The sequence below is a fragment of the Sinocyclocheilus rhinocerous genome, unplaced genomic scaffold, assembly GCF_001515625.1.
Source record: "Sinocyclocheilus rhinocerous isolate Xijiao unplaced genomic scaffold, SAMN03320098_v1.1 scaffold662, whole genome shotgun sequence".
NCBI lineage: Eukaryota > Metazoa > Chordata > Actinopteri > Cypriniformes > Cyprinidae > Sinocyclocheilus > Sinocyclocheilus rhinocerous.
In genome coordinates, this window is record NW_015639782.1 from 1 (window position 1) to 71,528 (window position 71,528).

The 71,528-nt window shown below is 36.7% G+C and overlaps 1 protein-coding gene across 1 annotated transcript; it reads right to left on the reverse strand.

Annotated features, from left to right (window-relative positions):
- Positions 1-13,415: 13,415 nt before the first annotated feature.
- LOC107751917 (uncharacterized) lies at positions 13,416-45,394 on the reverse strand. The gene is made up of 3 exons (XM_016567690.1): positions 44,992-45,394; positions 15,813-15,864; positions 13,416-14,752 (listed from the first exon to the last, which is right to left on the reverse strand). Exons 1-3 carry the CDS (start codon positions 45,303-45,305, stop codon positions 14,495-14,497), a joined length of 624 nt encoding a protein of 207 aa, XP_016423176.1. The 5' UTR covers positions 45,306-45,394; the 3' UTR covers positions 13,416-14,494.
- Between the last annotated feature and the right edge of the window lie 26,134 nt (positions 45,395-71,528).

Consider the following 71,528-nt stretch of genomic DNA (forward strand, 5'->3'; position numbering starts at 1 on the left):
CATGGTCCGTGGTCATTACACGGAATTCTGTGAGATCAGGTTGATCCTAAATATGAAGTGTGCATGTGTTTGTGTAGGATTGTAGTGTTGTGTACAGCATGTGTGACTGAGGGTTGCAGCACACTAATAATCTCTAGCATGCTTGTGTGAAGCGCTGCCTTTCCCCAACCACAGCAGAGTTGTAAAACTCCCTAGAGAACACTGTGTTCCTCCTCAGTCGGTTGAAAAATGCTGTATGTTGAGCATATGGGACAGGTGGGTAATAATTACTGTGTCAAATTATATGAAGAAACAAATGTACAGGGAGCCATACCGGCTCGACTTCATCCTGCATTGCCGTGTAAGCACCATGCAATTAGTCTCACTCTTCATACTTATTATTGCACCATGACTTCAGTTTTATGACTTCCCATATTTCATCTTTAACAGTGCTTGAGGCATCAAAACAAAAGCAAAAACAAGTTGGATGTGGATGTGTTTGCATTGAAACACTTGAAAATCAGCTTATTTCAAGGCTTTTAAGACTGAAATTTAAAACTCATAACCTTGTTTTCATGGTAATTCATCTTCATTGGGTCACGTTCATCTGAGATTACCCCACTTCGCTATAGAGACTTTAATGGTTAGAATTGCAGAAGTTGCAGCCGCTTTGCTTGACATAAGGAATGCTGTAAATTTCCCACCGCTGGTCTGTTAGAGGCATTTCTTCCCCTGAAGGTGTAAACAGGAAGAGAAACTGATAGGCTAGTATTTGGCAGAGCTCAGACTAGATAACAATCTCACCACTCAGCTAAAACACATCTTAACATTGTCATTCATTAATAAAATTCACAAACATTTAGTCATTATTTAATGTAGCTTCAGGGTACACTTTCTTTTGATGATCCCTTTTAGACATTCTCTTGACTATAAGTACATTTGCAACTACACGTGAACTCACTCTCAATTGGCCCTTCGCCGGGAGTTTGATTGACAGGCGATCTGACCAATCATAACGCAGAATCTGCCATTTTGTCCGACAAACAAACCAGACGGGAGAGAAGATTTATGTCGGTGGACTTGAACTTGAAAAATGGTGTGTATTGATGTATTTCCGCATTTGAAATGAGATGCCTTCTGATGTTCACTCATGTTTATTTTGTGCTATAACTAGTAAAGAGATGATCTGATGTGACGTGACGCTTGAACTGAGGCGCTACAGTGATCTGTCACGACACATTACAAAGCCACAAAAAAAAAAAGTTTGAATTTCTTAAAAAATGACTACATTTGAAAGCTGATACTTTGTTTCATACCAAAAGTACACTCTAAAAAAAATGCTGGGTTGTTTCAACCCAACTTTGGGTCAAATATGGACTAACCCAACCATTGGGTTAAATTTAATTTTTACCCCAAAAGTTGGGTTAGTCCATAGTTCACTGTGTGAGAACATGATGTGCAATGGCAATATATCTGTTATGAATCAGATATGTGCATTTGCATCTTCCGTGTAAGTGGACAGATTGGATATTCCCCTGTCAATGCGAGTTGTTCAACAGTGGCGAATGACGTCACCTCAGGTGGACCTTTTCCAGATCAGTGTGCAATGTTGCGAGACAGTTGTTGTCAGATTTCATTGGTGATTTCAAATATGAAATTTAATCGTAAGTTTGATGAGCAAATTTGATGTTTCCCCATTCAGAGAGATAGGAGCTGTACTCGCGTGACTGAAATAGCTGCCCGAGAGGCGTTTCAAAGGTGAAATTGCACCGCAGAGTGAAATTACTTGTCTTAAAGTGACTTTGGTTGTTTTACAAAGTGTGTAAATGCAGATATGGCATATTGGTCACTTTTAAAAGATGCAACTGAATGTCTAAAAGACACTATCAAAATAAAGTGTTACCGAGATTCAAATCGATACTGATTGATAAATTCTGATCTGTAAGCATTATTTGACATTTTTTAGTATGGTATCAGTTAGGGCTGCACGATAAATCGCATGCGATATTTAACGCGCATCTTGTCAGAAAGCCGGTTCTGTAATCAGCAGATGCGCGTTAAATATCGCATGCGATTTGTCGTGCAGCCCTAGTATCAGTCATAAAACTTTGCCAACACATCAATCGGAAGACTTCTGTACAGTTCTTTGGCTACATTTAGGAGCACTATGGTAATATTTTGAGATTTCATGACTAGGAAAATGCTGCACTGTGTTTGGAAAACTAGGAGACATGAGCTCACAGACATCAGGTTAAGCTCAGGCTGAGGTGAAAGTATGTACCTTGCCAAGGTAGGCTTAATTGTGTCCGTTACACAAATGCCATCTTAATTACTGTAGACATGGGGTGAAAAGAAGGTGGGTTATATAACTGTCTGAAACATCAACATCAACATCTGATTAGCATGTTCACATGTCTCAGATTCCAAATGTCTTAGATTAGGGTGACCATACGTGCCATTTTCCCAGGACGCGTCCTGCTTAGATGTATAAACAAGGTTGCACCTTTTTTTCTTTTATTGAATAAGATATAACTAGTTTCTAATCCTCTCTTACATGTGCATTTTTTTTCACTTTCCACACTAAGGCAAACATATCCAAGATGATTTATTTAGTCCTTTAGAAATGAGCGGAGGCCCCGCCCTCAGGAGTAACACATTAAAGGACTTGCCCTCATGTTGTTGCAAAACCACATGACTTTCTTTTGTGGAACACAAATTCTGAAGAATTTTTTGGTCTCTTTTTTTCAATATAATTAAAAAAGTAACTTAGGACCGGGGCCTTGAAGTTCCAAAATGAGAAAAAGCACCATAAAAGTGTCATATAAGAGATCAGTGTGGCTCATCAAGTGTGGTTCTACCACACATAGGTTCGCTTTGACACTGAAATGTACAATATTGATGTATTGATGGTATCTGTATTGTCGGTGACCTTTTGATTATATAGTATTCAATTGTCATATCAGTGGCATTATGTTTTCAATCGTATGTATTAAATACAGTTTACAGTTTGATTTACATAATAAGAAGTGATAACATTTCTTTCTGTTCTGTGTGACTACTTCTGCCAACTTGTTTGGAAGGATTACATAATGTTGAACAAGAGTAAACCTTAAAATGCATAACATTTCTGTAATCGTTTAACCAATATTTTGTTTGCCATGGAACCCAAAGGCGTTTTCTCAGTCGTGCTGTGACTGACAATAGAACCATAATATAAAACAAAAATCAAAAAATTCATCTGTTTTATCCATACGCTGTAATCCAAATCTTCAGAATCCATATGATTGCAACTGACCGAATATCAAGCCTTTATTTAGCCATCTTCATCTTTAGCAGCAACCATAAATGTCAAAACCTGTACTCGTAACAAATTCAAAAATTGCCACTTCAAGAAGCTTCACGTCAGGTTTTACGGCAATGAAATCGAACGCTCATTGGCTCTTACCTGCTTCGTCATAAATTGCAACATGCGTGTGTTGTGTGTCGGGTGATGTGTGTTTAAATTAGAAATGCATTGGGGTCATATTTTTAACTTTTAACAGCTTAAATTCTGTTCTGTACCTCACACAAAACAACTGTGTTCAGCTAGATGCAAAACATCATAATTTGGATTGATTTGGTACTGCTTTTTGACATTTTTTGCAATAAAAATTCTTGTGATTGCATTGTCTGTCTGTAATGTTTTACTTTATACTGTACATATTTTTAAGAAATTGTTATGGTTAGGTTTAGAGGTAGGAGTGGAGTTAAATTTTCTTGCACATTTCTGTCTATTGCAGTTTATATATTATTTTATATATTCTATATACCGGTAAAATGGTCATGTTTAGGTTTGAGGATAGGGTTCAGGGATCTAAAAACTAAATGATTTATTGATAAAAAGTTGAAAGTGTTTACATAATAATGTTTACATTTTGGAAGTTTCAGTATGTCCAAATTGTACATTTCAGCATCAATCAAACCTGTAAATGTTGCGTACTAATACCTACGTATTAACAATGAGACCTTGCTGACATTTATTCATATATTATCTGCCCTAGTACTGACCTTTTCAAAGAATCACTTGGTCCAGTTCATCTGATTGATTCGTTTCTGAATCTGACTGCTCCAGTTCTCAAGTACAACTCACTAACTCACTAAGCTGGTCCCAGTAGCTTGCTGAAGGGAAGAAGATTATCACTGAATCACAGCCTAAGTTTTGGCCTATTTCTCAAACAAAACTATATGACTTGAAAGACTTGGAATATATTCAGTTGTATGAGTCATATGGACTACTTTGACTTATGGTGCTTTTAAATCCTTTTTGAAGCTTGCAAAGTAAGCTTCCTTATTTATTGTAATTACATGGACCAGAATTGAGCAGCCCATCTATGTTTTACAATAGAAAGTAACTGAGTGAAGTAATTCTTTTCAGTTCTCCACAAACTCAATGAGTTCTCAACAATGATTGTTTCAATCAATAGAGCATAGCAATGTGTGGTTTATAACATCTGTAAAAAATCTATCTATCTATCTATCTATCTATCTACTGTATATGTATATATATATATATATATATATATATATGTGTGTATATAACATTTTTCTTGTATATCTTTTTATTTTTGGCATATGTGCAGTATGAGAGATAACACAATGACCTTGTCATTACTTTGGTGATTTAGGCCTTCATTTTACCTTATGTCGCACTATTATTCAGAAGCATTTTTGTCAACTTCTCTCCACGTCACAGGGGCAAAAGTTACTTAAATAGTATCTAGCCTGGAAGCTTGTGAATCCTGAGTTTCCTGAGGCAGGAAAAACTGAATGGTTTATGTGGCCAAAAATAACTTGTACATTCTCAGTGCCTGCTAAATTAACATTCACTCACTCTTGGTGGGAATATCATGAGAGATCTGTGCGTACAGCACTCATTGGCCTCCACACCTAGCAACCAGATCAAAATATTTAATATTCTTGTCATTTAGGACACAAAATACACCAGGTGAAGTCATGATCCTACTGTAAATGCAAGTGTTGATGGACTAAAGAGCAACAACAACGGGCCCAGCTGTCCTTCTTTTATATTTTTGAAGCAATTATACAGACAATGGCAAGGATGGTTCACCTGTGCAGAGATCAGGCTAACTGCACTCCAAGGCCTCTGTTGTTGGAATGAACCGACGTCATAAGGAAGAGATGAACATCCGGGTTGTGTTTTGGAAACACTCACTTTTAACAATACCCACCCTTGATGTATATCCAGTGTTGTTTACTGCATTTAGTTTCCTGTAGGACTCAGCATTGCCAAACCAAGCAGATCCACAACTTTGATTATTCCATAGTCGTGACAGGCTCCAAACATAATTCAGAAAAATACACAATTTTACAATTATGCTACACACATCATTAATGCAATGTAAATAAGTGAGGTAAACCCAGTTTCCAGAATTTTTCCAGCATCTTCTAAGCCTCTATTTTGTTGTTTTGGAATGTATTCGAGCAACTGTGTGTTTCAGAAACTAATCTTCCAAACCTGTATGCCTTCCAAGAAAAATGAGCCTCAAGGAACTTTTTTTTTTTTCTTAGTTCTTTCTCTGTGAGCCTCTGAGATCTGCAGAATTAGATTTTAGATGATGATTCCTGTAAAAGTACACCAGTATGCTGTTTACACGCAAGATTATGAAATGTTGAATCTTAAGGAGAGATATACTTCTGTGGCAGATGGCCTCATATTATCTCAAGTACGACTTATAAGATTGTTTTGGGGCAATTACATCAACACAAACCAAACAATAGATAGATAGATAGATAGATAGATAGATAGATATTTATGGAAGGAGACATGCTGATTTCACTCCCAGGGGATCCGTGTGCTGCTATTCAGTCATGCTGCTGCATGTGAGCGTGAGGAAAGCACATTGCAGTTTTCTGCATGCAAATCAAGTAGGAGTTTCAAATTCCATAATTGAAATGTTGACATTCGGCAAGCAATAAAAGGTATTCCTTTGTTTTTTATTGACTAGGTTAGAAGGTTAAATGCCTTCTTGTCAAGCATGAGGTGTCCTGAAGACAGATGCGCTCAGTTCCAAAAACTGACACGACTGGTATTTGCATGAGTTATCACTTCATAATTGTTCTGCAGTGTTTTGCAGCTTTTTTTATTTTTTTTTCATTATGAAACACTAAATTCTATGCATATCATTTAATGAAATACAAAGGTTTCTTTTGAAATAAGCTTTTATTTAATGGTCAACAGCACTTGGCCGAGTCTCTTAAAAGAGAGACATTCATAACAAGAATAATTTCACAACCAACAATGACTATCGAGTCTTACAATTGTCTGTTTTTCTGCCCTTTGCATATCTACTTAAACTGTTCCACTCATGTGAAATTAAAACAGTTTGAACTTTCCCTAGGGGACCTAAAGAGGTCAAAGAGTTCAGTTCAACTGGTTTTGCAACGCATCCCAGGTGAGACATCTGACCCAGAGTCGACCTATCCCTGTACTCGCATGCATTCACCGCATATAAAGTTATACAACAACAACAATGCTCCAGCAATTCTACTGTTCAGATTACAATCTAAAGTACAAAACCATGCCATTTAGAATACTATATCCTTTCAGTCATTAGATGCAGAAAAACACGTTGATCTGTCTGGTACACATATGTCATTACAGGCGCATTGTTTCAAAGCAGTTTTACAAAATAAGGAAATGTTAATGTTTATAATATTTTAATATCTTCATTCCTTATAGTCGTATTCAGCAGATTAAAGCTGTACAATAATAGTTAACATTTTTTGTGATGATATATGCAATCAAACTGTTTTGATTTGCTATACAGTATACATCAATTTACTTGAGTACACTGTATATATGCAGATTAAGTTGGCTATAATATATGTCCAACTTAAATATAAAGCTGTTTAATAATAGTTTACATTTAGATGCAATATAAGCAATCACGCAGCTGGCATTTGTATAATGGTATATATTGCTTTACATGAGTATGCTGTATATATGCAGGTAAGCTGAAATATGTATATATAAGCAATAAAAGTAATCAATATCGTTTAAATTTCCCCACACAAGTATATATTCAACTTCATATAAAGAGCTGGACGATAATATAGTTACATTTTGGGAAGAAAAAAAAAACAAGAAGTTGAGGTTTGCAAATGTATGGCAATCAAGCAGTTAATATTTGCTACATAGTACATTCTTACATAGTAAGATACTAAGTATTACATAGTAAATACATAGTAAAATACTTAAAGTGGTTGTTTAATTCATTATTAATTATTAATTTGTTAATTAGATTTATTCATTCATTATGTGGTAATATTAAAAATTGTGAAACCAGTGAGGTTTTGTTCAGTTTATAATAGTTTGGTGTCGTGACAAGCTTAATTGCTATTTAATGATGTGTATGACAGAAATGGTTAAGAGATGCATATAAATGACAGGGTTAAAAAAAAGTATCATATTGCCCACTCCTAAGCAGAGGAGTTAACTGAAAGTTGTCATGGCATAATACTTTTGCATATTACATAATATATTTAGTCAAATTTAGAAAAGGAAGTCTCAGAAACCCAACAATTCTGAAGTACTCATGGGCTCATCACGAAAAATGTAGGTTATGTAATAAGGGCATCTCGCTTTCCCCCATGACACGTCAGTGCTAGAAAACAAGCTGTGCTTGTCCCGTGGTAGGACTCTGAATTCAAAGCTTTCCTCTCAAATCCGCAGCCTCATGCTGGTGGCCTTTGTTCTGGCCCACTTGGTTAGAATAAGATGTTCCAGGCACATTCTTTGCCAGGCTGGTACCACAGAGGAGCAAACCTCTCACACAGACAGCGATTCACTGTTTTCCAAACCCCTGGGGAAAGATGCACACCGTTCTTCTCAGATCTAATGCATCTAGGAAGAATTCCAGCACTGTTAAATAAGAGCACCTTCGCTTTGGCCTCCTACAAAGAGTCTCTTTTTGAGGAGAGCTTAATAAAAGCAACTCAGATAAAGTTGCAGGGCGGCATCTTTCTTGCTATTTTTACACACTCATCATTTACAACTCATCATGCTGAGGAACTAACAAACATAAGTTCTGTATGTTCAAGCAAATCACCCATGAAGGGTAAGAGTCATTGGGCAACTTCAGCTTGGTATATTTGACCTCTTGCACCAGCCCTGGGATTAGTAAAGAGTTCAGGGCGGAACTACTACCCTACACTGATATGTTTGTGAGGCAACATCCTTTTATGGTCGTGTGAAAGTAACTAATGTTGCTTTTCATATCCTCTTTCTATAGGTGGAGTGCAGTAAACGTATCACATTCCCACACCCTTGTTCTGCAGTGTTTTGCAGCTTTTTTTATTTTTTTTTCATTATGAAACACTAAATTCTATGCATATAATTTAATGGAATACAAAGGTTTCTTTTGAAATAAGCTTTTATTTGATGGTCAACAGCACTTGGCCGAGTCTCTTAAAAGAGAGACATTCATAACAAGAATAATTTCACAACCAACAATGACTATCGAGTCTTACAATTGTCTGTTTTTCTGCCCTTTGCATATCTACTTAAACTGTTCCACTCATGTGAAATTAAAACAGTTTGAACTTTCCCTAGGGGACCTAAAGAGGTCAAAGAGTTCAGTTCAACTGGTTTTGCAACGCATCCCAGGTGAGACATCTGACCCAGAGTCGACCTATCCCTGTACTCGCATGCATTCACCGCATATAAAGTTATACAACAACAACAATGCTCCAGCAATTCTACTGTTCAGATTACAATCTAAAGTACAAAACCATGCCATTTAGAATACTATATCCTTTCAGTCATTAGATGCAGAAAAACACGTTGATCTGTCTGGTACACATATGTCATTACAGGCGCATTGTTTCAAAGCAGTTTTACAAAATAAGGAAATGTTAATGTTTATAATATTTTAATATCTTCATTCCTTATAGTCGTATTCAGCAGATTAAAGCTGTACAATAATAGTTAACATTTTTTGTGATGATATATGCAATCAAACTGTTTTGATTTGCTATACAGTATACATCAATTTACTTGAGTACACTGTATATATGCAGATTAAGTTGGCTATAATATATGTCCAACTTAAATATAAAGCTGTTTAATAATAGTTTACATTTAGATGCAATATAAGCAATCACGCAGCTGGCATTTGTATAATGGTATATATTGCTTTACATGAGTATGCTGTATATATGCAGGTAAGCTGAAATATGTATATATAAGCAATAAAAGTAATCAATATCGTTTAAATTTCCCCACACAAGTATATATTCAACTTCATATAAAGAGCTGGACGATAATATAGTTACATTTTGGGAAGAAAAAAAAAACAAGAAGTTGAGGTTTGCAAATGTATGGCAATCAAGCAGTTAATATTTGCTACATAGTACATTCTTACATAGTAAGATACTAAGTATTACATAGTAAATACATAGTAAAATACTTAAAGTGGTTGTTTAATTCATTATTAATTATTAATTTGTTAATTAGATTTATTCATTCATTATGTGGTAATATTAAAAATTGTGAAACCAGTGAGGTTTTGTTCAGTTTATAATAGTTTGGTGTCGTGACAAGCTTAATTGCTATTTAATGATGTGTATGACAGAAATGGTTAAGAGATGCATATAAATGACAGGGTTAAAAAAAAGTATCATATTGCCCACTCCTAAGCAGAGGAGTTAACTGAAAGTTGTCATGGCATAATACTTTTGCATATTACATAATATATTTAGTCAAATTTAGAAAAGGAAGTCTCAGAAACCCAACAATTCTGAAGTACTCATGGGCTCATCACGAAAAATGTAGGTTATGTAATAAGGGCATCTCGCTTTCCCCCATGACACGTCAGTGCTAGAAAACAAGCTGTGCTTGTCCCGTGGTAGGACTCTGAATTCAAAGCTTTCCTCTCAAATCCGCAGCCTCATGCTGGTGGCCTTTGTTCTGGCCCACTTGGTTAGAATAAGATGTTCCAGGCACATTCTTTGCCAGGCTGGTACCACAGAGGAGCAAACCTCTCACACAGACAGCGATTCACTGTTTTCCAAACCCCTGGGGAAAGATGCACACCATTCTTCTCAGATCTAATGCATCTAGGAAGAATTCCAGCACTGTTAAATAAGAGCACCTTCGCTTTGGCCTCCTACAAAGAGTCTCTTTTTGAGGAGAGCTTAATAAAAGCAACTCAGATAAAGTTGCAGGGCGGCATCTTTCTTGCTATTTTTACACACTCATCATTTACAACTCATCATGCTGAGGAACTAACAAACATAAGTTCTGTATGTTCAAGCAAATCACCCATGAAGGGTAAGAGTCATTGGGCAACTTCAGCTTGGTATATTTGACCTCTTGCACCAGCCCTGGGATTAGTAAAGAGTTCAGGGCGGAACTACTACCCTACACTGATATGTTTGTGAGGCAACATCCTTTTATGGTCGTGTGAAAGTAACTAATGTTGCTTTTCATATCCTCTTTCTATAGGTGGAGTGCAGTAAACGTATCACATTCCCACACCCGTGTAAAAACAAGAGCGTAGTGGCTTACCTCAAATAAACAGACTATTGGCCTTGTCAATATAAAATGCTCTGTCATAAGAGATCTTTGTTGTAGATTATTCTTGGAGACAAATTAAATTCATTAGTCTCCAACTATTCACTGTTTACTGCTTTTGTAAAACAGTAGGACCATTCAAAAGATTGTACTTGATGTAGGACAGGTCAATGTTAAATCATGAGACACATTGGGATCATAATTATTTGGGTCAGACTGGCTAGAGTAGATGCTGAGATAAAACACCCCAAATAATTTGAGAAAGATTCAATATATGAGATATTATATGCATACTGACTGCAGTCAGTAAGTCTTGCAAAACATGCTGTCACATCACAGAATCTGAAACTATGGTTTGTAGAATGGAAATTTGTCTGTGGTTATGACTTACATGCAACCCTAGGTGAACAATGGGTCATGTATTGTTTGGCTCTATGTCAGAAGTAGCTTATGCCTAGTACTGCGCTAGAAACCTTATGCAATGATTCTTCCATTACAATGTATTTTTATAGTCTTATATAGATTATATAATTGATATAATCTTATAAAGACTTGTGTATTTATACGTGTTAAGTAACTCAAGTAACCAATTGGACTTCGGTTGCTGTGATGTCATTTAAAGGAAAATTTGCAGCAATTTTTATTTACTTTATTTGGGAGCTGAACACCAGTCGGTGCATTCCATAAAAGTAGTAAACACTTTCAGCTCATTATGACTTTGTCTATTTATACTGTAAACTTTCTTCTAAAGAATTGAAAAAAAAAAAAATCCAGAAGTAAACATCTGTCTCATTTGATTCTGTCTCTACAGGATGCACCTGGGAGCGAGAGGGAGGCTGTTTGTATAACGTGAGAATGAGGTAACAACGTTTACACGGCGGATCACACTCAATAACTTTCCACAACAGGGTATTAGATCTGAGGTTTAGGAAATAATTTCACTCCACTGAAAAATGGCACAAACAGCCTATTGTGAGCTTATATTTACATGAGAGGACAAGCAAGTACAATTCTCAGTGCACTGTAACTCGCTCGCATGCAAAGCCGGCCACACTTCACCAGGTCTTGACATATAGAAAGCCGCCCACTACGCCAAACTGAAACAGATGTTTGGGAGTTGCATAACAGCAGAGGTTTTACAGCTGTTTTTGGGAAGCAGGGCAAATGCCAAATCACCAGCAAATTCAGTCTGAACATTGTACCACTGAACATGGTCTATGGTTGTTTAGCCCAGTCAAAAATACCATGATTTTTTATTTATTTTTTTGCTATTATTATTAGTTGTAGTGTAGTTGATTTGTTGCTTAGTTATTTGCCAAAAGACAGATTTATTGTCTATTACCCGATGAAGTAACATTATTAAAGTATGAATCTTCATATTCACAAATGTTTTTCATTTATTTTCAATGTATGGTTAGTCTGTTCTGTTTGTAATCATATTACTGCTTGTTTGAATGCAGCTTGTTGAAATGCAGTTTTAAATTGTCTGCCTTTTTGGCTTATAGATGTTCAGTTCAGTTTAGTGGATTTTAGTTTGATGGCATATATAGCTGGCTGTTAATAGCGGTAATAAAACGTTAATGAAACCTCAGATCAGAGTGCGTTTGGATTCTGATGTTTCTAGAAGTCATTTCATTTTAAGCCTCCACCCATTTGCTATAGGACCCAACTAACCTTTGAATCTACTTTATTACAGTTTACCTTATCGGAACTTCTGCAGAAATACTGAAATCTGGGTCTTATGTAGAAGTCTTACCCCAGGGACCTCTCAGAGGCTCGAGTTACATTGAGCGTGACCTTCCTAAGGAGAGAAAGATGAGGGTTTCACACGCCAGCTCTGTTTTTTTTCCACTATGCTTTGCCTCAAAAGCCTTCTGGATTACTACAGCACGGTAGCCATTATGAATTTACCTCTAGATCTATTAAACCCTCTCTTTTCTCCATCTATAGTTTTTAAATAGCCATTTTTACAGTTCAGTGGAAAGCTCAAACTATGTACAGTTTTTAATCATGCACATGATGCGGAGCCCACTGCGTTCAGTGACATTTACTGTATCTTTATATGTAATTACCGGAAAGAATTTGATTATTCCTATAAAGAGATTGCATGTAATAAAATGTGAGCAGTGAGAGATGCCACTGCATATTTGAATAGTAAATGTCAATCATAAACTACCATGCATGCAAAGGGGACAATATTGGTCTAAATAATTACATCATGAAGGCCTTACCTTCATGGACTTTACTCCTTTATCTCAATCCTATATAAAGGCCAGTGAAGATCGTGCCAATGTTACATCGACACATTTAAAGTTGGATTTTTTTATGGATATATTAATAATCTGATGGCAACTTATCTAAAATGTTACAGAGGTCATGGTCATTCATGTGAACTACCAGTGCAAACTGATCTGTTTGCACTATAATGCACAAATTCAGTAGAATGAGACAGAGAACAAAAAAATAAAACCATTTTCCCCAGCTAATGGAGCACATGTATGTTACTTCTTGGATATCCCAGTGAAATAAACGGCATGCTATTTATTAGGGGTCCTGATCTCCCGGTCCAGGTCTGTCTTGCTCGAATGACTGGCTAACGGTAACATTGTTCTGCATATTTTTACATTTATCAGGTAAAATGCATACACTTTACTCCTGCTATCAAACACTCGATCTCAGTCCTGTGTTAAGGCAGATGAAGATTGAAAATTTTAAAGTCTGAATTTTTAAAGATATTAGAATCTGATGTTAACTTATCTAAAATGTTATATGCATGAGGTCACATGCATTTGTATAAACTATTATTTCGATCCTAAATCGTCTTTGTCCTACATGAAGAAAAATAAAAGGCCTGAAAGTAGAATTTAGTGTAAACATAAGGTTTATTGCAATGTGCATTTTGCATCCATAAATTGTTAAAAAAAAAAAAAAAATACCAGGGACACAATGAAGCAACAATACCCATGTTTCAAAAAGACTGCTGTCAAAAAACTTCTCCCTGTGAAAAGTTCCACATGGTCCTGTTGGCTTGTAAGTATTAGGCAAGTCTTTGGTAGTTAGAAAACACAGTTAATCTGAAAACATGTGGCCCTCTTCAGACACCGTCGTGCCTGTTAGTTGGTTGGCATAGAAGGTCAACATATCAACAGAACATTTGCAGCAACAATATCCACCCCTCACCTCCGTCCGTTTCAGGACATTTCGCTTTACATCAGTTGCTAATTTACAGAACTATGCAAATGTATACAGATCTTCATTCCCACAATAAGAAAAAAAAAAATCACTTTTACACATTTACACAAGTTGATTTTTGTTCCGTTTCAAAACACAAACAAGCAATAATCCCCATAAGCAGCAGGCCCCATCTGCAGAGATACAAGCGATGCTATACAAATCATATGGCAGGAGTCACCGCTGTGGACGAGAGGACCAGTGCTCCGTACAGGTCCGTCTAGAACATCCTTAACTACAGGAGCTAAGAAATGCCCACAGTACTAGGGATCAGTGACATGGAGGGCATGAATGCGAGTCCTGTATAGCTTGCGTCAGGTGGGGCTGTGGGGGCATCTCATAGGGACGTACATTTCCTTGGCTTGACTTGGATAGGCCGAAGATGCGCTCTCGGCCAGCTCCATCAGGCAAACCTCTCTCCGTCTCTTCATGAGAGGGACCAAGGGAAAGTAAGGCTGGGCCCCCTTCCTAGCAAGGGGCACATCAGTCCCGTTGTACAGTAACCTCAGTCGGACGTCTACATCACTCTCTCTTTTCCGCGTTAGTCCAAAGAGATTGTCAGATATTACTGATCTAGGCCACTTGTACGTCGTAAAGCTTTCATTTCAGGTCAGGTTTTCATCTGTACAGCCAGCTTCATCTTGAAGTTGCATATCTGGAGGTCCATTTCAGGTGAGAGCTGTGGCTCTGCCCGCCCCATGGCAGAGCCACTTATACAGCAGATCCCGTGCTGTTGTACTGGTGCTCGCCATCCTCGGAGGACCCCAGCTCCTGAGGGTCCAGGGGGAGGCTGGAGTCTGAGGGCAGACGTGACTGAAACTTCTCCAGCTGCTCTGGGCTCGCCAGGTTCTTCAGCAGGCTGTTCTCACGCTCCAACTTGTTGTTCTTCTCCGCCAGTTCCTTGATCTGCTCTTTCAAGATCTCAACTTCCTCCCTGACTGCATACATTAAGTGATTCTTTACAAGATCCTATGAGAAAAGAACAGGGAATTGAGTTTTCATGATCGCACCAAAACATCTGACTATTAAGTACAATGCAACTGATCTATTTGCACTGTAATGCATGAATTGAGTAGAATGAGGCTCAGAACATAAATTCTATTTTCCCAGCTAATCAAGCATGTATTTTACTCCTTGGACAGCCCAATGATATAAACTACATGCTATTTATTAGGGGTCCTGATCTCACCATCAGGGTCTGTTTTGCAATATTAACCAGCTAACTGTACATTATATTCTACTTTTTAAAATGTGAATCAAGTTAATTATTCAAATTGGCTCTGGATTAACAAATATTTACATCTATTGCAAGCCTCCTACTGTAAGAGAGCAATCTTAATACATTAATTATGGATCTGCACTTTAATTTACAGTTACATATTAATATTTAGTTTAAAAAATAATCAGTAGTACTAATTAGTACTAAATGGTTACAGAGTTTACAAGGAGGATTAAATGGGTTAAAACAAATAATTTTACTAAAAAGAGAATAATCATTAAAAATAAATGCATGTTTTTCTTTATTTTAGTTAAATTTATCAATATCCTAATCTATAGCCAAGTTATTCAAATGTGGCTTGGGTTTAACAAATGTTTATATCTAAGACAGAGCTGTCTGAATACATTAATAAATAACTGTTTAAAGAATATTTGTACCAAATATGGTAGTTGTAGATCTGATTTTGTCACCTATGTAGTAATATTTAATACATATTTTAGTAAATAAAACATTACGACCTTTGGTAAAACATTTTGAATACAGATGTTACTAGGGGGGTAAAACAAAGACCTGTTTTAAACAAAGTTGCATGGATTGTTGTATGGTGACCTTTGACTTTTACTGCAATGAAGGTAGATGCAGCAGCTCTAGAGCGTGCCACAGCTCTGGTTACAACCTACACAGAAACTAGATACTTTCCGCTGTACTCCTACAGTCATGAGCTCATTCTAGTAGGCAAAGACACTAGAAATATATCCTTGAAAGGGACTTTGCTAGTAGGGATCTGATCGTGGTGTTAAAAGAACTTACCATTGCTTGTTCGATCTTGTTGTCAATTGCCACAACGCTTGCGCCAGAGGCACTGCAAAAGACAAAGAAACCAGGTATTAGAAGGCAGTCCATGCGCTGCAGTAGTAAACAAGCTCTGTTGAAGCGCAGTGAACGAAGCGAAGTAAGATTTCTGTCCGAGATGCAATCCCTATCGACTGTCAAAAAAAACATTCTATAATCCCATAAAATCGGCCTACCTGTTGTCTAGTTTGACCGACACTACATCCCCTCCTAGGAAGGATGAGAAGAAGGAGATGGAGAAATTGTGCAGCTGATAGACTGCGAGCTCCATTGGCGTTTTGAACATCTCCGTGCTCGTGTTGAGGACAAGACCCGTCTGAATAATACTTCTCGCCACGTTTGCGACTTGTTTGAACAACGTGCTAAGATCCTGGTTGTTTGTGCTTTCGTTGCTCTTGCGATGTGCACAGAGAAGCCGGGCGCTACGAGTGAACTAGGAGCGGTTTCAAAGAAACACTGTCGGCTAGTGATGCTATTTCTGCCGCAGCGGGGCTTTTATAGTCGCCGCGGTGACTGCGTATGACGCATGCATATATTATTCAAATGAGGCTTGTGGCATAGATTTTCTTTCTGCCCCCTCACTGAACTCGCTCAAAGAACACACAGCATGAAGCAGCAGCAAGCCGCAGGACAACCCATCAAAACACATCAACACAAACAAGACACGCCATTAACAAGTGGCCGTTACTTGTTGCAGCATTATGTTTTGATAATTGATACGTTTTGCTGAGTTATGACAAGCCTCGCGAAATAGATAGTCCACGAGAATGCATTTGCCTTGCCCGGGTAACACTGTCACTGAGGAACAACATGTTCCTATAAACCTCAGTATTGTGTTGCATGGTAATATCAGCAACTGAACAGTTTATTAGAGTAAATTTACAGAGTTGGTCTTTCGGTCTATGCCTGCAGGTCTTCGGCAGTTGACAGCTCTGACACAAGACGGTTTGGGAATTGGATGGGAAATGAGTTTAACAATAGAACTTTCTCACAGTACTTTCCACAGTGTCTAACTTCAGGCTTTAGTGCCTCTAGTGGGCAAACTGTGTGTAACAGACATAAACACATGCTCAACCAAACACTTTCTGAAGGTTGGGATCACTTTTAGATATGAGTCAATAAACTGGTGTTTGCACGCTTACTCGGAATGTAAACAAACTATGTTTCATTGTCCCTTAGTTCAGTTTTTAACGTGAAAGCTCATACCAAAAGCATGACAACAGCAATTATGTCCTTAACAAGTACATTTTACAATGTTCCAATGATATAACAATGTATTTAGACATAGAAAGCACACCATAAAATAAATAATACAATTTAGAATCCTGCTAAAATCAACTTTGTGAATAGGGGAAAAAAAGGTGCATCATGAGACAAATTTTTCAGTGACTTGAGCAGACTGAGTCTGATGGGAGGTTTCCTGTAGTAACACTTCTAACTCACTTTAAATTATATAAACTTAAAAAAAGGTAAAATGTTAGTTAATCAGATTCATAGCATATGACTAAGATCACTTTTAGATATGAGTCAATAAACTGGTGTTTGCACACTTTGCTTACTCGGAATGTAAACAAACTATGTTTCATTGTCCCTTAGTTCAGTTTTTAACGCGAAAGCTCATACCAAAAGCATGACAACAGCAATTATGTCCTTAACAAGTACATTTTACAATGTTCCAATGATATAACAATGTATTTAGACATAGAAAGCACACCATAAAATAAATAATACAATTTAGAATCCTGCTAAAATCAACTTTGTGAATAGGGGAAAAAAAGGTGCATCATGAGACAAATTTTTCAGTGACTTGAGCAGACTGAGTCTGATGGGAGGTTTCCTGTAGTAACACTTCTAACTCACTTTAAATTATATAAACTTAAAAAAAGGTAAAATGTTAGTTAATCAGATTCATAGCATATGACTAATTAAATTCATAATTATTATGAAGAAGTATAAGCAAAACTGGAGTCTCAGATTTGTTCTCTATCCCTTTTTCTTTCTCTTGTTAATATTGTTGCATATTATTGGTAAATATAAGGATGGGATGTGCTAGCAACATTACACAATGTTTCTGCAATGCTATGAAAATGCATTTATTATGGTATCACAAAATGACATCTTAAGCACATTGTCAACTCTTTACAACAGTTTACAATCTATCGTCTATCTTTTCTGAGTGGAGCAAAAATGTGTCTAGATCCCAATGAAGCCCTTTGAAAGGTGACGGCTCAAAGTTGATCCTCCTAATGAGATTTCACAGAAAAGCACAAATTAGTGACCGTAGTGCTGTCACTTTCCATTTCATGCAGAGTTAGCAATGCTGCCAGATTAGCATTTCATAGGGAAGCTCCAGAAGGAAGTTAACGTCTTCTCGTTTGACAGATTCTGAACTCCTGGTGAGCCGTAGTCAGGATAATTGGCAAGCGCTTGTACAGTTTGTACTGTATGAAATGATAATCATACCTCAGATGAAGGGGGAAAGATCATGAAGTGCCCTCTTAATTTAAAGAGTTATGTATGATGCTGAAGGTCTGCAGGTAATTAAGTGTCAACAGAACCTTCCTGTTCTGCAGATCAATTCAAATTCAGTTAGAGGATATGTTGTAAATTCCCCTCAACTACAGGCCTTCCAAGCAAATGGAAGAAACAAGCGGAGTTATGTGTATAACTATCTTTATCGGACACTTCGTTAACTTCTTTGACACTTTAAAAATAAATACGTACAAAAGACATACACAACACTTCTAAAAATACGCAAATCACAATCCCAAAAGTAATCACATAATGATTCCTGATACTATGCTGTGGCCACCTATCACCTATCATACCTTAGACCATCAATATCAATATCCCATGGGATAACTCAGTGCTTGGGAGAGCAAAAAAAAGGTAAATATAAAAGAAAGAAACCCCAAAACACAACTTAAATTCAAACAAAAATCTCAAAATACACTCATTCCAACCAAATCTGTGAATTATACCAAATAAATAACCCACACACAAAAGAAACAACCCAACCTCCAAAAGGAAAAATATGTTTATATTTACAATAAATAAACTCCCTCCCAGCAGATAATAACCCTTGTTGATTATAAGGGAATTGACAACAGCTAGTCAAAGACTACGATAGTCACTCACGGTATTCAAAGCGCAATCAAAATAAGCTACAAACGAATACAATTCAATAAACAAACAAAATAATTAATACAATACCAACTAATCCCAACACACACACACAACCACGCGACTGTTGAATCACGATGGTGGTAGCGTACAACTTAAACACACACACACATGTGCACTTAAGGGAAGCCCATGGATCTCTCCGTAGCCCAGCACCAGGATACCCTCTGACGAATCGCCACACAGCAGCAAAACAGCAACGGACAGATTTCTGCAGCACAATTGACTGGTAATAATGGAGAACGATCCATCAATACTGCATGGATCACGCCAAAGATCTGCTGATATGGTTGAACACCCTCAGCCCCACGCACAAAATTAGGAAATTTCAGCCTTGTCCCGATCCACACCGATTAATATGAGCTCGATGCTTAACGCAAGAGGAAAACTGCAGCCTGCCTACCACGACAGAGAGGAAAACGGAAGCAAAGAGACGTCCCACCAAATAGGGATTACCCCATTACATGCAGATTTAGTGTAAGGTAATAGTATTCATTTTAGTGACAAAAGCAGGACAACCAGCCTCTCAAACATAGAGAAAACTGCATACATTACATTCCAGTGGAACAAGGATGTAATGTACTTAGAACTTGTTTGGGATTGGATAAATAAAGCATTAATAATGGAATAATGGAATAATGCATTGTTGTGATGCAGCGAGATGAGCAAACAGATGCTTCATTCAGCTGCCACTCCAAAAAAAAAAAAAACCTGCCCATCACAGTAAACACAGATGTGCCATGGTACAGTATGTCTCCATCTGTCACCATGGCCAGGGTGGAGATGTCCCAGCCTCGCTCCGATAAACAAATCCTTTACACTGCTACTACACAGTTTAAAACAAGGTTTGAAACTTTAAGACCGGACTTAGTGTATATATTACGTTCAATACAGAAACGCTAATTATTTACACTTGAACCCCTTATGCAACAAAACTTCATTTACTAAAAACCCACAAAAAAGTTTTCAAAACACACCTAGCCATACTTGCCAAACTTGGTTAGTCTTTGCATACGTAGGGACACACCAATCATTACTACAAAGGAATGTGTGGAATGACACATTTTCAGTCCGTCAAGTTTGCATTCTGTGAATAGCTGCTGCTTATGAAGTCAAAAAAATGAATCTAGTTTACTTGGGAGGACAGCTAGAGAGAGAGAGCCTCACCAAACTGATGAATCGATTGTGTAAATAACACCATCTACAGTGTAAACTCTTGACTTTTTGTCATGCGAAATGAAAAAAAAAACAAGTTATGCAAGATGTGCATAACCCATCTGTAATTACTTTCTAACATGATCCACAGCAGATGATGAACGCTGTCAAGCACTTCGCTGACTGAAACGTAACGATTTTTGCACCTTGTAGAGCAAGACGTGCAGTATTAGCTAGTTTGAATGGTTAGACGAGACTAGCTTTCCTTGCTCACGTTCACACCGTTACAATTAATCCGTCAGCTGTCAGTAGTAATGATACACTCACACGACTCCAACATTCTTACACTTACCGCCTGCCCATCTTCTTAAATAGACTAGGTGAGTATAAAGGTGGCAAACTCATGGCTGTTGCTCTATGAGAAAGTCACTTAACTGCAGATGCAGCCCGAGATGCAACTTTGTGACTCCAGCAGTGTGGATGCAGTAAAAATGTCTCATTCTCTGAGCTGGATGGGAGGGAGGTGGACATACAATGATATTGTGTCTTTTTTCCCCCCTCTGTTCTCTGTCTGACTGTTCTCAGGAGACAAATACCCAGAATTTCTGTTTTGCACTTGGCAAGTTTGATTAGTGACTCTCATTGCGACATGATTGAGAGCAAAATAATCAGAGGATGATAAATTATTAAAGTCAACAAAATGACAATGCTATACAAATGAAGTCTCACTGTTGCAATCTGGAATTTCCAAGAATATCTCAGATGACGTTAAATTTCCATCTAGAATTTTCCATGTCCATTTATGGTATGTGTTTTTACAGTTTAAGTTCCCTTTTGTTGGAAGTGAAAAGACATGTCTCAACTTTTATGTATATAGCGTGCTTATTTCTCATCAGACAGCTTTGTTTTGTGTGTCTGAAAGGACTCATGCATGACTGCAAAAAAAAGCAGTTATGCTGTACGTGCAGCGTATGGCTGGGTGTTTGTTTGCCTACATAAAACATGTTGGTACAGGAGAAGTGGATGATATATGTTATGTAAAACGAGATTAGGCATCCATTACTTTAATTCGCTGGATACAGTAAATTGTCTAATTGCCTGAGTCAAGAGCACATGAATAATTCTTACAGACGTAATTCAGGTCAGCCTGTGGGCAAAGAAGGCGTTTGCTTGTTGGAATCTATAAGCTAAATAATGTTCATGTTCCAGAAGTAAAACCTTCCTTTTGAACATGACGTGCAAATGTGTATTTTTTTTATGCTTGTTTTTCCCTCCTTAGGATGGCTTCCCATGTATAGTACTTTCACAGGAACCCTTGACTTGACCTACTTGAGTGTGAATACTGCGAGTGCCAGGTCCTGCCCTGAACAGCCAATAGGATGGGAATTTAGGCCAGATAGATACAGAACATTTGTAGGACTTTAAGCACTCCGAAGTTTGGGGTTGGTAAGATCTTTTTTTTTTTAAGAAGTCTACTTTTGCTCACCAAGGCTGCATTTAATTGAAAAAAAAAATACAGTACAAAAAAGTAAAATAAGTAAAATAACTTTTCTGTATAATATTTTAATATTCTAAGTAGTAATATACTTCAGTCTTCAGTGTCACATGATCCTTCAGAAATCATTGAGGTTTGCTGCTCAAGAAATATTTCTTATTATTATCAGTGTTAAAAACAGTTTTACTGCTTAATATTTTCCCCCAAGATTCTTTGATGAGTAAAAGTTAAAAAGAAGAGAATTTATTTAAAATAGAAACCGTTTGTAGCATTATGAATGTCTTTACTGACACTTTTAAAATTGAACGAATCCTTGCTGTATAAAAGCACATATTTCTTTAAAAAAAATAATAATCATCTTAAATGATCTAAATAATATTGACCCCAAACTTTTGATTGGTATAGCATAGGTTTGATTGTACTGTAGTCCTGTGCAATGCTCATGAATGCACGCTCCTATTGACATGGGATGATATGAGGTGCAAAACAAGTTATTATATCACTCATGCACTCAGTTTCGTGCATTGGCTGACTGAGAAATTATGAATGGTCAGAATGTCAATGGCACTATTATACTACTATTATAGCGCATGGAGGAGCTGCTTACATAAGACTGAACAGTTATAAAAGCCCCTTTACTCATACAGCAAGTATTATCAGGTGTTTGTACCTTTTCGGCCCAGGTGTGTCACATATCCGACCCTCTTTGTTGCTTTGTTATCTGTCTAGACAAGACTCAGTGTGGACGCAGTGCCTATGGGTTATATTAACATCTCTGTGGTTACTCAGTTTCCAACGGGCCTCATGGAAATTCTGCACAGTCTCCACTTAAGGCCCAGTTTGTTCATGACAGAAAGCCTGAGTCTGTAATACATTGAGTCAGCCACTTGAGGCTGTTGCGGACATTCACAGCCCCTATTCCTGCTGGATATTTACACCCGCTTGAGTTCTGTCTTTACCCACTAAAGAGAATCTACTGCCATCTCCTGTTATATGGGCTTATACAGGTTTTTATGTATCTATTTTCCGATTCACAAAGAACAATTCTGGGATCATCCTGAATTGCTAAAATAAAATAAAATACTGTTTGAGAATTTGGGCTTAGTAATAATTTTTTTTCTTGTGATGCAAAGCTGAATTTTCAGCATCATTACTCCAGTTTTCAGTGTCACATGATGCTTCAAAAATCATTCTGATATGCTGATTTTCATATTTATTTGTTGATAGGAGCAATTAAATATTATGTAACGTATCTCATTCAGATACAAACATGTTTTGACTCTATTGAATGCACATTGCAGTCTTATTACTGCGCATGCAAAATGTTATGGAAATTATTACTGTTCCATGTCTCCATTTTCAAATTACGTAACCAATTAAATCAATCTGACTAATGCATGTAAAGTGCATGTTAAAGTTTGAAATGCAGGAGTAACACATGAAGTAGGGAAGAGAGAAAGGTTCATTTATATCAGTCTTTCTCTAAATGGAAGTGTCGATGATTTTAACACTTTAACTGGTGTTAAAGGTAAAGTCACTAAATGGAATTCCTAAAATCCTGAACACTCCCCCATCTTTCGTTGATCAGTCAAACAGATAGTCCTGCCCTAAAGTCATGCCATTGAATAAACCAGTGATTTTGTGTCGGCCTGGGGTGCATTTCCCATACAACAAGGTAACTCGCTGTTTAACTACCATAGTATGGTGCATCGCTGGAGGAACAAACTGGCTAGTCACAACTGTTTCCAAAAAATGCTTCTTGGCGTAAATCTACGAATATTATTGTCTTGGCAATAAACTAGGTAGAAGAGAGTATAGCACTGACTGACATAACGTTCAAGAAGATTGTGTCCTTTTCAGAAAATGTGCACCAAGATGTGAGCTTAAAGGGGTCATATGATGCGATTTCAAGTTTTCCTTTCTCTTTGGAATGTTACAACGTGTTTGAGAGAGGCGGGGCATAAAGGACCTACAAAAATGTACAGTATTTGAAAAATAATGTGTTTTTTGAACATTAAAGCATGTCAACATATTCTGTTACACCAAATACACAAAATAATGATCTTTAAAATGGCATCATATGACCCCTTTAAATCAAAGTAATGGAGTCCAGTGGGAGAACCTACGCTCCAACAAAAATTGGCAAGGAAGATATAATTTAAAATTACTTTTCAACAAGGATGCATTAAATTGATAAATCAGCATATTCAAATATTTTTGAAGGATCATATGACACTGAAGACTAGAGTAATGATGCTGAAAATTTAGCTTTGCATCGTATTAATTAATTACATTTTAAAATATATTAAAATAAAAAAATAGTTCAAGTTGTACTAATATTTCACACTATTGCTGTTTTTACTGAGTATAAGAGACTTTCAAAAACATTACCAACCCCAAACTTTTGAATGGTATGTACATGAATCAATAAATAATAATATTATACTGTAAACTAAGCATTATTTGTTGGTAAAGCTCTTGAGATTTAGGAGGCGAGAGCTGTAGAAAGTGTCATTTATGGTCACTTAAGGCTGCAACTCAACTTTTGCCCCGATTTTCCCACAATTTACAGTTTGGATAAGTCAATGCTAGTTGCCAAAAGTCAGAGCCAGTCTGCAGATTTGAGTTGACAGATTCCACACAAAATTGGGTAGTGTATGATGGTCACAGACTCCGATTTTTTTGCTTCAGACTATGAATCTATCCAGTCGGAGGATATCAAACATGTCTGATATTTTCAGCCGATTTTAGAACACACATTGTTTTCATTTATCAAGTGTCTCCTAGCAACAAGGTGCATGTTTCGGCATGAGATTGGAACGACTCTAAAGTCGACTAGTGTGTGATCCTCAGTCGTGTAGTGCATGATAGCCAGTTTTCCTCTGTGACTATTTACAAAGTCAGTAAGTGTATGATGTCTAGCATTTTAAAATCTGTTCAGATTTTAAAAGTGGTGTAGTGTATTCCAGCCTTTATAGTCTGAAGGTGGTCTGACGTGAGCCACAGAGACAGTGACTTCCCTGCCTGCAAAGTGGCAGCAATACAAGCAAAGCCCCAGTGTTCTGGCCTCAGAAGATAAGTGGACATGCCAGGAGGAGGCTGGAGCATAAGGCATCTGATGTCAGAGCGCGGTCATTACATCCGCTTTAACGTAGATCAGCTGGCATCAACACAATGAGCCTGGCAACGGGCCTCCTGCTAAATCTATTCATTAGTGCATCTGAAACTGAAAACAAAACGTGTGTATGTGTGTGGAGCTCTACTAATTTATTTTATCAGGTACGCTTCAATGTCTGTTGGCTAGGGAAGTGCCTGTTTGTATTCTCTGCGACCAATGAGGCTTGAAAATGAAAGTAAATCCATTTAAAACATAATTGCGTTCATTTGTGCAATAAAAGGGCATCATCCAAAGCGTCTGTATTCATTAAATGAATACTGAGAACAATCATTCTTTATTTACTTTCTTGCATTGTATAATCTGCACTGAAAGAATCTGTCCATATGAAGTTGTCATCGGATGGTTTCCAAAGACAACACAGGCAAGATGCCTTTGACACAATTGAACCATAAACCTTAAGGCAAACACCGATGTCTAAATAACTAAGGAGCAGGAGCAAAGGTCAAGAAATTGTGTTATCTCGCATGCATGTTGACATCACAGCACACAATAACGGCACATTCAAAGATATACACAAACAGACAAGAGTAATCCACACAAAATCATCTCACTCTCAGTCGATATCAGACCGGATGAGATCCATGTGTTGGCTGAAGTCTGAATAAAGCTGGCAGCCTGGCAGGGAAGATTTACAGCACCTGGGCCGCCTCAAACTCACAGCCCCAAACTCATTCCTCTGTCTTCATCATGAATGGATCCTAGCTAAGAAAGGAATTTCCCAGAAATATGGCAACCATGTACACCCTGAGCCATAACCGCCATCTGCGCCTGAGTACAGGTGTTTGTGCACTTATTTACCATTATGTACAGGTATGTGCATTCAAGCAATTACCTCTGCAGAATGAAAATGTGTTATCTTGAGGCTTTGTGCATTCTTAATCTCCTCCACACAAAGGGATTAAATCGTTTAAAGGTATGAACTGAAAGATGATACATGTGCAGGTAGAAGAGGCGGTGACGTAAAAGCTCTGATCAAAGTCAACCAACCGGACAGAAATGCGTAGGTCAACTGAACGCTACAGAGATGTGTTTATCTGATGTTCATGCTTTTTTACACGTAGGCAGCGTTTGAGCCAATTAGCTGTCAGCATATCTCCAGAACAATCTAGAAGCATAGTCAGACTTGAGAAAGTTGTCCAAAAAATGGTGATGCGCTGGCATGCAGCCACTTTGCAGAAACACGTGATGTTCAGAGCAGTCAGGGGAGGTGGACACCATACACAACATGATACGAGGCTTTTCTGAACTCCAGTGAGGTCTCAGATGATCTTAGGTTATCTAACGTACATCGTTAGGAATGAATTATGCAAACCAGGTCATGTCGCTCGCACACCCACCAATTAGTGCTGAATGCATTTTGCATGGTGGAATTTCTGATCTTGCATCTAGCAGACCAACACAATCTGCTGTACTTTACTGTGACTGTACAGCACTGGTGGAGGCAACTGAATTGACTCTTTAAAATGCAGATACTGTGCTTGACTAAACTGAATTGTTTAAAGATTGTAAAAGAGTTATTGACTAACACTCTGATTTTTGCACTGAAATACTCTGTGCAATCATGGCACAACTGTTCATTTCCTCCATAATGTGCCAATAGTGCGTGTTGAAAGATCGTTTCTGTGTGCAACAGTTTGACTCTACCCTGCAAACTCCAAATACTGAGATTGAAACAGATCAATGCCATCAAGAATGTCTTTCGAGACATTGTTTGCAGTTCTTAGTCACTGTAAAAACAAGGCAGTTAATTGAAAGCCTATTTCAATCTAATGCAAACACAAAAGGCAAGGCAAGTTTAGTGTATTTGCACACAAAGAGTTTTACTTTCTCTTTCTCTTAGTCACTGTCCTGATTATTTCATTTAATTAAAAATGATTAGATAGTATTAGATATTATAAAAAAATGACTGGATTAGATCCAATATACAGTATGGCAGAACGCTAAAGATCAGATGCAGTGAAGGATGTCCTGTTCATATGTCACTATACTATCGAAGCTTTCCATGTTTACAGAAACTGATATCTCTGTATGGCCCTTATTCGTATTTAAAATACCACTTTCTTTTGTTATTTTCAGATATGCAGGCACACAGACATGGTTTTACATAACAGTGAACAGAGTCAACTGCCACACCCAGAGTAATGCAGAAGTGCAGAAGGCCGTTTTAAAACAGCAGCTGAATCTAAATTTGTTCTGTTTTGAGGTATTTTTAAAGGTATTACCACATAATGTAGTTTAACATTCAAATTTGTTTTTTCCTCAGTGCGTACTCAACACAAAATAAGATACATGCCATGTTTCTAGTGTTATTGTGGACGATTCATCCAAGCAAGGTATTAAAAAAAGAGTCCTTGTAATCAATTACAATGGAATAACTGCTGCTTCTCTGAGGCAACTTTCCTTTTCTTTCGACAACACTTAGTTACAAAGCCTCTAGAGGGACATGGTGATGGAAAAAATATGAGATGGAGGAAAAATGATAATGAAATGTTTTTGCGTTCACTCACAAAACTTGCGTTCCCCTGAGAAACTTTGCATTTGCTTGCAAAACTTTTGCGTTCGCTTGAAAAACCTTTGGGTTCTTTATTCTATTGCGTTCCCCAGAGAAGCTTGCTCACAAAAGCATTTAAATACAGTTGTTCCTCCTACCTCATATTATATCCATCACCATTTTCTCGAGGGACTGAATGCGAAGTTTCTGAGGGAGTGAAAGCAAAAGCATTGAAATATATATATCTCTTCTGTTTCATTTTTCACTATCAATATTTCCCTTTAGGGGCTCCATACTTACTCCATGTGGGCTATTAGATAATTTAGGCATTCCCAAAGAAGAAAAAAAAAGTCCCACCCCTTTTTCCTCATTGAATATTCCGTTTCACTTGGGAATCTGAGAGATTTCTGTCACTCCAGTGACAGTCTACACAACTACAACTTTGAGGCTTCAAAAAGTTCATAAAAAGATTGTAAAACTAATCCATATGAATTGAGCGGTTTAGTCCAAATTTTCTGAAGACACTCGATCACTTTAAATGAAGATCAGATTTAATTTAGGCTTTTATTCACATATTTACATTACTTCATAGGTTCTTACAGAAGCTCAAACGTACTGCGTAAAACAAGAGAATGAACCTCATTAGTTCTCACACATCCAGCAAGCATGCTTGAGCTTCTGTTTGCCATAACTGATGTGTGCATTGATTAATGTTTATATGTAATTCAATATATAAAGCATTTGAGTCTCTTCAGAAAATTTGGACTAAACCACTCAATTCATATGGATTAGTTTTACGATCTCTTTATGACCTATGGGAATCATCAGTGGTAGTTGCATAGACTGTCAATGGAGGGACAGAAATCTCTCAGATTTTATAAAAAAATATCTTCATTTGTTTTCCGAAGATGAACAAAAGTCTTACGGGTTTGGAACGTCACGAGGGTGAGTAAATTATGACAGAATTATAATTTTTGGGTGAACTATCCCAATAACATTTTCATGGTGTGATTTGGTAATCGTCTCGCAACGCGCACAATGACAGCCCAACCATGGGACAAAAACACATCTGGAGAGCTCAAGGACTGGAATTACAGCTGTAAAATGACAAAGGCAGAACCTCAGCTCAAACAACAGACTGCAATATAGCTGTCATTTCAGAAATATGCTTCAACACCTTCAGTTGCCTTAAAAGCATTTCTTTATGTTCGGAGTTGCACAATCTATGCCAGATCGTGAAGGTCAAGTACTTCAGCAATTGTCTACATACTAAGCTCATCCCGTCTGCGCTTTTGCTTATGCCCCTCCCTGCTCCGTGCTTTGCATGTCTGCAAATGTTTGCCTGTTGTCTGGCTCAGGTGCTATTTCTGGCGTGAGCGAATGTTTGTTGTGACACTGACGGTACCTTGCAGGGTTATAACAAGATGAATCACTTCTACCTGGATACCTTCACCCTGTTGTTTATGAGCCACTTTGACCAGTGTGCCATTCTCCATTGCTAAACAGAACTCTCTTCACTGTCCTCACGACACATGCATCATACTGTGGGGGAGCCTCTAAAGCCAGGCTCACTTCAAACGGCCCTGTGACATAAACATGGTCATCAGCAGTTTCTCAGAAACTCTGCCCAAATAAACAGACCACAGGAAGAGACTTTACATGACCCTCAAATGAGGACAACAAGGAAGCCGGTGTACATGGGTCCTATTATTAGACACTCTGTGATAGACACTGGCATTGAAGTTGTGGTTTTTGCAGTACAAGACCCTGGCTACTCTTTTTGCTCTCATGAAAACAAAGTGGATGAGTCCAACAAAATGAAGCAACTAAATGTGTTATCCTGCAGGTTTTCACGTTCGGAGCCAACTTGAAATGGAAACGGAACTTTTTCCAATTTGAAATTTGAAATTTACTTTTTATAATAAACATTCCTAGTCCTGTTGTGAAAGATTCATTGGTGCAAGTCATTCTAAGAATTTTTTTTTTGTTTGTTTTTTTGCAAATATAATAACTTAGTCTGTTAAACAATGGCAAAAACATTGTTTTTCTTTAGTTTTTTTTTTCATGCACTGGTCACTTTTAAGGTTTTGGACTATTTTGCTTACATAACATGTCTTCTTTCAGACTAGTGGAAAGAAGTCACCTAAAATATAAATTTAAATCAAATAAAATACATACATTTTCTCAAAATCTTCTCAAAGTTAGTAGCACTTGCATACACCAAACGTTTATTTTGTTTTATTCCTGTATTCTGAAGGATTCATTTTATTTCTAAAAACAGTTTTTTGTTTTTTTGTGACAGTGTTTTCTGATTTATGAAGTGTTGATAAGAGATTCCAAATTAATTTCTGTAAAAACCTATAACTCCAATAATTAATTTTGAACCTGTTTTTGTCCAATATTTAGATTTCTGTTCTGGGAACACATGCATTTAATTGGATGTTTAATAAGATAATACTTCATTTCAATATTTAAACGTAATATTACGGAAAAGTTGTAATACAAAACAACAGTCTTAATGTACTGTGATAAATTAATTATTATTATTAAAAAAAAATTTGTATTAGGGATGGCACAATTCTACTGTGTAATACTATTTTTTAAAGATCGTATCAAATAAAAGTTGTTATTCTACAGTTGTTCCAAACTAAATATCTTGTTTTGCTTGGAAATGTCACTTTAAGGAAGTAAAATGAGTTAAAAATGGGCAAAGTGTTCTTTATTTTGCTTTAGTTGTTGTTACTACTATTCTTTGAGAGCTGATATTGTGATTAATCCTAAAGAGTTTTCCGTGGTTTGAAGTGTGGGTGGCACAAATAAAGTACTCTTCTGATTCGTGCGGTTATATCATTTGTCACGTGATGTAATCTCACATATAGTTTATCCGGGGGATGTCCTGTGTCTCTTTAAGATCTGGATGACTGAGTGTGAGAGAGAAAGACAGAAGCAAAGAGCGAGGGAGACGGAGAGCGCACACAGAAACAGGGAAATAAAAAATGAGGAAGAGAAAGAGGTGGGGTGGGAGGGCTTTCACAGCTGTTGTTGTGCTGTGTTTCCTCTGATAGTGGACTTGGCTGTACTCCCAGTTCTTTAGGAAAAAGATTCAAAACACAATTACCTTCGATGCCTTTTTATGAAAGACAAGGTGGAAGTATGCAAAGCAACACTCATTCTGGATTTCCACCAATATATATATTTTTTTCTCTCAAATTTATATGCATATCTTTTACATTTGTCACCAAAGTGAAATTTTAAGAAATCAGTATATCAGAATGATTTCTGAAGGATGATGTGACACTGAAGACTGAAGTAATGACAGATTCAGCTTTACCAGGAATAAATTACAATTTAAAAATATTTTAAAATAGAGCATTAGTGTACAAATAGGTGAGAATCTCCGAATTACTGTTAGAAAATAGATACAAGCCCACCTCAAATCAATTTCTGGATGCAATTCAGTTACAAGATGACCAAATTAGCCCACAAAACAGTAGATCATTTTGTTGATTGACTAAGAAGGGCATAAGCCTTCTAATGACCTTGGTGTTGAGAAGACCAGCACTATACAGTACTTGCTGAGATCCAGGAAATCAAAAACAGGAACCTTTCGAACCATACATATATTTATATATAGTACTGTACAGCTATATGGAGTAACATACATTAGCTCAGTGTGGCGCTTACATCACCATATTTGATGCTCATATTTTTAGAAAACCAGAGAGCATGGGGTTATGTCACATAAGTCAAAGGCACTCAAATTCACTCTGCATTTTTTATTAGACAGTATTCTTCGCTGTAACCAGAATTGTTTGTCAGTTTCAAAAGCTTAGGCCATATGAACATAAACTGAAACCACTGCTATCATAAATGCTACTTCTTAAGCTTAAATCACGCTTTAAAAAAATAAATATAAAAAAACTAAAGCTGCATGTTCTTGGAAAAGAAAGGAAAAAAGGCAAAGTCTATTGAAAAGCTGATTGGCTCTTTCATTCCTGCTGTTGCCATATTGAGGTTTTATGATTTCCCCATTCATTTTTGTACAAGAGGTCCATCTCCTCATCCTGTTCTGTCTCTGGATAAGTATGTTAGTCTATGAAGACTAAATCATTCTTTGCTGTTATTGGACATCAGAGCTGCCCTTTTCTTTAACAAATGACACATCATGAATTGCAGGCCCTGGGAGATTGCAAATTTGGACCACAGCTCTTTAGTTGAAGTCCAACAAGAACCCATTTGCCCCTTTGGACAAGGCTAAGAGCAACATGTTTCACATTCCAGATCCCAGTGTCTTTGATTTCTTGGCAGAGCTTCGTAAGTTACATTAGCCTGTCCCAGAGTTCACTGTTCTGTTTACTCATTTGTCTATTTGCTTTTGCTTGCATGACCAACCCCATCATGATGATCCATGACATATCAGTGGAAAGAATGCTACCGCAAACGTGGTAAATGACAGTGGTAATTAGCACAACACAAGACGCAGAAGTGCAAAATAAACTACACGCTAACACTAGCCATGCATGTTTAACATGGAAGATACTGTAAACAATGGCTTACAAAGTGCGTCTTGTCGACACGTTTGATTCCGTGCCATATTTTATCTTCTCTGACTTCAAGGGATAGTTCACCTGAAAGTGAAATAAATGATTTTCTTTGAAGAATATCTTTGCAACGCTACTACATTTAATGAAGATAAATAAGGAATTGGGCTGTCCAGCTTCAAAATGACCAAAAATATCCTCAAAAAATTAAATTAAATTAAATTAAATTAAATTAAATATTAAATTGAATTAAACTAAATTAAATTAAAAGTGGCTGATAAATGTGATACAAATTATTCAGACCAGTTTTGTGAAATTACCAATTCAGAAGACATTTGTTACTTTTATAATAAACACTAATTAACAGAGGGCTATGGATGTTTTCAATTAATAAAGTCTTACATTTCGGTCTATTCCTCTCATAAAACTATCAAAAGACTTGATATAGAGCATAACTCATATTAAGCAATTTTACTAATCTTTTACGCAAACTTTCAAAAAAAGCTAAAGAGTAATTAAAATCACCTATCCTTGCTATTGCTGGATTGCGCAACCACATCCAGTTTACAAGAAACCCAAGACTGAACTTGGTTATCATTTATTACAGTGACTGTTGGAGTCAATAAGAAAAGACAGAGCGGTCTACTGGCATGGGCATGTTACGGAAGGATACTTGGCAAAAGAGGTTTACAAAGGCTTTCCTGGAGGCCCGACCTTTTCCGATAAAAGGAGAGGATGGTTTCTTAAGAACTACTTTTGGTTATTAAAGCAAACAAGTCGATTCAACTGAATAAAGGCAGAGTGATGAATCGGTGTTGTTGAAGTGACGGCAACAAACCTTAAACCTACGTAAATAAAGCTCGTAAGTATCTGTTTAGGTTTAGCAGTGTCTAACAATTAGTCAACATCCCTTCGCTTAAGCACTCTGCGTTTATGGGAAGACACAGTGCCTTTCCTTCATCAAGCTTGACATTTATAATGAATTACGTGCTTATGGAATCAAATGCTTTGGGGTTGTTCAAACAAAACCGCTCCATGTATGTTATAAGTTCATGTAGGTGGCATCCATACCATATTCACAGTCCTGATTGAGTACATCAAGATGAACTCAGTTCTATTCATTTTTGAACACTGTGTATAATATGCATTTGACAAGCTTTGTATATTGACTCAAAGTTCCCAACATTATACTTTGGCAACCTTATGCACCACAAAACAATCTAAGCTTTTACTGCTTTTTTTTTTTACTGGAAATTGTTCGCCGCGTGTATAGCCACACGCACACATATTTTACTGCAACCTGCTGTACACATGCTCAACACACCAGTGCAAAGACGACTCGCTGGTTTGTAACATGTGACTGGTGAATACTGGACAAAGTCCATTAGAGCTATGATCTCCTGGATGCGACACAACAGCAGAAGCTTTACGCAGAGTTGCAGCAAAGCAGGATGAGCTGTAATTGTAGGCTGATTCATTCACTCTATAGGTGTTTCGGAGGACACCATGTTCCAGACCAGTCAAGACAAAACCATGATGACCCATAGCGTGTCATGGTTAATCTTACAGACTAGCATAATGGAAAAACATAGAGGTTTCCATAGAACAGTAGAACAGTACAGTGTTCATTTTATGTTCCTTCATAAAAACCCATATTGCAAAAGATAATGTTGATGAATAGGTTTATAGTGCATTTCAACATGTTTTCTGCTTAGTTCAGCTCACTATGTGTGGAAAAAAATAGACTCAGCACCGAAACTCTACTTGCACCTTTTGTTACGTTCCTGATACAGTATGCAGAACTGCTCTGCTAGGGCGGACAGTGTGAATACTATAATCTGTTAATATGGGTGCTAAAATAATTACACGGTGCTTTGCGTGCGGTGTGAGAAAGGCCTAAGTCATGCACAGATTCGGCTCGGCCCACATGGGCTCCCAGGCACTGATATAACAAGGGCAAACACTGCAGAGGGCAGACTACTGTTGACAGCTTCGGTCATTATCTCAATGGACATCATTAGCAGGGTGTGAGCAGATAAGACAATAAAGGCCAAGCACTTTTCACAGGACTCACCTCTGTATCATCATATAAACAACTCCTGCTGATGCTTTCCATGTCATTCCATTCTCATAAACAAAGGCAAAACAAAATCACTGGGAAATATTAATAAATGTCTCTTCATTTTTCATAAACGCACAGTTTAATATAATATAATATAATTAGGACTGTCAGTTTAACATGTTAATTTAATTAATTAGTTGTGGAAAAATAACATGATTAAAATATTTTACGGCAGTTAGCGCACCCGCCCCCAGATCTGTACGTCATCTTACATTTCATTCAGTTGACTGTTGACAAACATCATGAAGGGTATCAGCTGTGTAGTCCATAAATGCAGTTATGTGCCCCTAAAAATCAAGATATTGGGCCAAATGCCGCTGTATGAGTTTTTGTCTCATATTTATATCATACGATAAGCGATATCACACGAGTGCTTTTTTTGTCCCGAATAGCACGAGTGCAAATGTGATTTTATTCAACAGTTCAGTAAATAAGAAGTTAATATTGTGCTATATTGCTTTTTTTTGTCCCGAATAGCACGAGTGCAAATGTGATTTTATTCAACAGTTCAGTAAATAAGAAGTTAATATTGTGCTATATTTTAAACACAAAATTGTCTGTTTTTGCTCAGTTTGGCTGACATTAACATTACCTATTAAAGTCAAAGCAGAACTGTCGTGCGTCTTCAAGCAACACACAGTAGGCTTGTTCGAGATGCATCGGCGCTGCGCAGACCGATCGGCGTATGACATCAAAGGACCGCAAGACCGATTCAAAAGCTTTAAGAGTCGTCTGCTCTCTAATCGCACTCGCGGTACTTTGATGTCATACGCCGATCGGTCTGCGCAGCGCCGATGCATCTCGAACAAGCCTAATTTCTGAATGAATCCGCGTTTTGAACGAATCCTGTGAACCAATGATTCAATGGCCCATTCATAAAAAGAGACATTTACTTAATTCCTGAACTAATCAGCTGTTTGAACAAATCGAATGAATGAATGAATGAATGACTCAATGACTTACTCATGAAGACATTTACCGCCACCTACTGGTTTCTTATTTAGAGTAGAATTTCATTAAAAAAGTAGGTCTTATTTACATATTAATAAAAAAATTTATATTCATAAAAAAAATTATTAAAGGGATAGTTCACCCAAAAATTTTAAATAAAAAAAAGAAGAAAAAAACTACTTAAAGCTACTTTTTGTAATATCTATTGTAATGCTTTTCTCATGTAACACAATAATGGATTTAAATGATCTTTTGTGGGTAATTTCTCAGCAAATTTAATGTGCGATTAATTAGATTAATTAATCGCCACACTGTGTAATTAATTAGATAAAAACATTTTAATAGATTTTAATAGAACAGAATTGGACTACTAATATGACTGTTGATGTATGTACACGACTTTAAGCATACTTTTCAAAAGTGCTATTTGTTTATTTATTTGTAAATGAGAAAATATTGAGTGTATCTTTAAAATAAAGGCAAAAGGACTAGGGATTGTTTGTTCTTTCTACGAAATTACACAAGGGTTGAAAGCACTGGAAGTGGTGAAAGTTATTTCTCTCCAAGACCAGCAGAGATTTTTGAGGTCATGAAAACAAATGCCTTGGATGAAATCAAACTCTGGCCGCAGATCTTTTCAGAGTTTGTGCGATCATCTATGTTCAGCCAATGAATGTCATTTTTTCACATTCAATACTAAGCTGTACAATAGAATAACTGTCCTTTCACTTTTGACTGCAGCGAAGGTGTTGTGTATAGTATATTCAATTAAAATGGCCTTGGGGAAAAAAAGGGTACAGTCCCTAATGTCTGCGATCAAAATGCTATTAAATCTGCCTTGGCAGCCACTTCAGCATGATCAGACCTCACTTTTGCCCTGAGGTAAACACAGCTGAAGCCATCCAAAATAGTGTTTTATCAAGTCAACAAACCATGAACCTGTGAGGCTGTTTCACAAGCTACCATGGCAGTTTTATTTCACAAGCAAATGGTCTGACCTCTCTTCTAATACTTTGGTCATACATTTTTGTTGAAGGCCTGCAGAGTCAACAACATTTACCCCGCAGCAGACACCTTGAACACTGGCTTTAAAGGGACAGTTCACCCAAAACATAACAGTTATGTCATCATTTACTTACTCTTGTGTCATCCAAAACCTGGTACACAAAAGATGGTGCACCGCCGTTCAAGGTTTGTGTTTGGTAAAAGTCTCTCATATGCTTATTTATTTGATCAAAAATACAGTAAAAACGGTAATATTGTGAAATATAGTTTTTTTTTCTCGACATAATAAATTAAGTCGTGATCATGAAAACAAAATATTATTATGCTGAAAACCGTTTTTGTAGAAACTGCAATACACTTTTTTTTAAATAATTTTTTTTTTAAACAATCTAACGTTTCGACTGTCACTTATGATAAATTCAACGTGTCCTTGCTAAATAAAAGTAGGCATATTAATTAAAATAAATACATTTTAAAGTATTTCCAGTCTTCTGAAGTTATACAATAGGTTTGTGTGACGAACAGACTCCAATTAAAGACATTATTCACTGAAAAATCCATCTTAGCTCTCCTTCATGCTTGTGAGAGAAATAACGGTGTATGATTCGTGCATGAATTATTATTTTGAGTGAGTTCCTAGTTAACAGCTCACAGGAGAGGAAGACAAAATAATAATAAAATAATATATACGTTTTATTATATAGCCTCAGAAGACTTGCAATACAGCATATGAGTCAAATGAGCTACTTTTATGATACTTTTGCATTCGTTTTGATGCTTGAAAGCCTTCATTGTTATCGCATTGAAAAGAGCAACATGTACATTCTTCAAAATGTTTCCTTTTGTGTTTGAAAGAAGAAATAAAGTCCTTTTGGTGGTGATATGCTGATATGATATGCTGGTGGTGATATTTTGGTAGTGACATGCATTCCTTTTCTTCACCTATCATTTACAAATGCCACCAATTACTAATACAGTAAGCTTTTTATACAATATTATAAGACTCCCTTTTCATTGCTGAATGAACCCCACCTTTGTTTCCATTTTAAAATGACATCACATGATTGTCAGTGACATTATTTGGTCCCTTTTAGATTATATAACAGCACAATGTCTCTTTATTAGCCTGTCTTAACATTTAGTCCATCGTTCCAGGTCACGAACTCTGAGGCACTCCAGTGCCCTCAATAAGTATGTTTGTGTTATGGCTATAGCATGGCCGCTCTGGATCAGTGAACGCCAGTGCTGGGTGGGCTTGCAGACAGTGCCTGTCACTACCCTGAACCCTGCTTCTGGGAACAGGAGCACCTTATACCAGACAACAAAGCCTGGGCTGGCCCCCAGTCTCTGGCTCACTGTCAACTCTCCACCGGCCCAGTCACAACGATGCAGCTATTCAGTCAGCCAATTAAATGGCTATTATACACCTCTGTGCGTGTTTGTCTGACTATGGCAAGTAAATTACTGAACAAGCCTCTGCCATGAAGACAATTGACCTGTTAAGCCACTGTGAAACTTGATCCACCTGTTGCATCTTATTACAACACCCCATCTACTGTCTGCAAGTCATTTATTACAAACAGCTTGTGTTGAGGGTAGCGCTCGCTACATTGAGAAGCACGTGTGAACTCATAATCAGAATCATCAATGCAAATGACTTGTTTTCACAGCACGAGCTCAGTGAAGGTTTAATTTTCAGACCAGCTGCATGACTGAATGCATCGCGTGTGTTACATCAAAAGGTCGCATCTCACTTAAATAATTAGCGGAGACATTATCAATTCATTAGGCTTTATGTGTATGATTGACAAAATTGATGGCACATGATCTAAGGCAGACGGAATGTGTGTAGGCTACTGCTATTCACTATGTCTGTGCTGGTCTAAAGCAGCATTAAAGTGCCCCTATTATGCCATTTTTACGGTTCCTAATATTGTTTTGTCAGTCTCCTACAACAGGACATGCATGAAAGGTCACAAAACGCTTTCGTTTTTTCAAAATATGCAATTAATATCACCTCATTTTCCAGAGATTCTCAAACGATTCATTCGAAGCGGTTCAAAGATTCAGTCTCTCTAAACCCCTCCTTTCAGTGAGCCTGCTCTGCTCTGATTGGTCAGATGGCCTAGTCTGTTGTGATTGGTCTACGGCGTACAGCACGTGTCGGAAACGATACGCCTGTTTCAATAGTTCTGTATTTTGAACGCTCTCTAGAAAATTTAAATATCTATTATTTATCATACTTACAGGTTGTGATTCAGTGGAGCAGCTGGTCCAAATAAACAGGATACTGATCCATCTTTCAACAGCAAGCGTTTTGAGAATCCTGCATTGAACTCCCCGAGATTAGAGAAGCAGTCGTCAGTAGAATTATGTGTTTGTGGGCGGGGTCAAGTTGTTCGCGGCCAGCCAACGCAGAACATAGGCGCGCATTATGCAAATGTGTTACCCTGTGACGTGTAGCCGTCACGGAAGTGGGATTCAAATTACTAACGATTCTTTATTTTGGGAGACAATAACTTTATTTATCGTGCACTTTACAACTTTGCTGATCGTTTACATTCACATACAGCTACATTACACACTGCATGAAAGGCAATATTGGAAATGGCATAATAGGGGCACTTTATTGATTCTTTTGAAATATAGCAAGAGCCATAAGCAACATCACACAAGATACAGTGCTGTTTGGGGGTTACAAATCACAACTGTGTGGATATTCAGACCAAAGGCACAATTTTTGTGTCCTTTTATTGAAAAAAATTATATGACCGCACATTGAAAGCTCTAGAAAGTTTATTAATAATACAGTTCAGTGCTTTTTGACTAGTCGGGTGTTTACCAGGCATAGTTTTCTTCTTCTTTTTTCCGCACCTGAGCCCAATTAGTGATTTGGATGTGCACACCTACCCTGTATTTTTTTTTTCTTTTGTCCCTTTTGCGTTCATACAGTTAATCACACACCATTAATACTGAGTAATAACCATTAGATTACAAAGTAGAAAGGAAATTACAATAATTTACGCCTCACAAGGGCAACAGTTAATTTTAGCATTTTTTTCTAAAATGAGACATGCTCGCTGATGTATGCAGCTCGACAAATGTAACCTCCAAAATCAATTACAGCCAATTGTAGTGCCGTTCCTGAATGAATCAGTGTTTTTGAACAAATTGGTTAAGTGAATTATTCAATCATAAAGAGAATACATTTTGTTTCTGAATGAATTAATCAGTTAAGTGAATGATGAATCATTCCTCAATAAATTAATTGCTGCATTTGGAATACTATTTACTATTTTCTATTTACTTGCTAATAATTTTCTTTCTATGTCAAGAATTCAGCAAATGTGTTTAAATGGATCAGTTTATTGAATGGGTCAGTGACTCCTGTCACTTGTACTGTTTTTGTCGTCCAGTCTATAAAGACTGTGTCTGTTTCCCAATTAGCGAGGTCGAAATATAAATTTAATGCAGGATCTAGAAAAAAATCTGATCGTGATTAAACCAGAAAAATGCAAAATAAACGAACAAAAAACTATTTTTAAAGCTTGCGCTCTGAAACATTAAATCACTTAGTAGGGTTAATGTATCGACATAGAACTCTTTTTTGATGAGTGGTAGAATGTTTTAGGCGTGTTAGAGGTTTTGGGTTCTAATCCTCCCTCACATATTTATTTTTCCTTTTTAAAATCAAAGATGTTCATCACTGATCGTATATCAAGAGCAGCATGTATCGTGCATGCTGCGTGTTACTAATATTAATTATATCGCTCTGCGTTATCGTCCTGGTAAGAAATATTGTTCCAACCACTAAAGATAGATTCACAAATAACCTGCCAGATTTGTCTCAACTGCTCTGTGTCCCATACATGCACATGAACTAGACGAAATGACAAGCAATATGGGCACTATCTTCTCGAATACATTAGAAGCTGTTGCGCCCGTCAAATTAAAAAAGTTTTGAGAAAAACATACTGCGCCATGGTACAACAGTAAGAAGCAAACTCGTAATATTGAGCGCAAATGGAGAAAAACTAACTTGGAAGTTTTTAGAATTGCGTGGAAAAACAGTATGTCGAGCTATAGACAGGCTCTAAAACCTGCAGTGCTGTTGGACTGTATATCAGCACTAACTAAAAGTTATGTCACAGCATTGCAGTCTGTGGTTAATTTTTAACATTGTCGCTGATTGATCCAAATCTGATCCAATCAGCATTTACAGTTTTGCTGTTCTTTTGAAACAGAAGTCTTATTGAAGTGTTCCTGCTTCTGTTGACACAGCTGGGAGTGGTAAGCGTGTCTTCAGATTGTAGTGTAATGTACGTATAACTGATCTTCTTTGTAGTGATGATCATGTCAAATAAATATGCCTGTGAGGCCACAGAGAGCCAGGGATGGATGGGAATAATGCTCAGAGGTTCCAGGCCTGGGGTTTCTCAAAGCCTTGATTTCTTCATGCTTATAGTGCAGAATTAGCCTGACGTTCTCAAAACAACTCTGAAAGGAAGACCACTCAGCCAAAACCACCTAAACCCTCATGACCCCTGGACTTTTATGTAACAGTCTGCTGCGGGTCCTTTTCCAGAAAATGTCCTGCAGAATTTAGGAGGATCTCTCGCAAAATAGTTGCATCTTTTGATACGTTTTTGTCCTCTGCTGTAGACTTGGCAGTATACAGAGGTTCATTGTTAGTATTTTTTGGCATATCAGTACTACTTACGTATATTGATAGGGATTGTTCAAGTTTCTGCTTCAACAAGTCTTCAACGTCTTGAGAAAGAACAAAAATCTATAGCTCTCATGTGGCGAACATTAGCTCTCTTTCCTCATGTGATGTGCTGGATGCCTTTTATTAGTAGTGGCTCCCTATTTCATTCTGGCTAGAGACAAAGTGTGCAGACAAACATTTGACTTTGTATGCGATAGATGAGTGAGCATCTATCTATCTATCTATCGATCTATCTATCTCTGTAGCACATATTCAGCATTCTTGTTCAGATCATTTTAAAGAAGCAGCAGCCAAAAATTATCACTTGGACGGAGGCTTGAGAACGAGCAGTTCTGAATTTTGTTTGTTAATCTGTTTGGTCAGAGATACTGGGGTCAGTCTGGGCAAGGCTGAGGGTTCAGATGTTATCTCACCTTGAAGGATGGCACAGTGTTGTCTTTTCATGATGTTTAGGAGGGCGTAGACAGCCTTTTGCAAGGTTTTGCATACTCTGCATTTGGACATGGATTTGGGGTGTGATTTAAGTTCAACGTTGCTCCCAAGAGTCTTGAGTATTAATGTTTTATTTTTGTTTAGTTTTTTTGTGCAGGTGATCTGCCTTATTCTCAATTCTCTTTAAAATGTTTGTTTACGTTCCTGGCTTATATAGTGAAACAAAACTCTTTTGTTTTCTTCTTTTTCATATGTTTTTCTCTGTTTCATATTTCTTGCATCAATATGAGCAAAACATTTTTTGGATGCAATCCAAAAATTAAACCAGTTAGATAGTGATAGTGGTATCAGATTCTAAGCAACAACTTTATCACATATTAACAATCAGAAGAGTCATAAAAAAGATTAAACTGAAGAATATATATGGTATAAATATTAATATTTATTGCACTATATTTAGAGCTCACCAAGGATATTTACATATTAGTTTGTTGGTGTTAAATGTTGATTTGAGCGGTCAGATTTTTTTTTTTAACTAATGCAATAAAAAAAATATTTTTTATAGATTTTTGTTTTTTATTTGGAATAGCATTCAATTAAAATTAGTCATAATTAAATTTATAATAATACATTAAAATTATTAAAAATTAAATAAAAAATATATAATTTTATAATTTACTCTTTATATATTAATTAATATTTATATTAAAGAGTGCACTTTAATGTGTTATGCAATCACCCATTTCCATTCAGCAGGCAGCAGAAACACCTTTTATTTAAATCCCCACGGATAATTCCCAAAAACACTGGCTTCCAGACACTATAGTGTAGATCATGAGCTGTTCAGCTTGGCATGTCTGGATCCATGTCTCTGCATGCCTAGAGATGTGGATTACATTTCTGCATATTAAGTATATAGACAGGCATTTTAGCAATATATCTGAGGGTTTAGTGGACAGGACATATTGTTGGCAGGACCTCTGTAAGTTAAACAGCCACACCTTTCTTATCATTGTTCCATCAATAACACCATGTTCCTTTCTTAAGACATCAAGGACCTTTGTGTGAAACACAAACAAGTCAGTATTTAGTCTGCAAGAAGTGTGAAGTATGAAATAGTATACAGTGTAAAGAGGAGAGAAAAGGAATCCTCTCATCCAAAAGACACTAGAGTGCCCATTTTTGAAAAATGCTGGAATCACAGGGAAAGTATCTCATGGCATAGAATGGTCCAACGTGAAAAAGAACTGCCTTTCCTGTCATGGAATACAAGAATGGGTTGGTGTACAGACTAACAATGGCTATTTTATGATATTAGAACACAGGGCTGTTGAACTCTTTAGTAACTGAGACTGTGAAGTGTCTTTTGGCCAGAGGTCCCATGCAGACTGTTCCTGTTTATATCCCGACACCAGGCTCATAAAGAAAAGCTAATTATGTAGACTGTAACCTTTCACTGCCACGTATAAAACTGAGGACACCCCGATAAAGAAGATTAAACATTAACTGGCGCACTAGGACTCTTGTTTCAGAGGCGTCCCAGTAAGGTTAAGAGGTATATTGTCCTGTCGTAAAACAGATGTGTGATTAGATGCTGAGCAACAACTTTATCGCATTTTAAGAATCAGAACAACCATAAATAAGATTCCATTTAAATTGCATATCATATTAATATTTATTGCATCATATTTAGAACTCAACAAGGACATTTAAATATTCTTGTTTTAGATATTTATCGGGGGGGGCTGTTGGATTATTTATTTATTTTATGCATTTTTTTATCATTCTCTTTAATTAACATCATGATAATACATTAACAAATATTTGCATTATCTGCATATCATGTCATTAAAGTAATAAAAAAAACTGGTCAATTGACAGCCCTATTTTTCATATGTATATTTGTTCTCTTAAATGCAATATCATGAGACGGAGTTTTACTACAAGAGTTGCTATGGCAACTCCCTTTTTGATATGGAATGTCTTATTACTATGTCATGCCATACTCCTTTCATTAGTCATTCAGATTGCAATCTTTTCATTTACAATAGCTGTTTCAACTATGAATGTTATATCACCAAGTAAAAATGATTTGCTTACTCTTGATATCTGGATGGTTATTAGTCAATTTTACTACTGCTGTCAAAACTTTAAAAAGCAATTTGAGCAGATATGCGGTGTCTTGCTGTCCAAGAAAAAAAAGTGGCAAAATGATCAGCTACTAAGACAGTATGACAGGCTAACTATAAACATGTAACCCATATCTCTGCTATGCTGACAGGGAATATTTCCAAAGTGAAATCCAAAGGTGGTGTGTTACAATAACAACACATGAAATGCATTCTCATCATCTGGCTGCAAATTTCATTTAAATATAGTTCTGACTTTTTTGTAATACCTGGCTTTAGCTGTCTATTTTTCCACTAGGCCTCATCTCTAATTCTTCCGCAGACTAAACGTTTCAAACACTATCAGATTTTAGCAAACTATCCTAATGTCCATATATGTTTATTTTCCGTTTGGAGAGCATGGTTTTGTGGAAAAAAATGCACTGTGAGCTTGATCCTTATTAGAAAGTTTTGCCAAATACCTGCTGTGGATGGCTTGCGATCCATTTTTGACACTTTACATTTACATTTATTAATTTGGCAGACGCTTTTATCCAAAGTGACTTACAGTTGAGGAATACAACAAGCGATTTACCATAAGATGGCAATAAGCACGAGAAAAATGCTTTTGGTTTTGGTCATTGTTTAAAATAGTAAAAGCTAGAACAACAGGAAGGGATAAAGGAGAATAGGAGAATAGAAAAAGGTGAAGGCATATATTTTTTTTTTTCTTTTTATGAGGAGGCAGTTAGATGCTAATGGATGAGATGAGTTTTCAGTTGTTTCTTGAAGATTGTCAGGGATTTGGCTGTCTGGCTGGAGTTTAATATGTAGTACATCACATCGTCTTGTTCCAAAATTCAATATTATGCATACACACTGTCAAACATGACATTGAAGCAAGTGTTAAAGGTTTATGAGATTTCAATGCATCCAGGGCTGTTTTGGAAACTCCTGTGACCATAACATTTTATAAACATGCATATTACCTGGAGAGGAATTTGTTTTGCTGCATACTTCAGCTATGAGGCGAAAGACTATGCCAGGATGGTATGTAAATTGCCCATAGTTTGTAAATGAATGGGTGTTTTGCAAATCAGACTGGCTGGGAGGAAAAAAATCCACATGCACTTTCTGTGCAAAAAAAAAAACTATAATATTTGCACACAATCATTGCATGAACCTGATTAGCTGCAATGAATAGGGAGATTTAAGAAGTGAGAACTGCTTTAAGTTGGACTGACTCAAGATCCTCTTAAGTTTGGGCAAAGGCATGTTCTTCATACCAATCTCCACATTCCTGGAACCCTACTGAGACTGCAAGCCACCCTGTTCTTAAATAACACAGTTGAGCATGGTCCTTAATCATGTTTTATCAAGAAATGTTAATAACTAGTAGTGTGCAGTGTTTATATTGAGATTGTGTAATTTATTGGTGTTGGCTTGGGGGTTGGCATTTAACAAATAATGAATTACTTCTCAAACCCATTAAAATGAGCTTGCTTCAAACGAAATGGTAGTGTTAACACTTAAAGTGATACTTAAAGTCATTCGTAACCAGTCAGCAGGACGTGGGCAGAATTACATAAGTGAAACCACAGCATCTTGTTGTCATCAAACTCAAACATCCCAATGTTGGTTATTAACTGGCAATCACAGCTCTGGCAGAAACTTTTACAGTTTTTATGACCTGAACTAGACAAGTGTGCCAGAGCAGGCGTGTGAATACATGAGTAGTTTCACATACCTGTGGAAGAACAGCAGTATGGACAGCATGGTTTGGTCAATGCTGCTGTTGCAGATGCCCTCGTTGAGCAGGTAACAGGGGTCCCGGACCACCGACTCCAGTGAGTCCTGTCTCATGATGTTGTTGAGCTTATCTGTGTTTAGGTTCTGAAAGTGAAGCTGGTTTCGGAGCTGTCTGAAGTGATTGACTGACGTAGGGCTACCCAGGCTGGCGTGACCCTCTTGGCCCGGCTCAGGCTCGCAGCCATTAGCCAGATCCAGACAGCAGCTGCAGCAGTCCAGGCCGATGGGCGAACGGCACTCCTCGTTTGACATCAGGTCAAGTTCCTCCACGTGGGAGTCAGACGGTAGCCGTGACAGGTTCTCCTCCACCTGCTCCCAGGTGAACTTCAAGCACACCTCCCTCCTTCTGCAAGCAAGTGTGCCAGGTGCCACAGGAAAAGAAGCTGCTGTGGTCCTCCTCGACTGCGTGTGTGAGAGTGTGTGTGAGCACACACGTGACACAGGTTTTTATGAGCCGGGGGTGCCTGTTCTCTCGTAATGATGCAGCGGGAATGCGTTTTATAGAAAAAACAGAAGCTGCTTGTTTTTTGTTTTTTTCTTCTCGTTGTCTCCTGCCCCGGACTTTTTCCTGCCCCTGTGCGTGCAGACAGCGAGAGAGGAGGTGGAGGGGTGGAGAAGAGGGCTGGAAAGGAGGGAGGAGGAATCTCTCTGATTGGTAAAGCATGCCGATCAGTTCACAAAAAGATCCCGCCTACTTTCCCCTCAACACCACAATCAGGGCGGAGCCAAGTCAGGAAGGGAGTAAAAGCATGCTCTTTAACGTGCACTTCAGGGCTGCCAGGGGCGGAACCCTGAGAGAGAGCAAACACATAGTACTTACCCTGTTTATATCACTGAATCAAACACAAATGTTGTTTTTTTCCTTTCTGGTTTGGTCTCACTTTCCTAAGGCTATTAAATTCAGACTTGACTCTTTGCGTGCTGCTGGTACAAATACTGCTTGTGTGCAGTGTTCCGTGTCCAATGATTCATAGCTAAAATGTTTCTATCAGTCTTGTTTGCCTTTTACCAGTTTTTTTTTTTCTCATTCTTGCCTTTTAAAGAGAGTGAATGTTGGCTCAAGTACCCATATGTAAGAGTTAAAAGTCACTTAAACAGACTTAAACGGACAGAAATTGATCGAAGTTAGTATTATTCTAAGCATACCAACAATGCTCTGGCATCATTTGATAAAGGTTAAAGGTCAGTAATTCCATCTATTTTGTCTATTAAATTCCAATTTCAGGGAGAGATTTTGACAGTCTGTTTACTGTATGTGAATCAGATTTAGAACTTTGCATAAATAGGATGTCTATATCTTATTGCTTAACGTGATAAAGTAAAAATGCTGACATAACATTAACTCAACAAAGTACGCTCTAAAAATCATTCAATGGTCAATAAATCCTCTGAACACCTTCAAATGTTCCACTGAGCATGTTTGAAATGTGTAAAATATGATTTCATCACATCGTAAGCTGAACTTTCTATTGAAATTCAGTCGAAATACCATTTACAAAGCAAATATTTTTACTGTTAGGGCCAGTGAAATGCCTGAGCCAGCTCTGAAATTTGACAGTCTGATAATACTATATAATATTATGTTTAATTATTGCATTGTATGTGTAGTGCAGAGTTCCCCAATTCAGTGTACTGGGCTCATTTAATAACGTGTTAAATGCCTTTCTGGATCATCTTTTGAAATTGTAATTTATGGTGTAATAAGACTTATCAAAAGCCCCTTAATAGGAGTTCAAGAAATTTAATTTAGCAGAGAATAGGTGAATTATGATTGCTTTATTGAGTGTGTAAAGCGGTTGAGAGACGTTGAGGCATGTAAGGACTTTGCCAGCATGGGGTCATTTGAGTTGATTATTTGGCCCTCTGCTGGCAGAAGCTGTGAAGTGCAGAGAATATCGGACTGTGGGATATGAAATGATTCCATTATATGCTGAATAAGCTCTCTGAGTCCAAGTGTTTAGGTTTTGTAACAGTCTGAGAACAAAAAAACATAATGTGTGTCATACGAGAGATTGCTTTAAAGACAAACATAAACAGTTTCTTGTAAAGGCTTGATGAGTGCAATCTGTCATTGATAGTAGATAAATAAGTGTATATTAGATAGTGCAGGATACATATGGTGTTACATTTTAATATGTATATAGATATGGTGGAATGTATAAGTGTGTGTGTGTGTGTGTGTGTACAGTACTTTATGTATACAAATGTTCCACCATATATAATTATTTTATAGTTATATTTTTCTGCAATTTATTTTGTGCTAATTTATATTGTGCTGCCAATATGTAATACAGCAAGCAACGGTTTGCCTTATATGCACACAGAATACATATGGTGGAAAAATGTTTCAAGGTGGGTGGCGTTGGGCCCAGGCAAAGGTCCCGGGCTTTTTTCCCAGTCCCAGTAGTCCCAGTCCTTCCCTGCTGTACTGTTACACTGAACCTGGGGTGAATAATGTGACACTGACAGGTTGCATATGCAGCAGGTGTGTGCCTGAGGCTGGAGAAAGTGTAATATAAATGCTTACTTTAAATGTTACCTAATGTGTACACCAAAGCTTTGCATTGATTCTCTAAACCCCTACATGCTAAGACAACAGTGACTGTTTTCTAGGCTAACATGCTGGGTTCTGATTGGAAAACATGCCTTTGCTTGTTATTATGGATTTATTGTCATTATCACTGCCTAGATAAGAATTAAATCAAATTAAACCGTGGAACTGTCTTGTCACAGCTTGCAGAGATGTAAACATGTTTAGGTAAAACCTTTTGCTTCATATAAATCTTGCACTCATCAATCCAAACACACAATACAGGTCAGCAGTCAACCACACGTTATCACTTCCATATCTTCCATTATCACATTCACTCTTCTCACTCTTTTCAAAATGTCAAAATTATTTGTTTTTCAGCACGTGAATGGCACATGATAGGTCGATAAGTTCTAAAATGACTGATATCTTTTTGCTCATTATCTACTGACCAACTGTTTTATTTTTGGTTTTTCCTGCAAAGTCAGTATAAAAACACATGGTGCCTGTTCTGAATGCCAACTGGTCAATACAGCGTTCCTGTGTTAGAATACTCAAAACACCTGTTCACCTGTCAGGCACTGTATCCTTCAGCAGAACTGTGGTACCTAATGAACATTACTAATGATATACATGAATGAAAATGTTCGTCTTTAATCATTTTTAATATGTAATTTTGTAATTTTGAGGGGAAAAAAGTATTTTGACATGTTTTCTAGTAATATATATATATAATACATAATATATAATACATTAGAAAATGTATCTTGAGCTATGTTTATTTTTTGTTACCCTATTGGCAAAATGATTTTAATTATTTTTTTATTATTTTTATTTATTTATTAATTGTTTTATACATTTTTTTTTTTTTTCAATTTTTAGCTTTAAATCTATCCAGATTCAGGTAGGTTCATGATTAATAATTGAATATATACTGAATACTCATATTCGTAATATAGCACTACAACTACCCCAATATTGCTTAAATATCAGTAGCAGTCATGTAAGACCTTAATAATGAATTAATAATCAAAACTCTTTTACTCTTTTCTGCAGGCTTAAAGCCAGAAGCTTTGCTGTGAAAACTGAAGTTTTGCTGCCACCTTTTGGGGTGATAGTTTATTTAGGGATAATTAACCATTTTTAAATAATAGTTTTGTGTGTTTATGATTTGGGACATGGACAGAAAGAGTCAGGACAGAGATGGCAAGGCTGCCTGGTACAAAATGTACTCATCACAAGCAGTCAATGTGCCGAAAACATTTGATTTCAGTACCCCCTGTTCATAGTTCAGAGCTCTTTTAACACAGAGCCAGTGTGTGTGTGTGTGTGTGTGTGTGTATATATATATATATATATATCATGTCAGCATACTTTCATAGGTATACTAAATATAAGGCTGTATTTTGACACACAGGTTATTGTAGCTGTATGCTTAATAGCAGCTTTGAATATTCTGATTTCTGAGAAAAAAGTCAAACATATTCGCTTTGTTCCATTATGATGACAGATGTGATTGGTGGAAGCACAACAGGAGTTTAAATGTGGTAATGGCTCCTCTAATTAGTGTTACAATCTGTGTCGCTAAACATAACACTATCTACTTAGATAAATGACCCCATGCTGGTAGGGCAGCGTGTGATGGATAGCTCTGCTGCAGTGTCTCGATTCTGCTTCAAGGTTTGCTGATTTTTTTTCAGTCGAGATTTGCCACAAGTGGATGACATTGCGTTTTAGATTTAAAAAAATATAGGTCTTGCTGTAAGCCAGCTTCAGGTGAGATGCAATCAATCACAAGGTGCATTTCATCTAGGTTTGTTGCCAAATAAAGCCTCTGTGTAATGAATAAATAGGTAAATGAATGAATAAATGAAATGTCATTTCAGCTTCCTGCTATAGAAAAAAAATGCTGTGGAATAAAAAAATTCCACAGTTCTGTCTTTATATGCAGTACACTTCAGATGCAATTTATATCACAATTCTGACTTTTTCCCCCGTCTTTTTCTCTTGCAATTCTAAGATATAAACTCATAATTCTGAGAAGAAAAGTCAAAATTGTGAGATATAAACTCAAAAATAGCTCAATTATGAGGGAAAATGTCAGAATTGTTGTCATTTACCAGGGAATAATAATAATAATACTAATAAGGTAATTGTGACTTTTTATCTCACAAAAAAAAAAAAAAATCTTTTGATAAAAGCTGTAAAAATGTAAATGTAAAAAAATCTGAGAAAAAAAATCTTAATTGTGAGATGTAAACTCGCAATTGTGCGGAAAATAATCAGAATTGTGAGATAAAAAGTATACTTAAAGTCATAAAGTTACTTCATATGTTTACAAAGTAACTTTCAATAAGACTTTTCTTATGAGAACTGCATGTTTATATCTCAATTACAAGTTTACTTCTTGGAATTCTCACTTTTTCTTCTCAGAGTTGCACACTTATATCTCACAATTTTGAGTTTATAAAAAGTCAGAATTGTGAGATATAAACTCAGAATTGCGAGAAAAAAGTCAGAATTGTAAGATAAATTTGCAATTTCCTGTATGTTGTTATTTCATATAGCATAAATAAGCTTTCATAGGAATGACATGCTTTATTTTATTTTTATTTTATTTTATTTTTAGTAGCACATATAAAAATTGAGATATAGAAGACTTCACTGTGAGGAATTAACCAGAAAGTGGTATCAAGCATGATTTTTAATATCTGGTATACTTATTTGGAGTGCCAAAAGCAGTAATTTCCATGACTATAACTGAACACTAATATTTCTGTTCATGAACAAATGACTGATGACAGTTGACTGATATTTGCATGCAGTTGTGTTCAGTTTGAAGAAGGTTTGCAGTAAATTATAATGTAGAAACACATTGCTCCTGTTTGGTTGCATTTGTCAAACGCTAGATGTCGCTCTCTCCCCTGATATTAAAGAGGAAGTGAGCCTGGCCAAGGTGGGCGAGATCTCCATGCAGCATGTTTCCCAGCTGACAGAGGAAGAATTGCGATTCAAGGTTAGTTTTCGGTGTCCTATATTTCAATGCATATTTTTTTTAAGGCTAAATAGATATGGGCCTGTTCAGGGAAATCAAAAAACCTTCTAACAAAGAAACACCACAGTATCCCCATGCACTGATGGATTTGCCTCAGGCTGAAAGCAAGTGATTAATTCTCCATCAAATCTTGGTAGGCCATCTCCAGTAGAGGAGCAAATGTGGATTAAGTCCTTAGAGACATAAAGCATCTGTTAAATTTGCAGATTCATGTAGTCCATCCATAGAAACATATCACCAGTCATTTCTATCATGCCATTGTAAAAATGTTTAACCCTTCATTAAGATGGCACATCACCAAGACATCTAATCTGTGTGTTTTCATCTTTAAATATGTCATTTTAAAAATGCTCAAATGTTCACTATCAGATGCTAGATCAACATTTGGCTGTTTTTATGACATTGTGATTTAGAATGTATGTTTTTAATCATTTTTGCACCAGAATATGATTTATTAAAATAGAATACAGTGATTTCCAGATGATTTGCTTTTTCATGGACACTTTGGCAACATATGTGTTCTTACTGGAACATTTGTGCTTAAAGCTGTTCAGTATTAAAAGGCTTTATAATATCCCAGCTTGTTTAAAATAAGTCATTACTCTTTCAGTCCTGATAATAGACCCTATTTACGGGGCTTCATCCCCTGTCTTTCATATCAGGTTCTTTAAAATGACTTAATTATGTGATATTTGAATCTCATTTTTATAAGTCATTAACAATTTGTTACATTTCGTTATGTGAAGTGTCATGTAACCCAGTCATAAGCAACATAAAGCAACATAAATCACAGACACATTTTTCTGTCATGCTCTTCGTTTCAGTTCAGTGGAAGCAATTATTGCATAGAAATGGTTCACTTTACCTTTAAGTAATCTAGTTTGTGGGAGTGTGGTGGAATAAATAAACGACTGACTTCTCTCTGGAGACATATGCTGGACTTCTCCAGTCATTTAATCTGTTTAAACCCCGGTCCTTTCTTAAATTCTCAAGCTTGTGTTCAGATCTGCCTCCATCCAGTCAACAACTGATGGATAGAACCAAGTACCCTCCTTACATCTCGCTTGGAATCTTGGGTGTACATCACAATACGGAAGAAAAGATCTGTTGCTACTCTCGTTACATTGCGACTTCAACAGATAGATAAGAAATTACAGAATGATAATCAAAAATAATGAATCTACTATTTCAACCGATTATGCATGTGCAAAATTATTTTGGCTGTAAATCAGAGAGTATAGCAACCACTCTAGCATTAACCCTGCAAACCATTCATTATATATATATAATATATATAATTTATTTACTTGTTTGTTTGTCATCATTATTTTTTTATTTTTTTTTTAATGGAACAGCTTATTGAAACTCAGTTTTATTCAGAGGCCCAAACTGTGCAACAAATATGGAATTTGGTGCAGTGTTACGTTCCCAGCTAGTCTAGGGTTAGAGGAACAGGTAACAGAATAAAAAGGTGATGTGTGGAGGCAGCAAGTTTCAATTCCCAACCCCAGAGCTTTAACAAAGGCCAAGAATCTCGATATCAAAACAAGTTATTTTATTTGACAGATATGGGAGGATGTCAAAACTTCAAGAGGGGGCAAGGCCAAAATAACAAACAAACCCTCTAACTATCTGGGAGAAACTAACCAAGCTAGAACAAAGAAAAGAAAACAAATACAAAATAAATAAACTACCTCCCTAACTAGCATAAACAGGAGAAAAACAAGAAAGAAAATGGCACCCACCTCTCTACCAACACATCCCCAATAAATTAACAACATAAACTTAATAGGTAACAAACAATAACATAAGTAGGGACAAACAAATAATAACTTTCAAAGCAAACCGGATTGCTTGTCATAGGCATCATTTACCACAAGAATGTTAACACAATAACACTGTAAAGAAATCAATCAACAAAGTATCAATCCAAACAATTAATAACGCTTGTTGGGTTGAGAATAGAAGCCTCATGATGCAGCCTCCACACACACTTTGTGGTGTGCAATGGTGCTGCTTAAATCCTCACGGCTTCCACTCCTCCTGCAATCACATCAGATCACCAATCATTGGAATCAGGTGGCAGCCATTACTTCCTGCTTATGGGAAGTAAAGGGGTAGAGAGAGAAACAGGGAGAAAACAAACAAAAAAAACGAATACGTCCTTGGACGTAACATGCAGTTTTTTTATTGTGAGGGGCAAATATATATAATGCAATGAAATCAGTAGCGAACCGTGACTCTAGAGGCCCTCTGTAATTTCATAGCTGGACCACGAATCACAGAGCCTTAAATGCTAGGCAGAAACATTCTAATATGGAGAAAATGGGCGGTGTTAATAAGCCCATTCATTGAATACGCAGATTTGAAGAGGTTTTTTTTTTCCCACAGAAGTTGTATTTATTTTATTTAGATGATGTTTGTCAAATTATGAATTGCTTAAAATTAGTAATAATTATTTTTATTAAAAATATTATATTTTAAAACATTTATTTAAAAATTGTAAATATTGCCCTGACGGTTCCCCATTGAATGAAATACATGATGTGAGATGTACAAATAAATGTTCCAAAAAAACCTGATGTGTCATATTTGATATTCACATTTTAACTTTTTTTTAGTGATGTATGGATAATCAAGTAAACCTGAGTTGCATAAATACAGTAAGTGTTCATCATGAAAAATTACTAACAATATAAAATTTATTCTTATGTTTACTTTATAAAAGTCAGTAAAGATCTCACAGCAAAAGGCCATGTGAACCACAACCTGAAGGTGAACATTTTTACAATTATACTAAAAGGCATGTTAATTGCTAAAAAGTGTAAATTATCAATCAGACGACAGAAAGCATAGTAGATTGTGTACAACAGGTTTTTCAGGAAAGTTTTGATCTAGTTGATAATTTAGAGATCTTAGAAATGTGTGTAGGCTATCAAATATGACACAGTAGGCTTTGCACGGTTAACATTCATGCAAATTCAGTATCAGATGCCATCATCCAGATTTTCTAATGGCTTTCATAGACCATATGTTCCAATTAGAGCATAGTATATGAATTCGCTCGTGCCCGCTGCTTGTTTTCAGGCCCGGCAAGCACAGCTTGAGGATTGTCCAGGCTTTAGCACCTGAAGCTCAGAGTTTGAGTGAGACCTTAAAAGCAAGACAGAAGAGCAATTTTAGCTCAGTCAGTGGATATCCTTCAGGGGAAACCTGTTGTGTCTTCTCAAAGTCAAGCTGCTGTCAAGAGTCTGACTGAGGTCAAAGTTCCTGTCAGATCTGAGCATCAATGTGATCTGAGCGGTCAGACTCGATATATTCTTTGACAGGTTTAAGGCCCGTCATTGATGATTCTCAAAGATACCCTGGAAAGTAAAGCCCAATCCACATCAATCTGTCAACACACAACACGCAAAGAGTTAAAGGGATAGTTCACAAAAAATGGGAATACACAAAAACGAGATTTAAACAAAAAATTGGTGTAGGAACATGAGATTTTGAAGTAGAAAGACTGAAATAGTATTTTCTTGTAAAACGTGCTCCAATAATCTTTGTTTTATTTACAACTTTGAAAAATCTATTTTTACAGTCTATTTTTCCCCTCCCTATACAATGAAAGTCAATGGGGTCCAATGTTGTTTTGGACAACATTCATATTTGTTTCTTTTAAAGACCTAAAGTCAATTTAAAGACAATTTTGAATCTAATATAAAAGAGTGGTGTGGATTTAAAAGGTTCCAGTGCTTAATTTTAAGGTATGATTTTATTTATTTTTATATGGAACTCAACAATTTCTCTCCTCTGCTACTTGTAAACCAGACCTAAGCTGTATTGAGGTCCCTTTGTTCCACACACTTTTATGCTCAGCTCATACAAGGTTCATGATGAATTCTTCTGGCAGCAGCACACTTTGAAGTGTTCACTTTTTCTTCTGCTCAGAATAGAAGACATCTTCAATCATCTCCCCATAGGCCTCATTATAAATCCAGCTATCATTACTCTGATGGTGGGAAGCAGCGCAACATGCTGCTCTTGTTACTATACGGTACACATGGTCAAATGAGAGCTGCGGTTTGATTTGTCCAAATCTCTACATCTCCATCTTTTCCAAGACTCCCTGGATCACAGAAAGGTTTTTGTATTTTTCTTTCACTGCAAGAAATAGGCTTAGCAGTCCTTTGTAGGAAATCAGTAAAGCATTGTTACCAACTTTGAAATCCAATGTTTTCTTAAAGGAAATTCTGTGAGAGTGAAGAATGTGTCTAAACACATGATGGTTAGGAGCTGGATATTTGCATCTATGCTCTTCATTAACTAGGTTCTCATTGCCTATTCTGTTTAAATTATGTTCTATATTATGTGGCAAAAAGTGGTTATGCAAACAGAGAGTACTCTGAATTCTCAAGACTGCTTTGTTTATACTGGAATACCTTATTATACGATTGAATTTTAATTGCATTTTGAGGTTACATTATTTGAAACAGGATGAATGGAAGAATGCAACCTCTTTTATTGTTGAGCCTTTGTCTGTGGTTGTCAAGGGAAGAATGACTGCTGTCTAAAGACTCTTTCTCAAAGTGTAAGCGAAGTGCAGGGTTGCACAGTTTGAAAATAAAACCTACGTTATATTGCATTATGGAAACCATTCACTTTATATATGCATTGCAAATCATTTTTCTACAGTAAAATTCCCTGTTCAGGGAGATTATAATTCGATCCAAATTAGAATAAAGTCTGGGGGGAAAATGGCATCTCTAGTGCAGCAAATAAAATAAATAAAACGGTGAGAGAAATTATCATTTAAAATCAAGAACGTTTAAAAGAGTATTTTGCAATCTGATTATATTATGTAGCATAAGATTTTTTTTTTTTTTTTGCATGTGTACAAATTATCAAAATGTTGCAATCAATCATCATAAATGGTGACATAAAACAATGAAACAAAGTTCTCATTATTGCATTTGATGCTTTTAATATCTGAACAGTGTTTTATATTTAAAAAATCTGTGTAAATGATTGTTACACAGATGTGTTGTGGGTTTTCAGTTTAACATTGGCTGCTACTGTTGGCATTCATTGGGTTTTTCCAAACCTATGAGGAACTGTTGTCCTATTTTTGTTACTTCATTTCCACCTCATTTGGTTCCAGGCCATCTTCTCCAGCCCAGAGCACTATATGTTTACTTTCTCTTTCCTAAATTACTGGTTTCAGTTTCCACAAAAACTGATGCTATTTTCAACCGAAGTATAATATTCAAACAAAAATAATACAGAGACATAAACATGTGCTACTATAGAGCAATATTATTAGCTTTGTTGTCAGTTTGTCACAGTAATGTGTAGTCAGTACATTGTCACATTCACTAAATTTATCAATAATGTTTAGAGGTTTTTCTACAGAAATCATTTAAATTGGACTTTCATTTGATGAGTTGAGTTTAGTTTATGTCTTTCATTCGCAGTGGCAAACTATCATTCTCACCAAAATCCAGTATAGCCCCTCACTGCAGAACACAAGATCCAGGGGGCGTGGTTGGATCCAGATCCAACTCCTCCCACCTTACATATACCTAAACCTACCCGTCTCCACCCCCTGATCCCTAAACCCACCCATCTCAACCACCAAACCTACCAATCTCCACCCCCTAGATTTGGATCCAACCACGCCCCCTGGATCTTGTGTTCTGCATTGAGGACCATCTCCCAAATTCACTTGAGTTTCCTTTTTGAGCTGCATGTGTGCTTGAGAGCATCCAGGGATCTGGACTGTTAGGGAGTATCCTGCAGTTCTCTTGTCTCATTGAAAAGGAAAAAGTCTCAGCTGTAATTCTTTCTGGCCTGAGCTATTGATTCTTGATTTTGCGTTTAGAGCCGGTTGCTAATAATAGCAAAACTAACACTACCACAGCACAATGCCTTGTGTTTATTTACTGCTTTTCTTTTGTTTGTTCTTTACTATGTGTGAAAGTTTGTTTGGAAATGTGGGTATTCATCATTCTCAAGGCTCTCATGAGTGTTGATAGATTGTGGTAAAAAAAAAAGAAAAGAGCAGAGCTGTAGGGGTTAGTATTAATATATTTAGTATTTAGTATTTTTAAGATTTGATATGATATATTGCTGAAAACATACAAAAAGAAAATAGCAAAGCAGTAGAGGTCAGTAGTATTATTTTATTTTAGTATTCACATTTTTGTATTATATCATATCATATTATATTATATCATATTATTTCATATTATAATACTAATGTGTTACACAATGTTTGCCATTTGCTCAGTATCCATAAGTAACACTTCAGCACTTTCACGCTCAATTTCTCTTAAGCAAAAGAAAAGTTTTCTGTTTACAGCACAGTAATGGTTTGTTTGCACTGAACGAAAGAACATTTCCTTAGAGGTATAAAGGCTTCTGCACTTAGTTCTACTAAAAAGCTTTGTACGGGGCACATATATCTAGCTGTGACTCAAAGCCCACGCGAATGGTGCAGACTTTTCATTAGGGACAAATCCATGTAACATGCAAAGAGTAAAGTGAAGCCATGCAAAAATGCATCACACTTCATTTGCTTTTATCAATGCTTTTTTAGTCATAATTCTCATTTAACCTACATACACCTTTGTTTTGCCTCTCAGTTTCTTATTTGCACTATGGAGTTTCGCAAAGGAATGTCAGCTAGAGAAACACAGAGCCCCTCACTGAGGCCAGAGGGGTGCACGTCTCCTCCGAGAGCTAACTTTAGCTGAGTCTTTGTGGTGTGTTGCCACCGGGTCGCTGTGATTTTGCCAAGTAAGACATGTTCCTGGATCAACATCTTTTGTTTATCCTGGATCAACCAACGTGATCTCATGATAATTCGTATGTATTTTACGTAACATGTGGTTCTATAAAACGTACATTTACTTACGTTCTTACAGGCACTAAAACGTACAATACTGACGTATTTTCAGCATCTAAACGTACAAATACTTACGTATTTTCAGCATTTAAACGAACAAAATTGACGTATTGACGACACCTAAAAATGAATCCTTATGAATATTGAAATCACGGCATTAATTTTATTAGTTTTTAGTTGTCATATGAATTAGCTTGTTTTCAATTGCATTATTAAATTGTTTACTTATGAAATGATAACATTTCGTTTTGTTGTGTGATTTCTGCTGCCAGCTCGTTTCCAAGAATATGCCTACATAATGTTAAACACGACTTCACGTTAAACCTTAAAATAAATAACATTTCTGCAATCGTTTAACCTTTACTCGTCATATAACGTTTACTTTGATTGCCATAGGCCACAAAAGGCGTTTTATCCCAACATGCTGTGACTAACAATAGAACTATAAAATACACCAAAAACACAACATAATTACGAAATGAAACAATTTTATTAGTGCGCTGTAATCCAAATCTTCCGAATCCATACGACTGCGAGGAACAGACCCAAATCCAAGCCTTTATTCGGCGACCTTCTTCTCCATCCCGACATGCCGTGTTTCTGGTGAGGTGTGTTTGAATGATGCGCGCGTGCCTTCACGAGTTCACGGAGTGGATCGGGAAAATTATCTGGATAATATAAATTAATAAAAAAAAATAAAAACAACATAAATTCTGCTCTGGATCACACAAACCTACTTTATCCCGCCAGAGAGGACTGCGGGTGCAACGCATCATTTGGATTACATTTGGTGCTGCTTTTGACATTTTTGCAATAAATAAATGATTGTAATTGCATTTATCTGTCTGGAACATGTTGTACTTGGTGAAATCACGGTCACCGTTGCCACCGATCTGACCGGAGGTCAGTTCAAGACAATCCTCTTAGCTCCCTGCTGAGGGTCTGCTCCTTTATTAGCATTGGTGACATTCTAGACATGAGACGAGAGTTTAAGAGGGGACAGTTGCTCTGAGGGTCACAGCTACTGCTGCATGTGCTCTTCTGTCACATTATTAGAGGACGCTCTAATTAGGTCAGCGGTGAAACTGCTAATGGTGCCACTAACTCTAGACAGATATAGTTATGACTTCAATCCTCTGGTATGTGTGAACGGCGTTCTTAGCCAACACATTATGTTGGTGTACCAGTGGTTGGAGTGTGTTTCAGGGCAAAGGTGTCCCAAAAACAATGTCAACTTAAGGCTGTGTGAACCCACTGTGACCTATTGTTGTTACACCCCCAGTGTTGTAAATAAAGTTCATTAGCATCACTCTCTTTTGCTTTGGCTTAGCATCTTATTTTTTAGTGACTGCCACTCTGCATAGTCTGTCTGAGCAGATGCTTGTCATTTGGAGGAAGATTATTTGCATAGAAATGAAAAGATTGTTTACACGCTGCTAGCTCAAATTTGCGGATTGTCAAAAGCATGACAAATATGACCGTTTTGTGAAGTATTCCTTGCATTTAGTGCTTCGTAAAAAATTAAAACGGGCAAGTGTATACTACACAAGATGTGTGAATGCAAACTATTATACTGAAAATCCAATCTGCTTTTTTATATACTGTACATCCATAGTGCCAAATAGTGCAAAAACACTGGCTTTGTTTGAAAATATATTTGTTGGCAGGTGTTAATATAATAATAAGAGCATATTAGCATGTTAGAATGATTTCTAAAGACACTGGAGACTGAACAATTCTTTTGCATGCTAAAAAATTTACTTTGTATGCAATAAATCACATTTGAAAATATATAAAATAAAGAAAAGTTGTTTTAATTTGCAATAATATTTCACAATATTACATTATATATATTAGATTTTACTGTATTTTTGATCAAATAAATGCAGACTTAGTGTGCATAAGAGACTTCTTTCTTAAACATCAAAATAATCTTACCAACCACAAACTTTTGAATGCTAGTAATTTTGACTTTGACTTTATTTACATGTTACATGTCAGCAACTACAAAAGTGAGCAATTTGGAACATGGCCTAAGGCTGTAAATATCAGTATCAACACAGTTAAATGTTACATACCTTCCATTGTAAGTGTGTGTTCAGATGCTGAGAGGCCCTAAACATCTGCTTTGGTCTGAGGAGGATTCTCCAGTTTGCTCTCTAATGTTATTGGAAGTGAAGCACAGCGTTTCTGTGAGTCATGCAGCCTTTGATGTGATTCTCTTAGGCTTTTATGAGAATCAGCGTTACTTTATTTATACTGAGGGTCATTTCTGTCAACAATTTCCCATCCTTGGTTCTGTTGACTTGTTGCACTTTGGAAATCAGACTTATGTATATAGAAGGTCTCCTTGTTTCTCTGTATACAGTTTGGCCCCTAAGTACGTGAAGTGACGGTTTTATTTTTTCCTGATATGATATGATACTGTATGCCCATAGGCCAGCTAAAAAACATCACAGCATAGTGATAACAGCATACAGTATTAGAACAGAGGGTCGTGGCACCATGTTTGTACATGCATATGAAAGAACTGTTCAAGATATCATCCCATGAGCCTTTCAGTGCAAGAACAGGCCTTTCCCTGCTTCTTCCTGGAAGACTAGTCTAAATGCATTCCTCTCTTTTGGTGTGCTGGGAGAAGTGACAACACTAAACAATTGGGTATATTTGGCCTTGCTTCCTGCATCCGTCTATTTATAGGCTTAAGTTTTATTCATGTATTTATTTTTTTGCCACATGCAGACACTGGGAGAGTTTAAGGGGTGCCAATGGGGGCACTATAAAGACAAATTGTTTTAGCTTGTGCATAAAACAGATTATTATGAATGCACAAAATATCTGTACTGCATAAGTTACAAAATGTTAACATATCAGTATCAGCTAATATATGGATATTTAACGGTGCATACTCATTTTTCCTGTTCTCATTCATAGATACGTAGATAGATAGATAGATAGATAGATAGATAGATATTTTTTTAAAACTTTGATCACTGATGTTAGTTTTTAGTCTTTTGTTCTTAATTTTAGAAAAAATATTACAGAGATTTAATATAGTTAATTTATAATGGCGTTTATATATATAAACAAAAAAAAATTGAGTCAACTTAAAAAAAACAGCTTTTTTTCTCGGTGTGATGCTGTTGTTTCAATGTGTGTTTTTGAGTTGAAACAACAGTTATACTAGTTCATTCAACTTTCAGCTTAGTTGAGGGCCAATAAACTTAAATGTTCTTGTTTGGACTATTTATTAAATATTAGTTATGCCTACAAAAAAAGGGTTGAAATGGCAAAATCTCAAAATTGTTTTTTACAGTGCACATGGACAGTCCTTTTTTACTGTGCTTATATGTAATGAAATTAGCTGTACAAGCAATTTTCATTTATTGCTAGTAAATTTCACAGACAATTACAAATAAATGGAAAGTAACACTAAAGTAACACAAAAAAACATTTTTTACAGTGCTTTAATCCGACTAAATTATTATGAAATTGTGTTATGTGCTATGTTCTCTATTGTAGTGGGTATATTATAGTGGCAAAATTCATTTTCTTTTTTTTTTCTTTTTTTTACTTCCAAAGTCCATAATTTACATGTGACATTTTTAGACAGCATTTTACAGTCAACTTACATATAATGTTAAACCAGTTTTTTTACCATATGGGAAGTTACAGTAACTTAGAGTTAACCAATTAATAGGTTTTAACTATAGCAGTTTTGCATTATTTTTCTGCACAAATTACAAGCACTTTTATAACTAAACTAAACAAATTACAAGCACTTTTATAGTGTGTAGGCAATTTTACTGGCCCCCATCAAAAGAGCGCAACTCTAGACACTGGAAGTAGGGATCACTTTCCTAAACCATTTTTCTGTCGGGTCAGATGTAGTCGGAGCAATTTCCAGCCACTCAAAAGGTGACCTTGAAGGCCAGCAGCCAATCAGTGAAATGACTGGTCACCATCTGTCTGCCTTAACTATGCCCAAATCTGCTACCTTCCTGACAGTAGACCCCTTTTCTGATTCTGTCACTCTATTTGCAGGACTGCATGCCGTTAGAACACAGCCCAGTTGGATTTCTAAAATGTGACACTAGACCTGGCCAGATAATCAGTGACCTTAAGTGAACGTAAACAGTTGAGAATGAAAATAAATGTGTAACAGTAAATTGGATCCATGCGGCTCTTAAAGTTACAGCAGGCTATACTGACAACTGCTTAATATTAATCAAACAACAAAAGACAGAGAAAATCACTCGCTGCTCTTGACTGAGGGACTGTTTTAGCTTTAATAAGAAACAAAGAAAGTTTAATTCTTACTGTGAAGACTATGCTGTTTTATTATTAAATTGGATTATTCAATTTCTGTAATATTTGTATCTTTTTTGTATTGTTTTTGTCCTTTGCTTTTATTGTTTTTATTGTATTACTGACAGTTTAATTCTTTTCAGTACTTTTTTTTTTTTTTTTACTAATATGAGTTACCGTGGTATTCTGCTGTGGTGTTGAGAATTGTGCAGTTTTGCTGTTTGTCTAAAATGTAGACGTCATAGCAACCTTATTTAAAGAAAATATTAGATATATATTGCTATCGTTAAACATATATCACTCATATAAAGTTTTGGTGATGTGGAACCACTCATAATCGTGTTAAATATTCGTGATTACAATATTGACCAAAATAATCGTGATTATGATTTTTGCTATAATAGAGCAGCCCTAATATCATCATCATACAGGATTAAAAATACATTCCACCGTCTCTTAAATTGAAAAAAAAGTTTGAGTCATACATTTCCATTTGTTGTAATGAAATTATGCTCCCATCCAGCACCACACATACTTGCTTCATATTTCAAAAGACAGATTTCCCAGTGTGAGAAGCAATTCAGCAGCAGGCTCATAACTGCATGAATCTCACAAACTTGGCAACCAATAAATGCACCCATCTGAATCGCAGAGGCTGACAGTGTCATGTGCTGCACACGGATATGGCTAATGATAGCTGGAGGGGGCCATTTCCAATACTTGCAGATGCACGGCTGAGAGAAGACCCCAAATGTGGTTCAAAACAACCAGCTTTTGCATATGTATGTGAGAAAGGTTAGGGATACTGAGCTCAGCATTTGTACTTACTTTGAACTTCGGACTTGTCTGAAGGTCGAGTTAAGAAGGATGCATTTCCTTGGAAGGTGCAATACAGCAAGAAGCTCTTGAACTTCTGTTTCCTGCTTTCTAAGTTCAAAGAGAATAAAGCTGCCACCCTCCACTTAGCATATTTTTTCAAGCATTTAACTGGCTGATTTAGATCTTAATATGTAGGGTTAGGTATTAGTATTTCAAAAGAATGATGTTATATTTGCCTAAATGAATCTTTCTATTAAATTGCCTTATCTGGGATAAATCAAAGATTCACTTAGCGCTAAAAAAATCTATCGTGCTCTGTGGAAGCTATATAAAGTTCGCTATCTTTAGCTACTGTATATACTAAATGTGCTGTTTTCACTTTTTAATTAGCAGAATTCAAAAAGCAATAATCAACTTGTGCTCTCTGGAGGTTGTATTGAAACTGAGCTGTGGGCTCTTTGATGATGAGATGAGAGAAGCATGGCAGAAAGCGCTTCAACATTTTTCATTGCTTTACGATCAAAAAACGAAAGCCCAGGTGGAAACCGTTTTTCCGCCTTTTTCCCGAGGCCAGCCAGGAATAAATGTGAGCAAAATGAAAAAGTAGAAGTTGGACTCGGCAAAGGTGAACTGTAGAGAAACGATGAGACAATTAAAATCCCTTTTTGAGTACCCAGAGTTACATTGGCATCCTCTAATGTGACCACAGTTTCTAATTGTTTAAGTGGTCTTAAGTTTGCCTAGTGCTCTAAAAAAGTTTTTGGGCCATTAATAAAGCACAGGGTTATCCGTTACAGAACTTAATTAGGCAGTGTGGCCCATCTGTACTGTGTCTCATCAATTTTTGCTCAGAACCTGCCTGAGTCCCCCATTATCCCATGAAGTATTTATAAACCTTTAATGATTCAAGCAATAAGAGGTGTGATTCATCAGATATTATGTGATCTTATCTTACTCCACTCTGAAAATATAACAAAGAGATAATTTCCTTTTCAATATCAAAGCTGTATTCTGTAACTTCCAATTCCAAACAGGAGTAGGGCATTAAAAACACAAACTTGCATAGCACAATTATGAATAAAGAGCTGATTTAATGTCATAGGTTTGCTGTAATAATCTTTTTCCAGCCCTACAGTTAAGAGGCGCTTAAGAAGCTTGTTCAAATTACAATCTAGGATTGCGATATGGTCGAAAAACCCTGAAAAAAAAAAGCCTTGATTATGAGTTTTGTGGGATTTGAAATCAAAGCCTTTGTTCAGCTTGGATCAGACTGTGGTATATTTGCTTAGGAGCATGGAGGAAGAAAGCTTTATAGGATTGCCTTGGTAAACCGGCAAGGCGTACAGCCTAGAGTGCCAACTCACCAGAGTATTTCATCAACCCCAGTCTTATCAGAGATTACTATTATCTGCTTTTAGGGGATTTTTTTTCTTTCTTTCAATGAAACATTATATATGAAATTCACTTGTCCTAAATTCACTTTGCTCGCCAATTTGTGATGACGAGGAGCAAAGAAATGGAAAGTTAGATCAATATCATCATCCACTTGCAGTCTGAGGTTTGCAGTCAATCTCTGAAGGTGTTTACAATGTGTGACACATGATACATGTGTTATGTACTTAAGCATCAGCACATGGGTGCATAGTCCGATAACTGGATCATTCGTTTTTCTCCACAGCGCCCTCAGACTCCTGAGTGTCTCCTAAAAAAGTTTCTGTCCTTGTCTGCAAGGGAAACGACTGTGAAGCTTGATATTTGTCAGGCTTTTACTGTCAACAGCTCAATAATAATGAGTTCCCTGGGAAAACACCGCTCCATTGGCTCGTCTGGAATAAAGGCTTTTATTGTAAGCAATTATTTATTATTACATGTATTACACTACATTATAATGCTAGGTAGTAAGCAGTTCACCCACCGTAGTCATTTGCAGATGCAGTTGCCATGAAACAATGTGATTTTCTAGTGTTTCGAGGGCCTGCGGCTCATGGGATACCTGTTCAAAATTCAACATAAGCAATCAGACCAGGATGCTACATCCAATATCCAATCTTTGTCTTGAGTTTTCTTCACTACAACCGCAAAGCTCTTGTTTACAGATACTGCATGAACTACTCATGAAACTCTTTGCAGGCTGAATCCCATGATGTGGAAGCACAAAGAAAGGTTTAAGATTTAATCTTGTGTCTTAAATGAGTTCACCATCAAAGCTTAGACACAAAATGAAATGAAAGAGAAAAGGCCCCTCACTTAGTACTGTAAATGGGCTCTCATTTAAATAGTGTATACATATTCTAGCAGAGAACCATTGGATAATATCAGACTCAAACTTCCCCAATGTTTAAATGTGTTCTTGAGCTCAGGGTAAAAATGGCTGCTGAAGAATTCATTACTAAAACGCCATTAGAACTTGGAGGCGAGTCATGACAGCACTACAAAGATCCATCCGCTCCCCACAGCTGCTCTCCATGAGGGTCCCGAGCAAGTGAATGAACTGAGATTTCTTCTCAAAAGCAGGCCCCCTTAAGGGATCTCATTTTGTTTGTTGTCCAAACCCTTCTTAGTCACAATGCCATTTTGGTTTTCACGTCAGCTGTTTACTGCAGGGCACTTAAAACGTGTGCAAATTCTAAGAACAGTTAGATACAAATGCTGATGTGAGCACTAAGACACAGCAAACGTGAATGAATGTTCAGAGATATGGAAAAAAATCTTATGTTTAGCAGAAAGTAGTCAAATATCGTGAAGAGTTTTAAAAAGCATTAACCTCTAGTCAGGGATAGTCAAATGGTGGTAATTGCAATTCCATGTTTTGCTCTCGCTCTGTCATCATTCAAATTTATCAGGAGCAAATCTCAGGCTCCACAATACACTGCATCCACTTTGAGTGGAAGTTTTGTCACTCCTGTGTAGTTTATGTCACTCTAGTTGTTTGACTTCAGACAATAACAGTTCACGTTACAAACTAACATGTGCATATTTTTCTTCTCTGCTTTGTTATGTAATAGTGAATAGTCACTGAACTCTGGCAGAAACCTGTGTTCCAGGCAACGATTTTCCACATGGAAATCAGAGGCCCGATGTGATGAAGTGCCAGAAAATGACTTGAGTTGTCTTCCTCAGCCCTTACAGCTCACAATCTGGGGGGGGGAAGCTAAATAATTATTAATTATGTAAATAATAATAATAATATCAGCACAAAGGTGCATATTGTTATTATTAGTAGTAGTATAAAATTGTTTAAAGTTGTAAATAAGGATAATTGGAGTATGTTTTACAAGAAAAAAAACTATTACAGTCATTCTAAAATGTCACATTTAATTCAGTGTGTTACGTTTTTTTGTCATTCTATGTGAAAATTACTAATTCAAAGTAAACACTACACTTTTTTTGTAGTGCATATTCAATAATACCAGCAACACACACACACACACACATATATATATATATATATATATAGGAGGGATATATATATATAATATATATATAAACTCTTTAAAATGTACCACAAAAACTACAGCTTCCACTAAACTAAAGTTATTGGTTATTGGTACTATAATAAATTGTAGTTACCCGGGTAAATTCCCATTAGGGTGTAATGTGTAAAATAGTTCCACTGTCTATCCTGATAGGCTAATACAGTTGACTTTAGGTTAATGGAATTTCTGTAAGAATGTTTTATTATTTTTCTTTTTTTCTTTTTACTGCAGTATATTTAATGACAGTTTTGTGCCATCCTGAAATGAACAAAATTGCTAGAGCAGCCTACTGTTGCCATGGTTACCACCTCAGGCGAACGATTTTATTTATCAGGTGAAAATACACGCTTTAACTAACTTGTAATTTAACTTTTGATGGTTACTGAACTGTTTGAAATGGATATGTGAACTGCTGTTTAAGATTTCATGCATCTTATATATTAAAAACAGATATATATATTTAAAACAACCGCCCCATAAGCTTTTGTTTTGATTATGAGGGGCCGCAAGTCTGAAGTATAGGCTCATAATTCTCACGCCGACTGTATTTTTAGTCGATATAGCTCTGTTTACATAACCAGGTCGATATTCATATGCAGTCAGCTCATACTGATTTGATTGTCAATGCTTGTTAACTTGTTTCCATTGTCCAATACATTCTGTGCACATGACATTAAGAAGGACGCAACGGAATCGACAGCGCCGGACTCAAGGACGCGTCCTGCCGAAGCGATGCCGGTGTAACGGATACCAGCCGCCGGTGAGGGAGGGATGAGAGATATTCCCGTGGGATGATCACGTGTCCGTGGGGAGTAGTTGTTGTGTGTGGAGCCAGTGGAATAGGAGGTGTAGCGTCAAGCGCGTCGCTCAGACTTGATTGTTACACTAAGGAAGCTGTCAACACAGAGCCGACTGTATTTGCGCGTGTTCATTGCTTTGCTCGGAGCGAATGAAAATGCACGTGAGGATTGAGGATCTATCGATCGATTTCCATAAACTTCTGCGCGCATCTTAATCGCAACAAACACACGCAGCGGGCTCCGCGTAATATCAACGCTACTGTTTACTATTGCAACAAGATACGCGAAATACAAAGGACTGTCACTGCAAATAAAGGTAAGTACACGGATTTCTACAGTTGTATAAGTTATAGAAACAACTAAAACGTATACAGATCGTTAGATGTAGTTATAGTTTCCCTAAAACATGAAGATAAACAACTATTTATTCAAACGTTTACTCTGAATATAACATTATAGAAAGTTGTTTCGGTGCTTTGTTAATGCTTTGTTAATTAATGTCACCATGTAGATATCAAAATCTTAAAACAGATCTTGGCTATATTATAAACTTTTTTTATTTATTTATGTATTTATTTATTTTTTTTATTAATAGTTCACCCAAATATATAAATTCTGTCATTTATTCATCCTCATGTCAATATGGCTTTCTTCTATTGCAGCTGAAGCTACCATGCTCTGAATGGAAAAAAAATAATTTAAAAAAAATAAAAAAAGTGGCCCATATGACTTCCAAACAGGAGGAAATTTAAATCGTTATTCAGCTATAATTTCCCCCATCAGTGAGTAATTAAGCACTGCCACCAGATTAGTGTGCTGAACTCAAGAACAGTTGTAATGAAAAAAATGGTCTGTTCCCAAAAGATTTTAAATTCACTAAACCCTGCATTACTAATATAGTCCACTGAATGAGTGAATGAAAACAAGTGAGCAAATTTGGACACTGCATGCGCCGGATATGCTGCAGACATCATCTTCTGGTGAGACGTGGGTATTTTTAACGGCTACATCAGTTGTATGGGATTGAATGAGTGTGCTCGACAATGTCCACTGTGGTTTTGGATACCACTATAAATGGCTGTCCCCTCAAATTATGTATCTATATAAGAGTATAGGGGGCGATAACAGATAAATCCATTGAGTTAGCTGATCTCAAGGACTGGTTTCATGAAAAAATTAGGTCTGCTCGTTGTGTTCGGCTAGGATTTGTAATGCCTGATCAAACAAAAAAGTACATAAATAAAATATGTAACATTAGTGTAAGCTAAGGTAGCAGTTTAATCAACTAACAGTATGCTAAACTAATACACTGAATGGTTAGCTTGCAAAAGAGTGGCCAATCGTGTGATCATTTTTTTTTTGCGTTTCACAGTAAATGTAAATGATGACAGGATTTTCATTTTGGGGTCAACTGTTCCTTTATATCATGTACAGCTTCAGTGCATTGCATGTTTGTCAGTATCTTAAACAAAATTGACATCCTCTGTTCCCATGGCAGAAAAATCAGAACTGTGTGGAGGTGTACCTGCCCTTAGCGATGAGGAAGCATATTACACGCCTCTGTGTTGAAAATGTCTGTTTTTCATTCAGCGCGGTTCATGTGGGGTATTTTGTTTGTAGCCAGTTGATTTTCATATTGCATCTGAATACATAATTTAAGGTTACAATGCATTGTTGTGCACTGTGAGTTATTTTGGTGGCATTTCTTCATGAGAGTTCTGTCATCCCCATTGTAACACTGAGCTTACTGTATATCCGCAGGGGACCGACACCTGTGTCACCGGCTGTGCTGTCAGCACTGATATGGCATTCATGTGGCTAGATGCATTTCAGGAATAATGGTTTACAGTGCAGGTTTTCAGTTGCACCACTTGGAACCAGTCTTTGAATCTTGTTTAAAAAGAACAGAACTAGTTTGTCATGATTATAATAAGAACTTTTCATAGGATAGTTTGTTCTTGAGGAAGTGGGAGGTACAGTATCATGTTGGCACTCTGTCTAGCCTTAAGATGCAGTTAAAAGGTGCCCAGACCTGCAGTTGAAAAGGACTCCTTTAGTGTTGTTTCAGCCATTCTTCTGTGTATGCTGAGTAGCCTCAACTTCCTGCCTGTATTGTAGGGCATTCTTAAACTAGCAACAAACATACAATTTAGACCACCCTGGTGTTATGTGACACATGAGAAAATCCGTTACCATGTATAAAGGCTTCTCTATCCAAAAGCCTGCTTATATTTATGGAAAATCAACTCTGATTGCCATCTTTTAAGAGCTGTCTTTCCTTCTCTACCACTGTAGCTCCAAAGGGAAGAAAAGTTTCTCGATATTAAAAAGCACAGAATGTAATTTTCCATGGCTGACCTGCTGTGCCAAATGCATTTCTTGAGGCTATGTACTATTCTTATCTCAGGCAAGGCAGCCTGAGAAAGGTTGCTGAAGAGCTTGAGGATATATCTACTGAAAATATTGAGATATGATTCCATGATACACCAGGAACCTGGTGGAGATTAGGAAGGGGGTCCGTTAATGTTGTTAGCGTCTCGTCAGGGGTTTAATATTCAATTAGAGTCCTGCATTCGTGCCAGCACTTATTTAAATGTGGCCTTGAGGTTGATTACAAATTTCTTATAATAAGCATTTCTGTAGTTTACTGTGTCAATGAAGCTTAATCACTTGGAGATTTGACAGTAAGGCCTGCTGTGATGATGGTCGCCGTAACAGCTTCTCACATTTTCCATCTATCTTTTGCTGTATCCTTATCTTTCGCTGCATGAACTTCTTAGCCAATCCAGCATGTGATCTCACATTGATTTACTGTTCATATTATGGTTCTCTGTTGTACTTAATGTGCTGATTTAAACTCTCCTGTTTTCACCCTGCACATTGAGCTCTCACTGAATGATGACTCAATGGAGCTGACTGCATGGCAGGCCACGTTATAATGCACACAGCTTTTTCTAGGAGAGCCTTCAAATAATGCAGCCCTGTTGAAATGGGCATGACTAATTTTGTTTTGAGCCAGAGTCAAGATGAGGTGACGTTGTGCTTTTGAGAGCAGTTCATCACAAATGCCCAGTGTTGGCCAAGCTCCATATTGAGTTTAGGAAATGAAGCCCCTCATGGCAAATAAACCCATTCTGATGTGACTTTCGTTCCACTTTTTAGTGGATTCAGGAGTATCTGTTATCAAGTGCCATTTAATAGATTTGTAGGGTCTTAAAGGGGTCTATTTTAGGGAAAAAATGAATTAAAGCTACTGTAAAAATTACATTTAGAACCTAATAGGATTTTATAGCTTGGTCCCACTGGAAAACATTTTTTAATTCAGGGGAGGGGTGGAAGAAAAGAGCTTTGAGGAACCTAAAAAGAAACAAAATGATCCGAAGAATTTATATCAAAAGAATGTGAATCTCCAAACTAGCATACTTGTGGTTAAGCTGCTGAATGCTGTAGGTGTTGCAAAGAACATGTTAAGGACCTTTATTTTGTTAAATTTTATGTTTATGTTTTTATTTCCCTAAATGGATTTATGGATTGTATGGACTGCTTTGATAAGTCATACACTTCAAAATAAAAGGATTTTTCTCAGCAGTGCCAATAGAAGAACCATTTTTGGGATCCTCAAAGAACCTTTCAGTGAACAGTTCTTAAAATAAACTTTTTTTTTCTTAATGAAGAATATTTTTACATTTACATAAATGTTTAATAAAAGGGTTCTTTAGATTATCTTTAGCATTTTTTTTCCATGAGAATCTTTTGTTTCATCAATGTTAAAGGTTCTTTATGGAAACATTGACGCCAATAAAGAACCATCATTTTTAAGAGTGTACTTACATTTTTAGATAATAAATTTATAATCTGATGTGACTTTCGTTCCACTTTTTAGTGGATTCAGGAGTATCTGTTATCAAGTGCCATTTAATAGATTTGTAGGGTCTTAAAGGGGTCTATTTTAGGGAAAAAATGAATTAAAGCTACTGTAAAAATTACATTTAGAACCTAATAGGATTTTATAGCTTGGTCCCACTGGAAAACATTTTTTAATTCAGGGGAGGGGTGGAAGAAAAGAGCTTTGAGGAACCTAAAAAGAAACAAAATGATCCGAAGAATTTATATCAAAAGAATGTGAATCTCCAAACTAGCATACTTGTGGTTAAGCTGCTGAATGCTGTAGGTGTTGCAAAGAACATGTTAAGGACCTTTATTTTGTTAAATTTTATGTTTATGTTTTTATTTCCCTAAATGGATTTATGGATTGTATGGACTGCTTTGATAAGTCATACACTTCAAAATAAAAGGATTTTTCTCAGCAGTGCCATAGAAGAACCATTTTTGGGATCCTCAAAGAACCTTTCAGTGAACAGTTCTTAAAAGAAACTTTTTTTTTTCTTAATGAAGAATATTTTTACATTTACATAAATGTTTAATAAAAGGGTTCTTTAGATTATCTTTAGCATTTTTTTTCCATGAGAATCTTTTGTTTCATCAATGTTAAAGGTTCTTTATGGAAACATTGACGCCAATAAAGAACCATCATTTTTAAGAGTGTACTTACATTTTTAGATAATAAATTTATAATCCCACCCCCCCCCCCC

Bases quoted from the DNA above. Each gene is read 5' to 3' on its own strand.
- LOC107751917 (XM_016567690.1), bottom strand. From the start codon at position 45,305: ATGTCAAACGAGGAGTGCCGTTCGCCCATCGGCCTGGACTGCTGCAGC. The intron at 15,865-44,991 runs GTATGTGAAACT...TGTCTTTTGCAG, and splicing joins ATACTGCTGTTCTTCCACAG to TGCCTCTGGCGCAAGCGTTG. The intron at 14,753-15,812 runs GTAAGTTCTTTT...CTTTTCTCATAG, and splicing joins ACAAGATCGAACAAGCAATG to GATCTTGTAAAGAATCACTT.